The sequence below is a fragment of the Cinclus cinclus genome, chromosome 23, assembly GCF_963662255.1.
Source record: "Cinclus cinclus chromosome 23, bCinCin1.1, whole genome shotgun sequence".
Taxonomy (NCBI): domain Eukaryota; kingdom Metazoa; phylum Chordata; class Aves; order Passeriformes; family Cinclidae; genus Cinclus; species Cinclus cinclus.
The window spans coordinates 8090646-8158699 of record NC_085068.1 but is presented as its reverse complement, the minus strand read 5'-3'; the positions used below and the strand labels follow the sequence as shown (position 1 = coordinate 8158699).

General features: G+C 50.9%; 4 protein-coding genes across 5 annotated transcripts in view; 3 read left to right on the top strand and 1 right to left on the bottom strand.

Moving 5' to 3' along the window:
* The first annotated feature begins 19697 nt into the window (after positions 1–19697).
* GPR157 (G protein-coupled receptor 157) lies at positions 19698–29947 on the top strand. The gene is made up of 5 exons (XM_062507477.1): positions 19698–20074; positions 25174–25387; positions 26571–26765; positions 27258–27550; positions 29287–29947. The coding sequence occupies exons 1-4, from the start codon at positions 19698–19700 to the stop codon at positions 27513–27515; spliced, it is 1044 nt and encodes a 347-aa protein (XP_062363461.1). The 3' UTR covers positions 27516–27550; positions 29287–29947.
* A 1142-nt stretch (positions 29948–31089) lies between these two features.
* On the top strand, positions 31090–40608 carry LOC134052806 (solute carrier family 2, facilitated glucose transporter member 5-like). Of its 2 annotated transcripts, XM_062507476.1 has the most exons (13): positions 31090–31097; positions 32527–32569; positions 34093–34191; positions 34514–34674; positions 35185–35309; positions 37122–37274; positions 37357–37482; positions 37827–38014; positions 38376–38486; positions 38762–38863; positions 39237–39312; positions 39623–39750; positions 40381–40608. In XM_062507476.1, the coding sequence occupies exons 1-13, from the start codon at positions 31090–31092 to the stop codon at positions 40606–40608; spliced, it is 1548 nt and encodes a 515-aa protein (XP_062363460.1). The 2 variants fall into 2 exon arrangements, with proteins under 2 accessions (XP_062363460.1, XP_062363459.1); XM_062507475.1 differs by lacking the exon at positions 31090–31097 and having other exon boundaries at positions 32513–32569.
* Positions 40609–41401: 793 nt separating this feature from the next.
* On the bottom strand, positions 41402–49543 carry CA6 (carbonic anhydrase 6). The gene is made up of 8 exons (XM_062507425.1): positions 49507–49543; positions 46392–46540; positions 45937–46032; positions 45336–45402; positions 44728–44885; positions 43205–43394; positions 42804–43100; positions 41402–42281 (listed from the first exon to the last, which is right to left on the bottom strand). The coding sequence occupies exons 1-8, from the start codon at positions 49526–49528 to the stop codon at positions 41665–41667; spliced, it is 1596 nt and encodes a 531-aa protein (XP_062363409.1). The 5' UTR covers positions 49529–49543; the 3' UTR covers positions 41402–41664.
* An 11397-nt stretch (positions 49544–60940) lies between these two features.
* ENO1 (enolase 1) overlaps positions 60941–68054 on the top strand; it is a 12374-nt gene continuing 5260 nt past the window's right edge. The window contains exons 1-4 of the mRNA XM_062507384.1: positions 60941–61001; positions 64270–64363; positions 65638–65733; positions 67989–68047. Coding sequence (XP_062363368.1) covers positions 64279–64363; positions 65638–65733; positions 67989–68047 — 240 coding nt within the window. The 5' untranslated portion in view covers positions 60941–61001; positions 64270–64278. The remainder of the gene's footprint in view (positions 61002–64269; positions 64364–65637; positions 65734–67988; positions 68048–68054) is intronic.

The window sequence follows — 68054 nt, the reverse complement described above, 5'->3', positions numbered from 1 at the left end:
AGGTTTATTCCTGGTGCTGATGAGCTTACACAGAGATGCCATCTGAAATCCTCTGGTTACAGCCAGCACTGCTCCCAGAGCCTCAGATGACTCTGCTTCACCACATGTTTAAGGAGTGGGACTTAAATTGTGCTTTGCTTGTTGCTACTTGACTTTTCAGTTCTGTTTCCAGGGGCTGGTGCAGAAATGTTTTTGAAGGACTGGGTCAAGTGACAGCATGTATTTTTGGAGAAGGTCACGGGTCCTGTGCCTGGTGCCCCACTGCAAAGGGCAGAGAGCCATTAAATATCTGGGTGCATTTGTTTTAACTCCTTGGTGCTGCTCAGGCAGGGCAGTGCAGCACAGCACAGGTTCTGTGCTCTGTGCAGGGATGGAGCCTTCCAGGCTCATTTGTGCTCCTGATTCCCTCCCTTAATTTACGGCAGACTCTGTGGGTATTGAGCAGCACTGCAGCAAACCCACGTGCTCCAAGTTTCTTTCTTCCAAGAGCTCTGGTGTTATCATGAGTGAAGAAACACTCAAGTGCTGTGAGGAAGGGTCTTCTATACAAAGTGGGATTCAGAAATTGCTCTTGGACCCTGGTGGTTGGTCACTGGCAATGCCTGTTCCTGTGAGGGGTTGGGAAGATGCATTTTTCCTTCCTGATTAATGTAAAGCAGCTTTGCCCACTTTCCTGCAGACCTGGAACTCCCAGGCTGGGGCATGGAGAGAGGCTGCTTCTTGCACAGCCTCTGCAGGTTCTTCCAGTTGGCTTTTCCCTGCAGAACTGGAGTGATCAGGAGTGCAGGGGTGGGGGGTTTGTTGGCTCAGTCATGTGCTGTGATGCACCAAAGTATTACAAACCCTCAGCAGCTGCTGAAAATTGCTCTCTGCCCATCCCTGTCTGACACGTGAACACAAGAATTCCCATGTGCTGGGAATCTTAATGTTTCCTTCTCCTACCTCTGTGCCTGGCTATAAATGTCCTTAAGATGTAATTTTTCCAGCTCAGCCTTCAGAATTTCTAATTATGCCGGGAGAGCTGAGCTGCAGTGGGGCTGCCATCCGGCTGCCCTTGTGCCTTCCCCCTGCTTCCCAGACAACTGAGCTTTTGAGAAGGGACAGTCCCTGCTGCTGAGTGAGGGAGAACTACAATTTGGCAAATCTAAATGAGTTTTCGTTTGCGTCAATATTCTGCGGCAAATAACTTTGCACATTTGTAAACAGAGGGCAAACTTACCACATTTTAAGAGCTTTCTTGGGACGAATTGGAAGTGCTCTGCTCTTGTCTGAAAGAACAAAATTCAGTGAGGGATGCTTATTGAAGATGCCTTTCATTCGGTTTAGCAGCAGAAATTGTGTTGAACCCTGTGGAAACAAAACAAAGTCCCTGCCCTAGAAAGCTCACAGACAAGAGCTTATTCAAAAAAGGAGTGGAAATGGCCTTGAACTGTCTGTTGACCTTGAGTCGTTGGTGAAATTTTTGGTTGTAAAATATAGGTGGATTTTAACTGAGCATCACTCACAAGCCCTTTCCAGTCCTGTAATTCAGAAAGGCTTGGCTTGCTGGGCACCATTTGATTAAACAAAGGCAAGGGATGTGGAGAGCCACTGTCCACTCTGAAGGTCACTGCGAGACTGGGCAGAGCAGGGAGGAGGTTGGTGCCTGGGGTCACCCCCCAGGTGCTGTGTTGGCCCTCCTGGAGCTCCCAGGCTCTGGAATGTTCCCCCACACCCCCCTTCTCCTGAGGGACACCAGAGCGTGCCTTCACTCAGAAATGAACACTCTTGGCAGCAGTCAGTGTGCCAGTGCAGTGGCACTGCCATGGCAGAGCTGTGACTTCACCTGTGTCCCCTGCAGGGTTTGTACAAATGCTTGACAGAGCTGCTGAGCCTCAGAGAGCACCCCCTGAGCTGCCCCAGGCAAGCAGGGGCCTCAAGGGAAGGTCCTTGAGGTGAAGGGCAGGAGAAGCTGGACACTGAAGGCTTGGGAGCAGCCTGGGCTGTGCAGGTGTGTGAGCTGGACGGGTGGCTGCAGTCCTGAGGAGCCACAGCTGGGGCTGGACACCAGGAAATGTTCACCAGAGCTGGGATTGAACATCAGGAAATGTTCACCAGAGCTGGGGCCAGACACCAAGAATGTTCCTGGAGCCTGGAGGGCTCAGGGCAGAGGTGCTGGGCAGAGGGGCAGTGCCAGAGCAGTGGTGCCACAGGGAGGGTGGCACAGGGAGGGTGACACAGGGGTGGTGACACAGGGAGGGAGGCACAGGGAGGGTGGCACAGGGAGGGTGACACAGGGATGGTGACACAGAGAGGGTGGCACAGGGAGGGAGGCACAAGGAGGGTGGCACAGGGAGGGTGACACAGGGGTGGTGGCACAGGGAGGGTGGCACAGGGAGGGTGGCACAGGGAGGGAGGCACAGGGAGCAGGAGCCTGGGCTGCTCCCGGGGCTCAGAGCAGGGTGCTGCCCACCAGAGCTGCTCCTCCTCGGTGCTGCCCAGCGCCGGGCACTCGCTCAGGGATCGGTGTCCGGTTACTGAGCATCGGCTCCGGTGGCTGAGAGCGGGAGAGGGGAGAGCAGGGAGCACTCTGAGGTTTGCTGGCAGGTCACCCGCTCTGTGATGCACTGCAGCAAAAGCCCCGTGTGAAAACTCCTCAGCTAAAAGGACATTGCAGGGAAGGGGAGGGGGGACGATGGACGCTCAAAGATGCTGCTGCAAGTGCTGTGACAGCCAAGGCTGGCCTGGGCTGCTTCCCCTGCAACCATTTGGTGATTGGGTTGGCCAAGCCCATTGCCTTGTGCCCGTGGGTGGAAGGCAGTGTCCTTTCCCTGGACGTCCTTCAGGTGCAGCAGGGACAGCACGGTGTGCCGGTGTGTCCCCAGGGGCCCAGGGCAGACACTCAGGGACCTGCCAGGGCCAGGGAGCGGCTCCAGCAGGTGAAGTTGGGTGAGAAGCCACCACTGCAGCAGCAGCTCTGCAGTGGCCTCAGCCAGGCTGCTCCAGCCTTGTGGGGACACAGGTGACAGATGCTGCCACTGTGGAGCAGCAGTGCTGGCAGCAGGGGAGCTGAGGACCAAGGAGAAGCGTCCTGCTGATGCAATGCAGGTGATCCTTGGCTCGGTGCTGCAGCATGTGCAGGGTACCCTGCCTGTCCTGCAGGGCAAAGGTGACATAAGGGGTGGTTCATGGGTTTTATCTGCTGGGGGTTAGAGCTCTTCCCTTGGCCATGGCCCTTTCTGGCCCCAAATTAATTCCTTGCAAGCTGCAGGCCACCCTGCCAGGTGATCTGTTCTGCCCCTCTTGGGGGAATTACCCCCAGAGTGACAACCCAGGGATGGAAGATCCCCCCTGGTCTCCGGTGCCACATCTGGGCAAGTGCAGGGCTGCAGGCCACATCTGCCAAGGGTCACAGGAGTGTCCAGAAGGGTGGGCATCCCAGCTGGACCTCTTGGCAGCACAACAGAGCAGAGTTCAGCCACCTTGCTCCGGAAGGAGTCGCAAGGGAATGTGGTAGGGCTTTTTCACTTGGTGTTTCAAAGTGAACCTGTTATCTTAACTCCTAATACTACAGAAAAAAATAATGAGGGGATGAGAAGGGGGATGCTTGCTGATGTTACCTGAGGTGTAGCTTCTTGTGGTGCCAGTGACTGATACTTTGGCATTGGAAAAGCAAAGTTTGCAGGAGCCCCTGGATGCAGAAAAACCTCACAGTTCTGCTCCTGATGCTTGTTGTGTGCAGTGCCACCTCAATGGCTTCAATGCTGCTCTTCCTCAGGCAGGAACAGCCAGGGAGTTTGGAGAAGAGTGGATTTAGGAAAAGCATTTCTTTCCATGGCTGTCATTTCAAGAAGAATCAAGGGGTTGCAGTGGCAGGAGAGGAAGTGTGGGCAGGTGAGCAGTGGCATTTTCTGCTGGCCTTGCACCATCCCTGGGTGCAGTGCTGCTGTTCAGACTTCCCTCCCTGAGCACCTCTGCGTGTGAGCCACTGAACCTGACCCCTTTTCTTGATGGAAGCTCTGTTGGTTCTGCAGATGTGGGCATGGAACAAAATAAAAAATACCTGCAGTCTGCTGGGCATGGGGGGAGGGAAAAAAAAGCTGAAAGCAAAAAGCCCAGGTCTCTTAAACTGATCGACACAAGAGCCCCTTGTTTCCACCTCTCAGCCAGAGCTTCCCCCAGATGTCACTGAAGGAGACTGTCCCCCCTGTACCCCCCTGCCACCCTGGGTGCCTGCCTGGGTGGGGATGTCTCTGCAGCTTGGAGGAGGCCAGGAGATGCCATTCCCAGGACAAGGTGTCCCCTGTGCCTGGCTCCCAGCAGAGGGAAGCAGCAGCTCAACAACCCACAGCCCTGAGCTGCCCTGTGCTCCTGCAGCCTTGGTGGCATTAAAACAACCAAAAAAAAACCCCACAACACCTGGCCAAGTAAAGATTAATTTCTCTTGCTGCTAAACTGTAAAACCTTTGAGTAGCAGGGAATTACTACCTGTAATTGCACCAGCTAATCCTACCTGCAAGCTCCTTCCTTCACCTCAGGTGCTGTTCTTAGTTCAGTACCTGATGGATTCCTGACAGAATAAATGCTGAGGCTTGCTCTGTGTCTTTGGATAGATTAGTGGGATAAGTGAATTGGGAAGGATCTTTCCTTTTATTCTCCATTGCGCAGGAGAATAATGGAGAATTATTCTGCTTTTCTGAGGGAAATAAGTCCAGTGCTGATGGAAATGCTCAGGAAGTGGTGGAAATGCAGAGGGATGAACTCAGTGAACTGTAGCTGGCCTAACTCAGCCCGAGGGAGCAAACAGAGTGATTTCAGTTTCTTGTGACTCTTTGCTCTTGTGACCTTAGTCCAAAAATCTCTTTTGTCTTTTTGTCTTTTTTCTTTTTTTTTAATCTGAAACTGGGTCTCCAGCTTGCTGCTCTCCATTTTTTCCATCAGCTAAGTGGCAGAATCCCTGTGCCACCCAGGTCCTGCTCCTTTGGGTGAGTGTGACAGAGACAGGAGGTCCTCATGTGTAAGGGGTGTCTGCTTGGTACAGCAGTAATGTGGCTCCCATGCCCTCAGCAGCATTTCCTCCCCTGAGACTACAGGAACAGGTTTTTCCATTGCAGAAAAAAAAAGGAGAAAATATGTTTAAGTCCCTCCACTTTGGGCTTTTGCAGCCGAGTGGAATTCAGCTCCTCAGTGGCGCAAGTCCTTTGTAACAGGGCAGCAGCAAGACATGTCAGAGTGCTGAGATGTACCTGCAGCTGAACCTTCCTAAGGAGCAAAAATCCTCCTCTCGCCACTGGTACGTGTCTGAGCAAGACCAGACTGTCAGAGGGAGGAAGGCACTCGAGTCTGAGCAGTCTGATGTTCCCCTGGGACACACTCAGCTGTCTGGGACATCACCCCTCACTCTGTGCTCCATCTGCTTCAGTTCCTTGTGCTGATCCTTCTGTTTCCCGTTTCTGTAAAAGGGGAAATGGGCACAGGTTCCCCACACTCTTTTGGGAAAGTGATCCTGGGGCTCCCTGATGCTGGTGCCTTTGCTCTGTGCTCACACCTCTGCAACTGAAGAGACCTTGTGCCCATCTCATAATCTGTGACTTGCCCCTACAAAGTGCGTGAGCAGTCGTGCACGGCTGCAGCAGAGGTGCCTGAGCAGAGCTGAGCAGAGCTGGACCTGCATCTGAGTTTTCCAGACAGCAGCAGGGATCCTGGCAGCATCCTGGGGATTCCTCCCGTGCTGCTGCTCCAGTTCCAGCTGTAAATGCTCTGTAAATGCAGGAGCAGCTGCAGGGCGAGGCAGTGACAGGTCAGACACAGAGGGGCTGCTGGGGTGAGAGGTGCCCCTGCACTCTCACACTGTGGCACACTCTGAGCTGGGAGCTGCTGTGTGGGGTTAACCCCTGCTAGCACAGGCTGGGAGCTGCTGGCAGGGCAGGGAGCCCAGCTCCCAGCCCAGCAGTTTATTCACACTCAGGGCACTGCTGCTGGGTGCCCAGCTCTGTTTATTCACATCAGGGCATTGCTGCTGGGTGCTCACCTCTGTTTATTCACATCAGGGCAGTGCTGCTGGGTGCCCAGCTCTGTTTATTCACACTCAGGGCACTGCTGCTGGGTGCCCAGCTCTGTTTATTCACACTCAGGGCATTGCTGCTGGGTGCCCAGCTCTATTTATTCACACTCAGGGCATTGCTGCTGGGTGCTCACCTCTGTTTATTCACATCAGGGCATTGCTGCTGGGTGCCCAGCTCTGTTTATTCACACTCAGGGCACTGCTGCTGGGTGCTCACCTCTGTTTATTCACACTCAGGGCACTGCTGCTGGATGCTCAGCTCTGTTTATTCACACTCAGGGCACTGCTGCTGGATGCTCAGCTCTGTTTATTCACACTCAGGGCACTGCTGCTGGATGCTCAGCTCTGTTTATTCACACTCAGGGCACTGCTGCTGGGTGCTCACCTCTGTTTATTCACATCAGGGCACTGCTGCTGGGTGCCCAGCTCTATTTATTCACACTCAGGGCATTGCTGCTGGATGCTCAGCTCTGTTTATTCACATCAGGGCATTGCTGCTGGGTGCTCACCTCTGTTTATTCACATCAGGGCAGTGCTGCTGGGTGCCCAGCTCTGTTTATTCACACTCAGGGCACTGCTGCTGGGTGCTCACCTCTGTTTATTCACACTCAGGGCATTGCTGCTGGGTGCCCAGCTCTATTTATTCACACTCAGGGCATTGCTGCTGGGTGCTCACCTCTGTTTATTCACATCAGGGCATTGCTGCTGGGTGCCCAGCTCTGTTTATTCACACTCAGGGCACTGCTGCTGGGTGCCCAGCTCTGTTTATTCACACTCAGGGCATTGCTGCTGGGTGCCCAGCTCTGTTTATTCACACTCAGGGCACTGCTGCTGGGTGCTCAGCTCTGTTTATTCACACTCAGGGCACTGCTGCTGGATGCTCAGCTCTGTTTATTCACACTCAGGGCACTGCTGCTGGATGCTCAGCTCTGTTTATTCACACTCAGGGCACTGCTGCTGGATGCTCAGCTCTGTTTATTCACACTCAGGGCACTGCTGCTGGGTGCTCACCTCTGTTTATTCACATCAGGGCAGTGCTGCTGGGTGCCCAGCTCTGTTTATTCACACTCAGGGCACTGCTGCTGGGTGCTCACCTCTGTTTATTCACACTCAGGGCACTGCTGCTGGGTGCTCACCTCTGTTTATTCACACTCAGGGCACTGCTGCTGGGTGTCCAGCTCTATTTATTCACACTCAGGGCACTGCTGCTGGGTGCTCACCTCTGTTTATTCACACTCAGGGCACTGCTGCTGGGTGCCTTCCACACTCCCCCGTTGCTGAAGTTTCCCAGCTCTGCTGCTGCCCAGGGTTTCTGCAGGGGAAGGTGCCAAGCAGGTTCTTGAGGTCTGCCAGGTTTGTGTGAAGACCTTGGGCTGTGCTTCAGCCAGGTTTTGCTCACACACAGAGTGCAAGGGCCTGTTGAGTAGGTACAAGGTATTTACATAATAAATATAAGCAGAACACAGGAACTGGCAGTTGTACACACAATATTATTTCATTTTTGACAGGCCACTTTGCTGCAATTAAGGTATTTGGATCCTCTGCTCATTACAGGTGCACAGCTACCAAGTCCCCATCTTATCTGCTCTTGCAAAAGAGATCTGGAAATGTACTTTGAGGAAAGCCTGACTTTTTTTTCCTCGTCTTTATCAAGAAATTTGTCATCTCTATGTTAAAGTGATGGGTTTTGATGGGAAAGAAGTCGTTTATTGGTGACTTGTGAGTGGCAGTTTGCATGAGCACACAGAGATCTGCCTCCTCAGCAGGAAAGGGCTGAAATGGATGAGGAGGGTGGACACTTCAGAAATAGGAGAGCCCTGAGGAACTGAGTGAACAAGTGCAGAACTGGCCCTTTTTGCTGCCTGTTGCTGTGAACACTTCATCCATCCCCTCACACTCCTCTCCAGGGGACTCTGCTCTGCATCCTTCCAGAGTGGAAGATGGGGAAAGGGTGAAGGGCTCATGCCCTTGTAGGACAAGCTTAGAGAAGCCTGTGCATAAAGCCCAGTTTATTTTAAAAATACATTTGTAGAAATGCATTTAAAAAGAATGCTTTGGAACTGTCAGATATCCCACTCACCCTGTCACTCTGTGTATCCTGACACCCTTATTCCCTCAGCTGCATCTTCAGGTGAGGGCAGGGAAGGGAAGCCAGGGAATTGTGGGGTCATCCCACGATGGCACCAGGGTCACTCTGAGCTTGTGCTGGGCTGACATCTGCACCTGGCCCTGAAGTTTTATTAAGAAAAGTAAAAAGTGGACCCTTGCTGATACAAAGGAGAGGAAAAAATATCCCAGCTCCCAGCTCCCTTTCCCAGTTCCTGGAGCCTCTGAGGGGATTGCAAAGTTGTGGGCGACATCCTTTTGCCAGGCATCTTGCATTCCTCCTCACGTGGTCTTTTCTCAGTGAAACAGATTGAACTCAGCCCTGGAACAGTGTGCAGCACTTCTGGGTGCATGAGCTCCCCTGGCCCCGGAGCCGTGGCAGGAATTAATCCGGAGCTGTGGCAGGAATTAATCCGGAGCTGTGGCAGGAATTAATCCGGAGCCGTGGCAGGAATTAATCCGGAGCTGTGGCAGGAATTAATCCGGAGCCGTGGCCGGAGCCCGCTCTGTGCCCGTGTCCGTGCAGAGCTGTGCCCTCTGTCCCCTCTGTCCCCTCTCTGTCCCCTCCATCCCCTCTCTGTCCCCTCTCTGTCCCCTCTGTCCCCTCTCTGTCCCCTCTGTCCCCTCTGTCCCCTCTCTGTCCCCTCCATCCCCTCTCTGTCCCCTCTCTGTCCCCTCTGTCCCCTCTCTGTCCCCTCTGTCCCCTCTCTGTCCCCTCCATCCCCTCTCTCTCCCCTCTCTGTCCCCTCTGTCCCCTCTCTGTCCCCTCTGTCCCCTCTGTCCCCTCTCTGTCCCCTCTCTGTCCCCTCTCTCCCCTCCATCCCCTCTCTGTCCCCTCTCTGTCCCCTCTGTCCCCTCTCTCCCCTCTCTGTCCCCTCTCTGTCCCCTCTCTGTCCCCTCTCTGTCCCCTCTGTCCCCGCTGTCCCCGCGCGGTGACACCGCGGTTCTGGCGCTGTCCCCGGCCGGGCAGGCTCAGGCAGAGCTTTTCCTTCCCCGGGGCTTGTCCGGGCTTGTTCAGCCCGAGCCCGCCCCTGTCCGGCCCGGGGGGATCGCGGGGCTCCGGCTGCGAGCGCAGAGAGCGCTCGGGAACGTCCCGGAGAGCCCCGGCACGGAGCGGAGCCGCGGGGCTGCCCCTGCCCAGGTGAGCGCTGCGAGTCCCTGTCCCTGCCCAGGTGAGCAGTGGGAGTCCCTGTCCCTGTCCCTGCCCGGGTGAGCAATGGGAGTCCCTGTGCCCAGGTGAGCGCTGCGAGTCTCTGTCCCTGCCCAGGTGAGCAGTGGGAGTCCCTGTCCCTGCCCAGGTGAGCAGTGGCAGTCCCTGTCCCTGTCCCTGCCCAGGTGAGCAGTGGGAGTCCCTGTCCCTGTCCCTGCCCGGGTGAGCAATGGGAGTCCCTGTGCCCAGGTGAGCGCTGCGAGTCTCTGTCCCTGCCCAGGTGAGCAATGGGAGTCCCTGTGCCCAGGTGAGCAGTGGGAGTCCCTGTCCCTGCCCGGGTGAGCAATGGGAGTCCCTGTCCCTGTCCTATGCCCAGGTGAGCAATGTGAGCCCTGGTCCATGCCCCAGCTGAGTGTACAGAAATGCACACTGGGTTTGGGGATGCTGGTCTGGTTTTTGGGGGATTCCAGAAAGTGATAGCACCCAAAAAGCAGCTGTGTGCTCACACTGAAGATGTTGGAGCTGTGCAGGCACAGCTGGATGCTCCTGAGCTCTGAGCCTGGGAGCAGTGAGGGATCCTGAGGAGCTGTGTGGGACAAGGTACCTGAACTGATGGAATTAGGCTCTCTGTGATGTCATGTCAAATGTTTACATGGGGAACATAAAGCTGGATGCTTAATTCTTTGTAAGGAGCTGGCAGCTGCTTCCCTCTGCTGCCACACTTGGCACAAACTGGCCTCTCCATCCTGTTCCCACTGCTGTTACCTGTCCCAGTGTGTTCCCTCTGTGATGGAAAGGACAAATAACACAGCTGGAGTGCTCACACAAAGCTCTGCTTTGCCTTTATTCTGAAGACAGGCCCACCCATGCTTTGTATCTGATATTAAATGCATTCATTTGTAAACAGCCTACCTCTTATCTGTACAGTCAGATTGATATTTTATTTGCTGTATACATGCCAGGGTATTTTGGAGTTTTCAAAAGCAGTCAATTTTATAGGCAGCTCTGTGTTTCCTTGTATTTTGAAGGTAAACCACCAATAATCTAGTAACTGGTACAGATCATTTCTTGATGCAAATGGAGAGAAGTTAATAACACAAGCCACAGGCAGAGCTGCTGGCCACTCACACAGGACTCTTCCCCTCTGCTTGTGGTGTGATTTTTGCTTGTTTTACTGTGTTTTAGAGAAAATAGCTGCTCGTTCTGCCTGTACTCCTCTCAGTCGTGCTTTGTTCTCAGTCACCTGTGGCTCAGGGCAAAGGTGTTGTCCCATCTCCCCAGCCTGAGCTGGGGCTGGGAGGAGTCACAGCCCCATCAGAGGGGTGGAACTGAGAGTTCTGAGCAGGAGCCTGCACCTCCCAGAGTCTCTGCTGCTCTTCTCTGCCCCGGATCAGCCCTGGGAGCAGGAGCAGGAGCATGGGATCACCTGCACCTCCAGATGGACCTCAGGGACTGCTGCAGCTGGATCAGCTCCTGCCCCAGCCCTGGAGGGAACTGGTAAATCTCTCTCCTCTCTAGGGACTGTCAATTTGTCTCTTAAGGGAAGTTTCTGCAGTGTGATTAATTCAAGAAAGGCAAACAGGAGTTGTTAAGCTGGTGTCTTGTATTTGGGGAATTAGGATGCTATGGTGGAGCTTGGAGGAGAAGAAAGCAATGGGAAGAATACAGTAATAACAGGGCTTAATTGGCACTGCCAGGAGTCAAAGCCCAGAACCATTTTCTGGATGATTTGGTGGGATATTGCAGGACAAGGTAGGATAATGCAGCATTAACCTGGAAACCTTTGGGGAGAATAACCTCAAACCCAGGATCCTCCTATTGTGGGATCTGTGTCAAAGCAAAGGCAGAATTTATCAAATGTATTTGTAGCTCAAAAAGGGAAGCCTGTCTGTAAGTCAGGGAAACTGAGTGTGTTTGGAGAAGCAAGGCCCTTCCTCTCCTACCTGAAGGTTCACAAGAGGAAAAATTGATATCTTTGGGAAAAGGAAAAGAATTTCTTCTCATTCTGCCACCACCAAAGTTGCTTTGTCTGGAATCATGGAATTGTTTAGGCGGATTTTTCTCTGGCATAGCAGTTCATCCTGGTGAGAATAAGGGACTTGGTTTAGACATCACTTTAATTCCACAGCTGAAGACTAGAAAGGGTTTATTAGAACAGCCTGAATAGAAGACACTGAGCAGCCTGGGGTAGTTTTGGAGTCAGCCTGGTTTAAAGCAGGCAGTGGAAGTAGCTGATTTCAACCTAAATCTTTCCGAGGTGTGAAAACTGTTGCTTTGCACTCAAAACTTTCTCCTCTTGCTGGGTTTCACCCAAACGTTTCACAGATGAAAATTCAGCTTTGTTTTGCCTTTCAGCAGGAATTATTTGAAGCTTCCAGAGGCAGAGGATCTGTTTACATCAGGTTTTCAGTGGGGATTGCTCAGACCTTTAGTGAGACTGTGCAATTCTGCAGTTCCCAGCTCAGGGGCTGTGATTGGGTTGGTCAGAGAGTAAAACTCCACAGAGTATAAAACTCCACTTGTTGACAGCAGGAGGAAGACACAGTGCTGGGAATGAGCTGAAACAAATGTGCTTGATTAAATGGAGCTTGTGGTGTGACATATTTCTGTGCTGACAAAGTGATTGCTGCAGATCTCACCTGACAGCACCTTTTACCTTTCTTGGAATGCAGAATTTCTGTAACAGGAGAGTTTTTCCACCTTCCACACCCTTCTGCTTGTTGTTTTATGGTGATCATTTCTTCATAGGCTAATTCACTGTTACATGATCTACCAAACAGCTTTTTCCTGCTGCTTTGTCACCCCTACAGTGAGACTTAACAGGAGCTGGCATCCAGCCACCTACCCCAGCAGACAGGGGTGAGTTGCTGTGATTTGTGCAGGCTGGGGTGCTTCTCTCCAGGTAAAGCACCCCAACAGTCAGTGTGGAGTGAAACAGGTCAGGTGTTGTCTTTTCTCTAAAGAGAAAATTGCCATTTTGGGGTAAATGGAACCCTTAAATGGAAAATTCAACTAAATGTAAACTTTGAGTGACACCTCTTTAAACTGTGTTTGTGTATTTATTTGTTTTCTCCTTTCCTAAAGCACTAGGCATTCTTATAGGTCGCAAGCAGCAAAGGAGAGCTAAATTGATTTGGAAAATTAAAAGCAGGGTCATTATCTTGCTGCAAAGATGTTCCCCAAACATCTTTCCCTGGCCCTGTCACACTTAAGTTTTTAGTGGCTCAAAGGAAAGTTTTACAGTTCCCAAAACAGCAATTCTGATCTGTCCCCCAAGGAGGAGGAAAGATGAAGAAGGATCTTCCTCTTCTGTACCAGATTGTTTTGCTCTCCTATGGCTGTGCTTGTCCCTGACCTGTAAATTGCCTTTGAGATAGTCTGGTTTGTCCTGATCCTGGTGGGAAATGTTGCAGGGATGGTGAGGTCATTGTTTAAACAAGACAGCTCCTTCCAGAGCAGGACAGGCAGGTGGGTGCTGTTGTCAGGTCCTGGTTCTGATGCTTTAGAATTGTTTGATTTTTTTTTTCCCCTCAGGGTGGAAAGGTCACAGTCTAGATGTGATTTTTTTTAAATTAATTGGTGCAGCCTCCTGGGGATGGAGGCCTTGTTCTGTCCTCACAGTGCCTGGTGGGTGCTCTCTGCTGTGCTGGCTGCTTGGATGGGCAGCACTTTGTGTCACCTTTGTGTGCCCCCTGTGATGTCAGAGCTGTCCCCACACCTGCACTGCCACTGAAGCCACTGAACTTGGTGGTGATTCTGGCAAGAAACCCAAGAGTTTTGAATTTAATCACTGTATGTCTTGTAAAAACATCTGCCCCCAGGTGCTGAGCGTGCTGGGGACTTGGTGAGAGCCACGAGTTTGGGGCTCTGACATCTGCTCTGAGCCTCAAGTGCTCACCCCTTTCTCTGCAGGATGGCAGGGTTCTGGTGACTTGGTGGAAGAGGAAATAAAATTTCACTGAGAGCAAAAAAAGAACCGAGAGTCTCAGCTCGCTCTGACCTGCTATCTAAACACAAACCAGATTCTGGAGCTTTTGGAATTTGAAACTTGGTGCATTGGGAGGGGGTTAGAGGCTCAGATGTCTGAGAATCCACAGGTGTGGTGCTGCCAGCGGGTCCCTGACAGGAGTCAGAGGCTGATGGAAGCCAGGGGCTCCTCCTGTGCAGCACCTTTGCCCTCAGGTGTTGCACAGGAGGCCCTTGGGCAATCAATCACCTGCTCCTGGGGCTGTGGGGACAGGGCTCACAAGGTCCTCTGTCCTGAAGGCTGTCTCCTCACATGTTCATGTGCTTCCAGGAGCTGAGGGCTGCAGGAGTGCTGGATAACCCCTTATCTTGTGCACCCAGTGTGGAACAGCAAAGTCCTCTGGCTTCAGTACAGGTGAGTGTTGGTGCCTTTCTCCTCTGTGCTCCCAGAGAATTCTCTTTCTGTCCAGCCCTTTCTGCCCCCTGTGCAGTGCAGTGAACACACCAACAGTTCAAACAGGTTTGCATTTAAACTATTCAGCATTTGCAAGCACTTGATTGTTGCACTGTCTTACCTGAATGGTGGAATGGGAGACTTGGGAGCTCGTTGAGATAAATGGATTACAGACAAGTCAGCTGTGTTTATCTTGTTAATATTGGCAATTTTTAGAGGTCATAACCAAGATTTGGGGGTGAGGGACAGGATAACTGTTGATTTAGAAGTTTTAGCCTCTTCTCCCCTGAAAGCTTTTTCTTCAGTGCTGCTGCAGTTCCTTCCCTGACTCTTTGTTTGTCCCCAGACTGTGAATGAGAAGAGAGGAGAATTTCTGCCCCAGCTTCCCCCTTGTGTGGTGCCAGCTGTGAGTGTTTCTTTGGCAGTGTCTTAGCTGGTTGTTGTGAGCAATAGTTGAGGAAGCAATCAGCAAGTATACTGCCCTAGAAGTGCTGCACATTGTTGGGCTTTGCCTCACCCCTGCCCTTGGGGATGGGGTCCTGGGGCTGGGATGCTGCCCAGGGCATCTCTGTGGAGCTGGAGCCAGGAGTGCCATGGGATGTCACTGCATCAGAGAGGAGAGGAAGAAAAAGAGAAGATGGACATGCTGCTGCAAGTTTTGTTCTTCCTTTGTCCTTCCCAAATTCCTCTGGAGGGCTCCCTTGCACCCTTTCCCTGTAGCAGAGTTGTCCTTTTGCTGCCTTGCACTTTCTCTGTTCCGAGCCACTTGTGTGAAACAGCTCGAGTGAGGCTTCAGGGAGGCTGATGTGCATCATGGCTTTTTTCCAGCTTGGGGCTCTCATTATCAGCTTTTCTGTCTCACCTGTGCTAAAGCCACAGCCTGGGGGCAGCCCTGTCCCTTGCACAGTGTATGGGATTTGTAGTAAGAGCTACACCCCAAAAAATCCTACTACCATTTGGCTTATTTTCCAGCTACTGAATATAAGAGGTGCAGTCCATACCTTGCTATTATGGATAATGAGAATATTAGAAAAATATCGCTGAAAAAATCCGTGAAGATCATTGCAGAGGCAGCCTCTTGGATTCTGTGTAAGTGCCCTTTCCCAAAGTGCCATCCCTCCCTCTGTGCTGGAGTCTGAGCTGGTGGGTCTTATGATCAGGTCTGAAGTGTAATTTTCGATGTTTGTTGGTGGCATGCTCTGTTTCATTATGGAATGTACAATATTAATATCTTCATTTTTCTCCACACAGCCGCAGCATGAAGGAATATCCCATACTAATCCCCTAATTTAAATTTGAAATTAATAACTATCACAATACTTGGAGCATCCTTTAATCCATTGATTGCTGCTGGCTTGCTTCCAGCAGTATCACTAATTACATTCTGCTTGCAAAAAAAATTCTCATTGCTCAGAGGCTTTTTTTAAATTTTTTTTTTTGAGAGCTGCTGGCTGGAATTCTTGTGCTATCTCTGCAGCCTGACGACACTTTTTAATGCTAATGGAAACGTTTAAAATGACTGAGCATCTCTGCTTGCTGGAAGAAAAGCCCTGGGGTTGCTGGGGGCTGTGCTCTGGGTGGGTTTTATGTGTGGGGGACAAACTCTCTGCTCTGGGGTTCCTGTGCCCTGGGGATGGGGCAGCAGGGGATCAGTCCCAGCCCCATCCAGAGCCTTTTTCCAAGGTCATGTTTGCCTTGGGGCTGTTCATCCATCCCCACCCTGAGCCAACAGCTGAAGTTTGTTACTCCAGGAGCTGCCTCTTGTGTTGGTCTGGTTAAAGGGGATTTCCAGAGGACTGGGAATAAATTAAAACTGTCTTTAATTCAATTTATTTTCAGTTAGCCTATCCAGAGGACGTGGGATGAACTAAAACCAGCTTGAATTCCCTCACTGTCAGTTCCTGTGGTGACATGAGGGTACCTTGGGTGGTACTGCCCCCACCCTGGCTTTGGCTGGGTGACACATCTGGCTCCTGGAGGAGAGTGGGAGCTGCTGGGATTCAGGGTGGATGGAATGTGGATCCTTTCACTGCCTGCCTGCCTTGTTTTTCTTGGTAGATACATTGGGAATGTATTTTCTTGTGGGATTTTTACCTGAGTCTTCTGAATCTCCTTGAAGAAAGGTGTCTGGAGGGGGGCAGCTGCTGAGAGATGGCTCTGAAGGCTCTGAGTGATCATTCTGGAAGTTTCTGAGCAGCCCTGGGTGTCTCCTGAGCACTGCTGTATCAAAAGCTGTCAGTATTGGTATCTATCCAAAATGGAAGAGAAGGGGTTAATTAAGTCAAGGATTAGGTCCTTAATCTGTGCCAGGAGTGCAAGAAATGTACTTTTGTTTTTGTCACATGCTAGAAAAAGCCCCAAAGGACAAGCATGAGGATTTTTACCTCTCTCAGCAGCCTTCTCTTGAGCACGCTCCCCTGGCTCCCCTTTCAGCCGATGCAGTGACCCCGAGGATCAGGGGGATCTTAGGAAAATGCTCCCATTCTCCTGGAGATGAAGAGCTCAGGTGCTGGTAAAACTCTTGGCTGGCTTTTTTTCCTAAATTGTCTTACAGTTCCAGAGTCAGGTCTCTGTTTCAGGTTTGTTCACTCCTGCCTGGGGTCTCACACAAACCCAGCCAGGCTGTGCTGAGGGTCTGTGTCAGGGAAGGTTGTCCAGGGTGCATTTAATTCTGGTTTCCTCTGAGAAGGGTGGGAGTTGTGTGTCTTAATTGTTCTCAGGCTGAGTCCCGGGCAGCTAATGAGTGTAAGAAGGAATTGTTCTGGCTTCCTCGGTTGGAATTAGCTGCATGATGGTTTGAGAGCTCAGACATTAAAGGGTTCTGGGTATTACAGTATTCATCGGCTTCTTAACTCTTTTTTATGGGTTCAATGAAACGGGACTCAACTTCTTTTCCAGGCTCCTACTTGAAAGTGCTGTCTGAGCTGTGGGGGTGATGCAGGTACAGGAAAAGGTGACCGAGGTCCCTTTGCTGCTGTTAGAGGCACCTGGCTCCATCAGGGAGGGATGGAGCTGGTTGGAGCAGGGCGGCGGTGATGGGAGAACAATCCCTGTGCCTGGACCAGCAGTGACCTCTTGTGGGTGCTGAGGCTGGCTGGGGACACGGGGGATGCTGGGGCTGGAGTCAGGGGGGTTGTTATTCCATCTGTGCCCTTCAACACAGAGTGGGAAAGGCAGCTCGGGTTCTCTTGGCTCAGCTGGCAGAAACAAAGAGCTGTAAATGGTGCAGGGGCTTTCCTTCCTCACAGTCTGTGCCCCAAAGCTGGGATGTGGGACAGGCTCTTGATGGCTCAGGAGCAGCCCAGGTTCTCTTCCCTGGCCAACCCAGAGTTGGGCTTTGAGCATTTCAGGGGACTCAGAGCCAGAGCAGAACTTCTGCTTTTCCCATGGAGTGTCTTCATCTCTGATGAAAGTGTCTCACTGATGTGGCACTAAATCCAGGAGAGTGGCAGGCACTGTGAAGGCACTGTCTGTGATATGCAGAGGTGCTGTGGGGTCTCAGCTCCTAATCATCACTTAAAAGCCCCAAGGCATCTGACCAGGCTGCCAGTTAATGGAGAACTGTGCCTCAGCCCAGCTTCCTACACAGCTGCAAAGGCAAAGTAAAAACTTCTTGTTGAAGCTGCTAAAAAAAATTAAAAGGTTGTATCTGTACATTCTGTCACACAGTGGAGGTAAATTTATGTAGTTACAGTTCACCCAGTGCTTTATAAGATGCAGAGTGCAGCCTGTGTGTCAGAAAGCTCTTTTAGTAGTTGGTGGGGTGAATTCCAGTCATTAATAAAAGATTTTTCTGTGTCTTTTCACCAAATACCATGTTGCTTTATCTCCCTATGCTGTAAAAAGCATCTGAAGGTGCAATTCTGAAAAGAGAATTTTCATTGTGTGCGTTGCTGTGTGACAAGTGACTTCCTTAGATTTCTATTCCTGAGCTACAGACAATGCTGCCTTTGAATTGAGATGTGTCTTCGGGCAGTTTCCAAATATTTCTGTTCTCTGGGCAACTGCAGATTCCTTGGGGCTGGAGGAGGAATGTGTGTTTAGGCAGAGACAGCTGCTCCCCTGCCCTGCAGTGAGGAGGTGACAGGAATGCCACAGAGAGGCGCAGAGAATGGAAGGTGATGGGAATCTTTAGTAAGAATTATTTGCCTTTTGTTGCTCAGTTTGGAAGCACAAACTCTGAGCCTGCCTTGCTGTTCAGTGGTCACCTCTGTGTGCAAACTTCCCACACTCCTATTTTAGAAAAGAGGGAGAGACCCAGCAGAAAATCCTCTGCCTGTCCTATTGCAGATTGTTAAAGCGAAGATCCATTTCTCCATTTTCGATTTCAACAACTTATGATGACCTGATAAACCGGTTTTTTTTTTTTTTTAGAACTGAGGAAAAAGTAATATCTGAATCACGGCCACAAGTCAGTGGAAATGCAAGTTCTGGATTTATCTTGCTTCTCTATCTGGCAAGACTTAATAAAGCTGAGTTGTGGAGCCACATCCATCACCCAAAATAAAAGCAGCAGTCACCAAGGCAGGGTGTTTGCTGACGTGGTTTGTCTGGATGTCTGTGATAGGTGGGGCTTGTGCTAGAAAAGTGGGGAAAAGGGAAACCAGGGAGCAAGGGGGAAGCCAAGAATGTGTAAGAACAACAACTGGAAATGCAGCCTTGACAAAGCTTTGTCTTGTAGGGTCAGATGGTAGCTAAAGAAAGCCAGCAATAATGATAAAGTTAAAAAAGCTGTCGGTGTCAGACTGCGTGCAGGGGAAATGCAAGTTGCCGCAGCTTCCTTTTTCTAGAAAGAAAATACAGAAGGCACCGCGCTCCAAAAACAAATTCCTAGGAAAAGTAAAGCCTGCCTGACTGGAGTTTAACTGGGTGGTAATTGAGGTACGTTGAAAGAAGATCTTGTTTCCGAAGGAAGCGGCTCGTGTAGAAAGGTGCGCAGGAATGCCGGTAGCTCTGTGCCAGCAGGGGCGGTGAGATGTGCGCGTCCCTGGGAAGGAGGTGTGGGGAGCAGGAGAGCGCAGCGAGCCGGGCGCTCCCGTCCGCTCCCTGCTGCTCTCGGCGGGCAGGGCGGGTGTTTTTGAAAGGAAGAAATTGGAAAAAAAAAAAAAAAAAAAAAAAAAAAAAAAAAAAAAAAAGAAAGAGGAAAAATATAAAGGGTTTTCTAGGCTGCGGGACCGTGATGGGCTCGCTCCGTGCGCCCCGGCGGGAGTCGAACGCGATCCCGGTTCCTGTCCCGGTTCCTGGTCCCTGTCGCTGTCCCGGTTCCTGTCCCGATCCCTGTCCCGGTTCCTGGTCCCTGTCGCTGTCCCGGTTCCTGTCCCGGTCCCTGTCGCTGTCCCGATCCCGGTCCCGATCCCTGATCCCTGTCCCGGTCCGGTCCCGGCGGTGTTCCCCCGGGGCAGGGGGGGCCGGCCCGGTCTCACATGACAGCGGGGGCGGGCCGGGCCCCGCCGCTCCCGGGGCTCCTCCCGGGGCTCCTCCGCTGAGTCCCGGCCGGTGCCGGCTCCGGCCAAAGCGAGCCGCTCCCTACGGGGTGCATCCCCTCTGTCCCCTCCCTGTCCCCGCTGTCCCCTCTCTGTCTCCTTTGTCACCTCCCTCTCCCCGCTGTGTGTCCCCTCTCTGTCCCCCCCGTCCCCTGTGATTGTGTCCCCTCTCTGTTCCCTGTGTGTCCCCTCTCTGTTCCCTGTGTGTCCCCTCTCTGTTCCCCTGTGTCCCCTCGCTGTCCCCTGTGTGTCCCCCCTCTGTCCCCTGTGTGTCCCCTCTCTGTTCCCCTGTGTCCCCTCTCTGTTCCCCTGTGTCCCCTCGCTGTCCCCTGTGTGTCCCCTCTCTGTTCCCCTGTGTCCCCTTGCTCTCCCCTGTGTGTCCCCTCTCTGTCCCTGCTGTCCCCTCTCTGTCCCCCGTGTCCCCTCGCCGTCCCCTGGTGCGTCCCCTCTCTGTTCCCCTGTGTGTCCCCCGTGTCCCCTGTGTGTCCCCGGGCCATGTCGCCCCCTCTGCCCCCCACGCCGCTGTTCGCAGCAGAGCGGTGGGCAGTGCTGCTGTCCTGCTGTCTGTCCTGCCTGGGCTCGGCTCTGCTGCTCTGCACCCACGCTCAGTGGCCGGAGCTGCGGACTCGGCCTCGGCAGCTGCTGCTCTACCTGTCCCTGGCCGACCTGCTCTCGGCTCTCTCCTACTTCTACGGGGTGCTGCGGGACTTCGAGCGCTCCTCGTGGGACTGCGTGCTGCAGGGAGCCCTGTCCACCTTCGCCAACACCAGCTCCTTCTTCTGGACCATGGCCATCGCCCTCTACCTGTACCTGACCATCGTCAGGGGCTCGCCCACGGGCTCGGGCTTGCTCTGGGGCTTCCACGCCGTGAGGTGGGTGCTGTGTGACCCCAGGCACCCCCAGCCCTGCTGTGCTCTGCTCGGGATGGAGCCTCAGGTGTCACTTGAGTCTCTGTGCTTCTCTTCTCCCCCTCAAATTCCTTCTAAACGGGGATTTTGCTGTCTTTTAACTAACCCACCCTGCTCGTTCCCCCTTTCCCTTCCCAAGCGAAGAGCTGGAGATGTGGAAGAGTTGGGGTTTTTTTTGGTTCAAGGTCTCTTAGAAGAATCTCTGGCAAGTTGTAATGACTGAAAATCATGGCTTCTGCTTTCCCTCCAGTCTGCTCGGAGGTTCTAGAAATAGTTTTACAAACCTTATGTCTGTGATACCTGCCTGCTGCTGCACAAGCTGCCGTGTTTGGGATCTGTCTCCATGGGTCCCCACCTTCCACCTGTGATCCTGGTCTGTGGATCCTTCCCCTCTGCCCAGGCAGGTTGCTGTAATTCCATGCTGGTAGCAGAACGTTGTCCACAAGTGATGAAACTGCTAGAGGAGCACTCTGAAGGTTGTTTTGGTATGTTTAATTGAAAGCAGGACAGACCAGACCACAGTGCAGCTTTATGTCTCAGTTTCTGCTATTTAGGGCACTGATTTTCCACATCATGTTTACTAAAAGCTTTCATTATGCAACTGGAGCTTGTGGAATCATGTGCTGAGCAAAAGAGTGATCCTTTAGTCCCCCGTGTTGCCAAGCTTTTGCAATAAATTATAAGAGGAGTGATCTGGTTTAAAAGGAAAAAAAAAAAAAAAAGCCCTCGGGACAAGTAGAGAATTTTCTTTGGTTTCTTGGTGAAATACTTGTCACCTTTTAGTTTCAAACAGCATCGTGTGGCAGGTGATTGCAGTCGAGCTGAGTCCAGGTGAGGATGAGCCAGGGAGGAAGCTCAGCTGCTGCCCTGCCTGCTGTGGTTGCTGCCGGAGCAGGGGCTGTGTGAGGAGCTGAGGGGCTGCACATGGCCCTGGGCACACCGGGGTGCTGCTCAGGTCAGACAAGATGCACTGGAGGAGTATTTGTGTTATTTCATCTTGGGGAAATAGAGAGTGGCGCTCTGAGAGCTGTGGTGAGGACGGGGTGCTGGGAAAGAGCCACGTGTTGCTTAATGGATGTAAAAAAAACAAGTCTGGCTCCTTCGTGGGCTTCTGGCTCCATCAGGCACAATCAAAGAGCTCAGGCAAATCTGGCCTATTTGTAATTTTCCCGTCTGCTAATTGCTTGTGTGGCTTTTGTCTGTACTTCAGTTTCTCCATCTGGTTTAATGCTCCTCAGCTTTCTCAGCTACCAAGTGTGGAGAGAAACAGAGCCACTGAAACAGAGCTGGCTGCAATCTGTGCGCTCTCTAAAAACTGTAAAAATCCTGGGAGGTTGCTCTAACCCGTTACACAGAGGGAGAGATGCTCAAATTGAGCTGCTTCTGGGTGAATTTGTTTGGTTTATTTTCGGTTCTTTACAATAAAAATGAAATGGAACCTTCAGTCCTTGGTACTGATCAGCACCATTTGCTCTTTTTAAAGGCTATTGAGCACCTGTGATGAGGTTCTGCTTTGTAAATGCCTCCTGTAAAGCTGCTTGTGCTTTATGATCTGTCTGAAAAGCCGGAGAAAAGAAGTGAGGACGTGTTCTCTGCCCATCCCCTCGTGACACATCACCCTGCTTTCCTTCCTTGCACTTTGGTATTTACCTGAGAAATAAAATCCTGGACATAATGCTTGGAGATGGAGCTGACTAAATATATGTTGGAAGTCAGAACCCAGCATTTTCCTGAGGGAATCAGGATGTTCACAGAGGATCAAACCTGTCAGACAGGTTTGTGCCACAGGGATTCCTGTGGGAACACATCCACCAATTCTGGGCTGGATAGCTGCAGCCTGTGCTTTGGTTTTAAACTTGTTGAGCTCAGAGGAGCTTTGAAAACAAGCCTACAGTCAGCTTTGGAAACACTTACGTAGCTGCAAAATGTGAGTTCTGGCATCCAGCGTGCAAATGAGCAGGCTGCCTCACTGCTTCTGAATTTCCAAGTGTCAGGTATCATCTGCTTGGAAAGCATCACCTTTGTTGGGAAAGAAGTTGGTCCAGACAGACAGAACCCACCTTGGGATTGTTTCCTGCTTGGCTTTTGTTGCTGATGACATTTGAAGGGTTTTCAGGCTGTGCAGATCATTATAACCACACATACACTTATTTTTAAAAAATCTGTAACATATGCATGCTTATATATATGTGTGTGTGTGTTTATATATATATATATATATGTTCACATTTATAACCATGTGTATATATATTTATGTCCATGGAATATACATGGGGTCCTTTCATGCTCTGCTGCATTGCTCGTCTCAATCCTTCAGGGGCTGCCTCCTGCACCATGGATTTGGGGCAGATTTGGAGTTCTGGTTACAATGTGTGCTCAGACCTCCTTCCTGGACCTGCCTGGGATATCCTGATTTTTCCCTCCTTACAGAGTAACAATTGCTGTCCCCAGAAGGAGCTGCCTTGGCAGGATGGCTCCTTGTCTAACCTGTGCAGGCAGGTGACAGCGAATCACCTGCTTGTGAGAGCCTCCAGGGAGGAAAAAGCAGCTGTGCAGCATAAATCAAAATGTGGTTATTGAGCAATCTGACCCCAGAAAACCAGGGCAAGGCGAGCTGGGCACTGCTGGAGCTAAGGGTCCTCACCTTGCCTTGTTTTGGTGTGACTGTGCAAAGATCTGCTGGGTTGGATGAGTTTTTATTCATAGTTTAGCAGGGGCAGTATTGGAGGAATGAGCTGTTGTGTCTGTCTTGCAGGTTGGATTTCCAGCCTTTTTACAGGAAGGAGGAATCACCTCCCCTTCTCTCCCACACTTTGCATCCAAGGGTGCTTTGGAGAGGTCCAGCCTACATCATTGTTCTTTAGGGCTCAGAGGAATATTTCTGCTTCTCTGTTCTTTTGGATCCTTTTTATTCCAGTTCTTACACACCTTGGGTGATGAGTCCTGATTCTTCAGTTCCTCCCTTCTGCTAGTTCAGTAAAAGCTTTGGCATTTGGCAGCCCTCCTGAGGCTGTCACTTAGGAGCTCTCAAGAGCAATCAAATCACCAGTCTCAGTTCTCCTTTCCAGCCTGCTAAAATGGAGCTGAAGTTCAGGGAAATGTCGGATTCCTTCCTGGGTCCTTTCAGATTTCCCTTTGTTGGTAATCCTTGTGCTTGGTGTTAGTGGTAAATATCCATCTGATCCCAGAATGCTATTCCAGTGAAAAGTAACATTCCTGTTAATGCAGCAGTTTTATTCTTCCTTTCACCAGTTTTAGGTTCTTTCTTGGTGGGGAGTTATTCCTCTCTATGTCTGTACTTACGCTGCCCTGTCTTACATCCACAAACTATATTTTTACCTGGTTTTATCTTAATTCTCTTTCAGTTTCAGCTGGCTGATAAGATCATTATTTAGGCAAATTAGTTTCTTAATTCACTTCCTTTTAGTTGGTGCCTTTGTGCCTTTACATGGTTTTTCTAAGGAAGTGCCATTTCTCTTAAATTCTTTGCCTTAGTGCTCAGTTCTGCCAGGAGTGCTGAGGATGGGAAGCTCTTTGCCTTTGCAGTTGTTTTCTGAGAAATGGCCAGTTTTACCAAAGTAACTCCTGAATTGTGTGGAAACTTTCATGGTGGTGGTGACATTTGGGATGTTTTTAGAAGTTTGCCCTGATAACAAGAGTGGGAAGGGCTTCCTGCAGCACAACTGTCCTTAAATAACAGCACTGGCTTGGATTAGCACTGCCTGTTCCGAGCTGAACCCTGAGACAAAATGTTCTAAACGGGCTGAAGAGTTGGGTCAAAATATTATGTATATGTATATGTATATGTATATGTATATGTATATGTATATGTATATGTATATGTATATGTATATGTATATGTATATGTATATTTATATTTTTTGTCTCTTTTGTGAGTAGGTGAATCCAGACATTGTTTAAGCATAGGAAGTGGGGTATTTTTGAAATGTGATATAATGGGATTATCTCTGATTCTACAGTTGGGGTATGGTGTGTCAGATAATCTGGTCAAGGCAACTGCTGTTTGCCTACCTAGTCTGGTGTCTGATTTTGGGGGACAAGATCCTTTCCATGCTCCCTGCAGCTGCTCCAGGCTGTCAGTGGAGGACTGTAAGAGAGCAAGACATTCATGGATTTGTTTTCTCTGCACCTGGGCAGAGCAGGAGGGTTGTTCTGGCAGCTCAGTCTGAGCCCCTGTCCCTCCCTCCAGGGTGACACACTCAGCTGGAGCAGGGCACTGCTCTGGTGTCATTTTTGTTTGGGCTGGTGGGATTTTCCTGTTCTTCCTCATGGTTTCTTGTGGGCAGCCCAAGCTGCTGAGTGACTTAATTCAAATGTGTCACCACAATTATTTTTCTTCTAAATGCTTCCCTGTATTTTCCTCTGCTGTCAAGTGAGAAGTCACAGGTCCAAGTTATGTGAATGTGGCTCCTCTTTGCTTTTTTAGCTTTTTGCTGTTACTACCAGTACTTTTCCCTGGCTTTTTGTTCTTCAGAAATTACATTTTTGCTCCCAAAATCCTGACTACACCTTCGCTTAAACCACTGACAGAATGAAGTAGCGGATTTCTTTGCGTGCTGAATTTCACTTTGGAATCAGGAGGGGAGACTTGGCTGCTTGTGCTCTGAAAGTTTGGCGTCATCTGGCTGGGTCCTGCAGGAAAATCACATTTTACAACGGCCTGGCCTTGTCAAATCCTCCAGCTCCCTGTGTCCAGGAGGGAGTGGAGAAGGGCAGGAGCTGGGATGGGTCCTGCTGTCCTGGCTGCACCCTGAGTGTGCTGAGCAGGCCAGCTCAGAGTGCAGCACATCCCTGCACCTCTGCCCCTCAGGACTGGGGCTCCACATGGCCCCAGTGGCTCCCCAGGAGGGGGATTTGCAGTCCTGGCTCATTCACTGCCCTGTTTGGCCACTTCCCCTCACCTGCTGCTGCTCTGGGATGAGCACTGGGGGGAATCCCTGCCTGGGGGAGAATCCCTGGCTCTGACACCATTTCCTGAGGGCCGGGGGGCTCAGCTGAGGCTGTTCTTGGCTTATTTTCATTCTCTGTGTGTCCCCCCCTAGCTGGGGTGTCCCCCTGGCCATCACGGTGGCCGCCGTGGCTCTGAAGAAGATTGGCTACGACGCCTCCAATGTTTCTGTGGGCTGGTGCTGGGTCAACCTGGATGCTGAGGATCGGCTCCTGTGGATGCTCCTGACAGGGAAGGTCTGGGAGATCCTGGCCTATGTGACCCTGCCAGTGCTCTACGTCCTCATCAAGAAGCACATTAACAGAGCAGTGAGTATTTTTCTGGGTGGTTCCATCCCCCGTGCCCTGCGTTTTTCACTCCTCGTTCAGCAGCTGCAGGGGCAGGAGCTGCTGCACCAGCCTCAAGTGTCCCCAGCCCTGGGCAAAGCAGTGCCCTGATCCAGCAGCACCATCACACAGTGACTTAGCACAGGCAGAATGTAAAAGCCCTTTGAAAACGAGCAGGGGTTGTGGGGTGTTAATGAGGGAAATGATACAGTAAGAGTTGAAACAGAATGTGAAGGACAAATTCAGCTTTAATCAGTTTTCTCCAGTTCCACTTGTACCAAGATTGGAATTCTCAAACCTCAGTCCTTTTAGTGTCTCCAGCTATAGTTTGTGTTTCTGAATGTTCTTTTTACTGGCAGCTCAAAGCTCCATTTGGGAGTCCAGGCACTGGATGGCTTTGGGCACCATACAGGAGACCCCCTGTCCTCGCAGGGCTCTGGAATTCAGAGCTCCAGTTGTGGCTGTTCCTTGTGAGCACACAGGATCCAGGCATCTAGGGCAGCATTTGCATCACAGACAAATCCAGATGAGAGTGGCAGAAGGAGCTGCATCCAGAGATTCCTTTTCTCTGAGCTGTGTTAGGGGAAAAAGCCCCACGTATGGGTAGATGTCCTTCTGGAAATTTCTGCCCCTGCCTTTGGGGAAGCTGTGGTGGGGATAAACACAGCCCTGGTTAGGGCAGGATCCTGAAGATGATTTGGAAGAACGAGGCAATTTTCAGAGTGTCCTAGGAAGGGAAGGGGAGGCAGGGAGGGTTTGCTGCTGCCTGTCAGCGTCCCCAGGCAGGACACGGTGTCCCAGCCATGGGCACAGACAGCAGTGTGACCTCCTGGAACCCCAGCTGGCCCTGCCAGGCACTCCTGGGCACGCTGCTGTCCCTCCCCACTCCTGGGAGCAGTGCTGAGGGCAGCTTTGGGGTTCTGAGCAGCGCAGGAGCCTCCTGCACTGTCACTGCTGGGCTGCAGCAGCAATGTCAGTGTTCCCAAAGGCAGAGTGAGCTGCTGCTCCTCACTGTGCCCTGCTCCCTCCCTGCAGGACTCGGGGGCTGTTTGAAGCCCCGGAGCTGTCCCGTGTCTCAGGTTTTTCAGCTGTCCCGTGTCTCAGGTTTTTCAGCTCTCCTGTGTCCCAGGTTCTGCCCAGCCCTGTCCCTGCTCTTTCCCTGCAGCACGCTGCTCTCTCCGAGTATCGTCCCATCCTGCCGGGAGCTCCTGCCCTGCAGCCCCGGGCCAGCGTTGCAGACAAAAAACTCATCCTCATCCCCATCATCTTCATCTTCCTCCGCATCTGGAGCACGGTGCGCTTCATCCTGACCCTGTGCAACTCCCCTGCCGTGCAGAACTCTGTCCTGGTTGTCCTGCACGTGAGTGTTTGCTGGGAAATGCATCCGAGGGGGCACCTGGGGGGGGCAGAGAAGGCTTTGGTGCTCCCAAAATCACTTTTTTGGCGGGGTGGAGTGTTGCAAGAACACCTGCTCGCATCAGGTGAGCCCTGCCTGGGATGCAGTGGTCAGAGAAATGCAGCAGGAGCTGCAGCAGCAGCATCTAGTGGCTGCAGGGAAAGCTGCCCTGGCAGGGATGGACAGGACCAGCTGCTGCAGGGACAGCAGCTCCCACTGGAATGTTGCAATGTTGGGTGTCTGTCCTCCCGCAGGGCTCAGCCTGCTCCTGCCCTGCACCAGTGCCAGCCCCCTGGTCTGCTTTTGGGTGCTTTTTTGAGGGGGAAAAAAGGCTCATTTTTCTGAATTCCTTATTCTCAATGTAGGTGAGTGTCAGTACTGCAGCTGGTCTGACACGGTGTTTGCTCTTTTCTTGTGGTTGAGCAGCCCTGGGTGATTCCTCTCCTGCCTTTGCAGGGAATTGGGAACACGTTCCAAGGAGGAGCCAACTGCATCATGTTTGTGCTGTGCACACGGGTGGTCCGGGCCAGGCTGCTGTCCCTGCTCTGCTGTGGCCACTGTGCCGAGCTGGCCTGGCCCGTGCAGGGCTCCCAGAGCTCCTGGCAGCACCCACAGCCCCACAAGGACAAGGACAAGGACAAGGACAAGGACAAGGACAAGGACAAGGATGTGCCCGGCCCTGAGCAGACCAAGCTGCTGCTCTCCAGCACCTGAGCTGCCCCTGGCTGCTGCTGATTCCTTCTCTCATGGTAAAGCCCCAGAGTGAGCCTTTACTGCTCTGTGCACACATGGGAGGGGTGGGGACAGTGAGAGGGGGGACAGTGGCAGGGGGACAGTGACAGGGGGGACAGTGAGAGGGGGCAGTGAGAGGAGCAGTGACAGGGGGACAGTGACGGGGGGACAGTGACAGGGGGCAGTGACAGGGGGGGCAGTGAGAGGAGCAGTGACAGGGGGGGCAGTGACAGGGGGCAGTGACAGGGGGGACAGTGGCAGGGGGGACAGTGAGAGGGGGCAGTGAGAGGAGCAGTGACAGGGGGCAGTGACAGGGGGGACAGTGACAGGGGGACAGTGAGAGGGGGCAGTGAGAGGGGGGACAGTGATGGGGGACAGTGACAGGGGGGACAGTGACAGGGGGGACAGTGACAGGGGGGACAGTGAGAGGAGCAGTGACAGGGGGTACAGTGAGAGGAGCAGTGACAGGGGGTTCTACTGCTGCTCTGGGGGTTCTGCTGCTGCTCTGGGGGTTCCCTGCAGGCTCTGCAGCCCCATCACGCTCCCAAACCATTCACAGAGCTGCTCTGCTCCCTTCCCCCTGAGCTGCTGCTCGAGCCTGTAGAAGGAGGAGCTGCAGGACTGCAGGGCTGGCTGGCCCACAGGAGCAGGACACCAGTCAGAACTGAAGAGGAATTGGTGACTCTTTCCATGTGAAATGCCACGTGCCCACATTCTGTCAGTACTGCACAGACTGGGTGTTTGGTACCCCAAGTCCTACAGTGTCCTGTGGGCAGAGGTGCCTCCTGTTCTTTCCTGAAGCCTTGGCATTCATTTTATAATTATATTAGTATATTTAAACCCCAATGTGCACAGGCTCTGTAAACACAGGGGGTCCTCAAGAGCTCATGAGCCCATTTCATGGGGCTGCTGAATGGCTCTGCTCCTCAGCCTCCCTGGAGTCTTTGAAGGGTAGATGGAAGCATCTTATCTGTGCCATAGATGACTTCAAGAGGTTTTTTTTCTCATTTCAAAAGGCTTTTAAAAACTTCTGAGAACTAAATAGCAACTTTGATAGCTCAACCTCTTGTGAATCCCAAAAGGATTGGAAAGAGGAGCTGTGTTAAACTTCTTGCAGAAAGGTAGAATAGAAATTTTTAAATTTTATGAGATGTAGTATTATGCTGTGTTCAGTTTTGTTTGTGAGCCAGCTCTGAAGAGAGAAAGTGAAATTGTCACCAACTTGGCTTGAGGGAAAACAAAACAGCAGGAAAAACAGCACCAAAAATAATCAAAACAGACTCCATATTGTCAGGTTGCCTTTTTCCATTACAGAGCTCTGAGAAATGCTTTTGGAGAAATGTGCCAGGGTTACATTTCCAGCTCCAGGAGTGTGACTGTCACTTGTTCTGTGCAGTTCCAGGGGGGTGGCACAGCCCTGGGGTGTGACTGTGCCCTGTCCCTGCAGGTGTGGGATGGTTGTACAGCCCTGGGGTGTGACTGTCACTCGTCCCTGCAGGTGTGGGATGGTTGTACAGCCCTGGGGTGTGACTGTCACTCGTTCCTGCAGGTGTGGGATGGTTGTACAGCCCTGGGGTGTGACTGTCACTCGTTCCTGCAGGTGTGGGATGGTTGTACAGCCCTGGGGTGTGACTGTCACTCGTTCCTGCAGGTGTGGGATGGTGCCACAGCCCTGGGGTGTGACTGTCACTCGTTCCTGCAGGTGTGGGATGGTTGTACAGCCCTGGGGTGTGACTGTCACTCGTTCCTGCAGGTGTGGGATGGTGCCACAGCCCCACAGAGGGAGCTGCAGCCCGGGGAAAGCGGCGCTGGAGAGGCTGAGCCCTGGAGAGGTCCCGTTCTCACTCCCACACTGCAGCCTCTGCTCCTCAGCTGTGTCAGGATGCTCTGGAACAGTCTGTGCTCGCTTTGTGTTCAGCTCTGCTCCAGTTTATCTCCCCTCCTTCCTCTCACCCTCCCCTCCAAATCTTAAAACTTGTCTGGGGTCTCTCATAGAAAAGAGGCCAATGCCTGGTGAGTTCTGAGCTGAACAAAGGCTGTGGGGACAGGAAAGCTGCAGGAGCTGCTGGAAGGACTGTCCTGGGCAGGGGCTTCAGTCGTGGTGTGTGAGCCTTCCCCAGAGCTCCAGCCTGGCTCCCGTTCTTCCCTTGAACAAGGACAGCAGTGTTTATTTTGTGGTGCTGATGGATGGTGCTCTGGAGGGTTTATCCCTCCTCCTTGGTGTTTAGGGTCAGGTTTAGGTTTGTGGTGGCAGCATGGGGGTTCTCCTGGGGGAACCAGAGCCCTGCAGGCTCCCTCAGTGCTCAGGGATTTTGGGATGTACCCCCAGCTCCAGCAGGGACAGCCCCTGCCAGCAGCAGGACAGTGCCTGGCTCTGAGCTCCTGTGCTTTGTCTGTGCCTTGGGCCTGATGGATCACACTGGGGAGGGGATGGGCCTTTGTGTGCCATTTGGAGATCAGGTAATCTCATTTGGAGATTACCTTAGTCACAGCTCCTCACTTGTTTGTTTTTTTAGTATTTTCTCAAAAATTATACAAAATAAAGTTCTGTTTCTTTACCAGGACATTGCCCAGCATTGCATTTGTGCAGTAAAAATAGGATCTTGTCTGGTTTTTGGTTCCAGAGCCCCAGCTCTGCTGCTGTTCCCTTCAGAGTCCTTATGGATCCAGCCCTTTCCTATTGCTGGAGATCAGAGTGCCAAATCTACCTCTCCTTGTCTGGTTGTACAACTGATAAAGCAGGGTCTGTGTATGACTTATTTTCAGGCAGATCATCTGTTTCTTAAATCCTTGTTTCACCTAAAATTCCATGGTAGCCCAGGGTCCCAGAATATTGAATTAGCCCTGCCTGAACATGCAATTCCTGCCCCAAATGCAGGTGAGAAGGTGTCACTTGTGGATTTGTTCTGTGGGATGTCTCCTCAGGGTGTGCATTGCAATGAGCATTCTGCAGCAGGGCTGGCTGCCAGCTCCTGCTCAAACATCACATTTTAGAGCTCACCTCTAATCTTCTCCAGCAGATTTACTGTCCTGGAAACTTAAGTTTGCCCTTTTCATCATTTTTTTTTTCCGCCCAAAGATGTCAGGGTTTCATAGGACCCAGCCTTGAGCACAGATCATCAGGCTGAGAGTAAATAAATCCCTGCACACGTGCAGGGGAACTTTACCATGAGCTGGGTGAGGGCAGAGGAGACACGGAGTGGAGTTCAAGTCTCCAGGCACACATGCTCTGGGGTGAAGAGCAGGTGTAAAACCTTGGGCTGTGCTGCAGCCGAAGTGGAAATTGTGCTTGTAAAATGCCTATAAAATCATCTCTTTGCTCGTTCCTGGCTCTGTCCTTTGCCAAGTCAAACAGATCCCAGCTGCTGAAGATGTCATACCCCCTGCAATCGCTTTGAAAATCCAAGAAGTTGATTTACTATCCTGTCTCCCTTCACCAGCCTCTTCCAAGATCATCCCAGTGCCAATTACAACCTTAGAGATGTTGTTACCACATTCTTGCTGTGTTTGGAAAATATTCCAACTCTTCTGCTGCCATAAGCAAATATTTACTCTGATGAAGGGGTTTCGATGACAAACATATGTGTTCTCTTTTGTTCCTGTGTGTTTCAAGATTATTTCTTCAGGAACAGAGTTTAAAGACCATGAGAGAGAATTCTCCTTCCCTGTGTTTGCTGAGTGTCAGAGCCCAGAGGGACCCTTTAAAGGGCTGAAAATCCATGATGGAAATTTGTTCTCTTTGCAGTTTCCCCAGCTCTGGGGCAGAATTTTCCCTCTTGGTTTAAGATCTGTAAAGGTGAGGACAGCACAAGTTGCTGAGTGAGCTGTGGGCTCGGGAGCTGTGACACAGGAACGTGATCCCCATCAAGATACCTGGGAACAGTGTCCTTCAGGCTGTTCACTGAAAAGAAATGCAATAAAAGATAAATGCCAAGGAATCTGGGGACTAAATTCCACCACAGTGAGAGCAGCAGGGCTCTGTTCTTCTTCCTACTTTGAGGCATGCTGCTTCCACGTGGAGGAGGCGATGCTGCAGCCAGCCAGGAAACGCGTGCGTGACGCGTGAAAAAGAGGTGTTGCTCAAGAGATGCCTTCTTTTGAGCTGGCTGATAAAAATGGACAAACCAATAAACAGGAGGTTTGCTTCAAGTTTCTCTGGCTGCCGGGGATGCTTATGAACTTTGAATTTCTCTGATAAGCTGGAGAGTTGTGGTGGATAATTAACCAGGTCCTGGGCTCCTAAAGCAGTCCCGTAACAGAGGAGGTCAATAAGAGAGCCAGCAGCACGTGGTGCATCTCTTGCATGAAGAGGGAAAGGGCTTTGGAAGAGACCCTGTCGCAGCCACAGCTCCGGGAGGATGAGCTCTGGGGAGTGCAGCAGTGCCTGAGGCAGCCGCTCCCTGCAAGGTAGGAAAGAGCAGCATGGCCCAGGGCCAGAGCTGTGCCCGTGGTGGCTGCGGGGGTCACTGGGTGCAGCTGCAGTGCTGTGCCTCGGGGCAAACACCCTCTCTGTTGCCAGGGCTGCTCCCCGTGTTCCCTGATGCTGCAGTGGCCGGGTGACATCTCCAGCTGTGCTGGCCACAGCTGCCCGGGAGCTGCAGCTCTGTGGACTCTGCTTGTCCGTGTCAGGGGTCGGGGGGATGGGTTCATTTTACCGACCTTGTCCCTTCTCCTTGGTGGGGGTGAGCCTGGTGCCCCCTGCCACTGGGCAGCACCTCTGGTTGGGACTGGATCTGGTGAAACAACATCTGGCACTGGCAACAGAGTTGAAAGAAAACAAAATTGAAGCCATGGGGGAGCCGGGCAGGAGAAGGGGATGTTCAGCCTCAGTGCCTTGCCCTGGCTGACGGAGCCTGCTGTCCACTGGATGGGTTTGGGAGGGTCACGGGAGGGTTTTTTTCTGTGCAGAGCATTTCCATGCCCTGTGGCTGCCTTGACTGGAAGGACCCGAGCTCAGCATCCGTGGTTCACACCCCAGCATGAAGGTGAACAGAGGGAAGCAGGACAGCTCCGAGGGCAGTGAGGGTCCCAAGGGGGTGAGTGTTGGCTGTGAGGCTCCCACAGGAGACAGAACAATCCCTGGGGGTCGGTGGGTACCTGTAAAGAGAGGAAAAGAGCGTGGTCTTTTGGGCTGAGACATTCCTATTCTTGAGCCCAGTTTGTGTCTGCCTGCAGGGCAGTGTTGCACTGAGTCTTGTGCTTGTCTGCATCTCTCCCACCCCATAACTTCTGTGTGACTTTCCCCTTCTGTGTGACTTTCCCCTTCTGTGTGTGAGCTGCTTTCCTGCTTTCTAGTCAGTTTTAGGCTGCAGATGCTTCTGGATGGGGCTGCCTTTCACAGCAGTATTTGGGGAGTCTTGCACAATGCACTGCTGGGGAATGCCAGAGGTTTCCCTGAAAGTGCTGGATGTCAATAATTAACACCAGTGGCTCTTTTGAGCTCCTGGGATTTGGTTAATGAGAGCAAGGCAGCTGCTTTTCATTACCAATGAGAGGATGGCAGCAGTCTCCTCCTAGAAAACAGATCTGGAAGCCTCAGCTTCCTCCTGATCCTTAGGCTGAGATCGACTTAAATTTCAATCTCCTGTAACACCTTAAACTCTGCAGATCCCTGGAGCTGAGCTGCTAGGGATTCTGAGGAATAGAAAGAAGCACCAGCAGCTATTTGGACAAATGTTCAGTTAGGGAAATGACAGAGCCCTCATGTGGGACCTGAGCTGAAGGAAAATCTTGCAGACATTAAGACCATTAAGGCTGGTGAAGGTGGCATCAAACAAGATGAAAATGAGGAATGGCTTTATTGATGTAGCAGCAGTGAGCTGCATTAGTGAGCTATAAAACCCAGCCAAACAAAACCCCAACAACCCAGCTCTGTCAACACAGCCCGGGGGCTGCACAGCAGCTGAACTGCTGGGGAAAGTTGTTTTGGATGTTTTTGACACTGAGGAATGTGTGCCCACAACAGGGTGGGCAGCAGATCCTGCTCCAGATGGCAACTCCCCTCCTCTGTTGTAGTGCAAAGTACAGTCTTGTACCCTTCAACCCTCTCTGGGCTTGGGTCAGTTCTAATTTGCTTCAGTGGTAATCAGTCAGATCCATAAATATCTCTATGCCAAAATGCAGAGGAAGAAAAATTAACAGGAAAGGGATTTTTGCCACTTGATGCAAAAATCACTTCTTTTTAAACCTTTCCTCTGCCAATATCCTGTGTTATTCCACTGCCCAATTTGCACATTGGAAAAGAATAATTGCATACAACCCTTTTCCCTGAAGGGTGGTGTTTTAAGAATGGTAACTTGAAAAAATTAATCATCCAAATGATTCATCAATACCAGCAAAGCAAAGTGAATTACTCTGATGACTGTGGGCATAGCAAGCAGAACAAAATGAGTTGTAATGGAAACAACCCACTGGGCTTTTATATGCACCAAAATGAAGGGAAAAACACAGAAAGCAAGACTTTGGGTATTTCTTTATTTTTACTGAATATTATTAAAGCCTAAAAGCCAGACTCACTTCCAAAGTTCTTTTTTTTTTTTTTTTCCATTTCTCTCTGCAGAAAATGACGCTTCCCCTGGCCCTGGTAGCTCTGATTTCTGCCTTTGGATCTTCCTTCCAGTATGGCTACAACGTGTCTGTGATCAACTCTCCTGCCCTAGTGAGTGTCCCCAGGCTGGGAGCAGGGTTAGAGCAGAGCAAGGCAGATGAAACATGGAGTAAATTAAATTTACTTTGTGCCCAGATGAGCTCTGGGGTGCCTCCCCCTCCAGGAACCAGGCACATCCTAAAGGGAAAGACAACCTGTAGGAACAGTTCTCCATCCCTCTTTTGCATCCATTCCCCAGCTCATCCATTTCTGGATTTTTTTATCAGGACATTTGTTTTATAGCAGGGCTTTATGGCAGAGCTTTACATTGTACCTTAACAGTACAACGAAAATTGTCCTCACTGTGCTGAATCTGCTTTGTGCTTTATTCCAGTACATGCATGAGTTTTACAACAGAACCTACCTGGACAGGACTGGAGTGCCCATGGACAGCAGCTTCCAGACTCTGCTCTGGTCTCTCACCGTGTCCATGTTCCCTCTGGGTGGCCTCTTTGGGTCACTCATGGTGTGGCCAATGGTCAACAACTGTGGCCGGTGAGTGAGAGCAGTACCTGAGCTCCTGCCCTGCTTTGGGAGCAGATAACTCTGCTTATCTCCTCAGGTTTATCTCATGGTGGCTCCACCTTGCCCAGCCCTCGAGCAGCCTGAAATTCCCCCCACACCTGGAGGCTGAGGCAGGGGGGATGAGGGAGAGCTGATGTTGTCTCCTCAGCCTGGAGGAATTTTTGTGGTTCTGGTATGGCCAAGGCTGGGCTGTGGGCTGGGCACTGAGCCAGGCAGAGCAGGGATGAAGGAAAGACCTGAGATCTCAGATCAGGCCCAGCTGCTGCTGCTGCTGCTCAGCTTTCCTGAGAAACTTCTCTTCTCTCTGGAAGCCCTCATTACCTGCAGGAGAAGTGTGGCAATTTGCCTTTTCCTGCTTGACCAGTGTTTGGCACAATAATTCATTTGAGTTTTGGACAGCATGACACAGAGGGGATCTATCTGCAACTCAGAAATGCCCAACTGAATCTTGTCTCTTTTTCTTTTCCTGTTACTTTGTAGAAAGGGCACTTTGCTGATAAATAACCTCTTTTCCATCACTGCTGCAATCCTTATGGGAACCTCAGAGCTGGCAAAAACCTTTGAAGTAATCATCCTTTCCCGTGTTGTCATGGGAATATTTGCTGGTAAGTGGATGGTAGAGGGAGAGCAATAAATATTTCTTTGGCTGTGTAAAGGTGTTTTATTCTCCCAACAGATGCTTTCACAGGTAGCACACTTTAGAATCTTGTATGACAAGGCTGTGCTTTAGCCTGGTGCAGAAGTACTAAAGATCTTTGGGAGATAATGGCCCTGGGACTGGAATTTAAGCTGTAGGGAGGAGATCTGTGTCTGTAAATGCAGCAATAAACATCTGCTGGGCACTGCAGCTCCCACCCCAGCAAACCTGCTGAGGATAATCTGCTTTCCTAGACAACTCAAAGCAGATAGTGTACTTCTTTCCTTTTTAACATGACCAGAATAATCCATCAAAAGCATTGCCAGATCCAATAATCCAGTTCTGGAACTGACTGTTCTTCCTGCAGGAGAAAAGAAATGTTAAAAGGGACAGCAAAGGGCTCAGAGCCACTGGATTTCCTGCAGAGGTAGAGGGAAGACAAGGATATCTGTTTGTCCCTGCTGTCAGTGGCTTTATTGGAGCAGCAGGAAAAGAACAGAGCCATGCTGGGTACCCCGAGCACAGCCAGGTCTATAAGGGTCCTAAGAGCATTTAGGCTCAGTTAATTGGCTTTGGGCTGGTGAGACTGGCACACTCCATGGTTTGTTAATGAGCTGGGATAGCTTGTAAAAACAAATTTCCTGCCTTAGCTCACCAACTGTAATTCAAGTTGCTTTCCCAAGCCAGTTTCTTGTTTTCCTTTTTCTTTTTTTCTCTTTTTTTTAATCTAATGGAGGTTTTTTGGCTTTTGATTCCCTTAAACCTGGCAGCTGCTCTCAGCACTAGAGCTTGGAATAAATGCTAAGGGTCTTGTTAAATGTGATCCATCTTTCCAGTTATTTATAACCAACAGACAAATCCAGCCTGGCTTCCCTGGATTGTCCTTCTCAGGCTGACCTGGCCTGAACTTGGGTGTTGTGCCTGGGGAGGATCTGGGAGGATCCCAGTGTCACCCTCTGGCACTGGTGGCACTTGTTTCTGTACCTTTCAGGCCTTGAAGCTTTCTAATATCAGCCTGATCACCTTTGTAAAACCCAGTTCCTGAAGCCTAGGGACTCTAGAAATGTTAGATAAGAGTCCCCTGTGGTCATTTGATTCCAGGAGTTTGGGAGCTGCCAGGATTTTCAGCATAAGCACAGGAGCTGGCAGCTCGCTGGGGTCACTGTGGGGCAGCCCTAGAATGTTCCTAAAAATAACCCATGTCCCTGGTGTCCTTATTAGAGCATAAATACCTATTCCAGCAAGCCACCTGCAAGACATCTCAGACCAGCAAAGCTCTCTCTCAGCACAGCATTACTGAGCAGGGAATTTTTAAAAGCTGACACAAAGTCATTTCCTTCCACTTTCACATCAGCATGTTTGGATACTGATTTCTCTTCTTGTTTTCAAGGAAGCAAAAGTTCCTCTCTCATACTTGGAGTTTGTTTCCAAACCTGAAGCAGAACAATTTTTATTTGTGTGTCTTGTACTGTTCATGGCAGAGCCTGCTGGAAGAAAGCTGGTTTTTTTTTAGGAGGAGGAGCACTGAACACTTAAGCCAAGACACCCACAAATCTTCTGCTGGCTCTGTAGGCAAGGCAGGCTCCTGCTAATCCTGTCAGACTCCAAAAATGCTTTGCTGCCCAGCAGCTGATAACCCAGACACCCAAAGCAGAAGGGTTAGAGTGTGGAGTTTCTGCACATCCTGTGGTTCACCAGGAATCTCTTTTGTTTCCCATGGGAAATCAGCAGCTTGCTGAAGGTTGAGCTGCATGTCTAACACTGTTCTCTTAACTTCTAGGTCTGGCTTCCAATGTGGTTCCCATGTTCCTTGGGGAAATGTCCCCCAAAAACCTGAGAGGAGCTATTGGGGTGGTCCCACAGCTCTTCATCACCATTGGCATCCTTGCAGCTCAGATCCTTGGTCTCAACAGCATCCTTGGGAATGCTACAGGTAAAGCTCTGGCTCAGGACCTCTCTGTGGGCTCCACAGGGGGAGGATTTCTCTCAGCTGATGTCCTGTGGCCTTGCTGCAGGGTGGCCTGTGCTGCTGGGGCTCACTGGCATCCCATCCCTGATTCAGCTCCTGACACTGCCCTTCTTCCCTGAGAGCCCCAGGTACCTGCTCATCCAAAAAGGCAACGAGGAGCAGGCACGGAGAGGTACAGCCCTGGGATGGGATGGGATGGGATGGGATGGGATGGGATGGGATGGGATGGGATGGGATGGGATGGGATGGGATGGGATGGGATGGGATGGGATGGGATGGGTCTGCCTGTGGGACACGGCTGACAGCACCAGAGTGTGAAACTCTGCACTGCTGTGCTGCTGGTGGGTGGAATTCTCAGAACTCTGCTCCTTTCCCTGTGTGGGTGGGTCCCCAGGTGCCCAGCATGGGAGCCCTGCTGCCCAGGGTCACACATTGCTGTGTCTTGGTCTGAAGCAGCACAACTCTGTGTAATCCTGTGTAATCTGTGTAATCCAACTCCCCTGCTCTCCCCACCAGCTCTGCAGAGGCTGAGGGGCCGGGAGGACGTGGATGATGAGATCCAGGAGATGTACCAGGAGGATCAGTCAGAGAAGGAAGAGGGGCAGTTCTCTGTGCTCAGCCTGTTCACCTTCAGGGGCCTGAGGTGGCAGCTCATCTCCATCATTGTCATGATGGCAGGCCAGCAGCTCTCGGGGGTCAATGGGGTGAGTGGGGAAGGCCAGGGAGTGCAAACAGGGGGTGCAGCTCCCGAGGGGGAGATGGGGGCAGTGCTGGCACAGGGGAGAAACCTGGGAGTGCCCCTTCACCCAGGACACTGGGGTGAGTCAGCCCTGGCCAGTACCAAATCCATGGACAAGGTACAGGGTCAGCTGCCCTGTTAATGATAACTGGAATGATTTTAGAGTGAAGTGCTTGTGCCCAGATCCAAACACCAATGTCTCCAGAAATGGGCAAATTCCATCCTCGGGCTTCTGTGCACCGGTGCCAGGATTTAAAGCAGCCAGAAGGGAGATTCCCACATTCTGCCTTGGGCCAGGTTCTAACCCAGCTGTGGTTGTGCTGCAGGTGTTCTACTACGCAGACAGAATCTTCGAGTCAGCAGGAGTGCAGAGCAGCAGCATCCAGTATGTCACCGTGTCCATAGGTGCCATCAACGTCGTCATGACTTTGCTGGCTGTAAGTTTGTGCTGGGGCTCTCTGAGTTCTGACTTGCCCAGTCTCCCCTCCCCCTGTTCAGCTTAGGCTGTGCTCATGGAATCCTACAGTCACAGAATGGTTTGGGTTGGAAGGGACCTTAGAGACCATCTCAGCCCAAAAACCTTCCCACTAGAGCGTTATTTGCACACACTGGGAGATGCTTTCCTTGACAGATGCCTTGTGGTGTCCCTTGGACAAAAACATCTGCAATAATTCCTGGTGTCTCCCCCTCTCCCCTCTCCTGCCTTTTCCAGGTTTTCATTGTGGAATCCCTGGGGAGGAGGATCCTTCTCCTGGCTGGCTTTTTGCTGTGCTCTGCCTCCTGTGCAATCTTAACTCTGGCCCTCAATCTCCAGGTGTGTATGAATGGCTCAGGTGGTCTTGCCATGATTTCTGGGCTTTATAGGGAACAGGCATTGGAATATTTTGAGGATGCTTCTACACCTTGGGGAGGAGGGGACAGCATGAAAGGTCTCTGTTGTATATCTGCCTTAAAGAAAGCCAGGAAAAGCTGCGATCCTGCTTGTCTGAATGCTCTCCCAGGATGTCACGTTCCCAGTTCCTGCTGCAGCTCTTTGGCAGCAAGAATCATACCCAGGCTTTCTGCTTTCTGTGTCTAATTATGGACCTGCCTTTAAATGCCTCCAAATCTCACTGTGAACAGTGCCCTGAGTGTGCTGGTGATGTCCAGACAGGAACCACATCTAACCTGTGCTTCGATCCTCACAGACCACTGTCTCCTGGATGTCCTACCTCAGCATAGTCTGTGTCATTGCCTACATCATTGGACACGCCATCGGACCCAGTAAGTGCCACCAGTCTGCCCAGTCTCCCTCACAAGCTGGGTAAAGCCAGCTGTTATGCTCAGTTTCCAACCAAAGCCTTTGTGCAGCTCATCCAGGGAGGCTGAATTTCATCTCTGTGTGGCCATGCCCTGTGCAAGTCATTTAAGTGCCCCGTTTTTTTCTTTAAATTTAATCCTTGTTTGATTTACTGGGTGCTCCTAAACGCTGATAGTTAGAAAACACTGTCTGCCACAGAAATGAGCAGTTTAATTAGGAATTCAGAGTGAGGGGATTGCCTTTGGGATTCCCTCAGCTGTGGCTGCCTTGCAGGTCCCATTCCTGCTGTGATGATCACAGAGATGTTCCTGCAGTCGTCCCGACCCGCGGCGTTCATGGTGGGGGGCTCTGTGCACTGGCTGAGCAACTTCACCGTGGGGCTGGTCTTCCTCTACATGGAGGTAAGAACCCAACACAGGGCAAAACTTGGGCTGGAAATCAGCCTCTTCGCCACTGTGTTCTTACAGACAGGCTTTGAGGAGCTGTAAATGCACTTGTTGGTTCTCGAAACCTGTGTGTGGGATTGTGTAAAGGGCAAGGAGCTGATGTTCCTCAGCATTTTCTCATCACACCTGGCTGTTGCACAGGCTTTAAAAGAAAGCAGTTTGATTGCCAGGTCTCATCCTGAGCTCAGGAGCTTGGAAAAGATGGCAAATTCCCCATCTTGCACTGCAGGATATGCCTCGGGGGGACAATCTTAGCTTCTGAAATCAGGGTGCCCCCAGCAGCATTGACCCAGAAACTGCTGCGGTCCCTGACTGTCACCTGTGCAAAGGCAGATGCTGAGTTTTGTTTCAGTCATGGAGCAGACCCTCAGCCTCCTTTCCCAGTGAGTTTGCAATAAACCTGTGGTGGTGGTTTGAGAATACAGAATCTAAAACCACCCCAACTTTGAGTTGTTCGGCTTTAAATACGAGCACCAGACTGTGGCTGCATTTTCTGTAGCCAGTGCAGGGTGCAGCACATCCAGGGCAGGTAAATCCCAGCTGGAATGTTGCCCTGACCCCTGCTCTCTCCTGTCACTGCCCCAGGCTGGGCTGGGGCCCTACAGCTTCCTCATCTTCTGTGCCATCTGCGTCGCCACCATGGTTTACGTCTTCTTTGTTGTTCCTGAGACCAAGAATAAAACCTTCATGGAAATCAACAGGATCATGGCCAAGAGGAACAAAGTGGAGATTCAGGAAAGCAAAGAGCTTAAAGATTCCTACCCCCTGGGCAAGCAGGAGGAGAAGAAGGCACTCTCCAGCAGTCAGATGTGAGCCAGCTGTGCTTGGCCTGACAGGATCTGTCCAGCAGGAAAACAAATACAAGGATTCCTCCTTTGATGCTGATCTGATTGTGTTCCATCACGGAACTGTTAAGGCTGGAAAAGACATTTAAGATCAAATCCAACTGCAAGCTTAATGCTGCCAAGCCCTCCTCTTGTTCCAAGGAAAGGGAAATGTCGAAGTAGCACGAGGTGATGTGTGTCCCTGGTGTCCTGGTGACACATCCTGGTGACACAAGCAGCCCGTGGGCTGGGTGTGAGGCAGTCGTGTGCAAGGAGTGCACTGAACTCCTCTGAGGATCCAGCAAGGGGAAATTAAATTGTATTTGGTATATCAGTGTGCCACCTTCTATTTTGAAAAAAAAAAAAAGCAGAATTGTTGAACAGCTTGGCCTGGATTTTGTGTAGTAGATGGAGAATCCTTCACATGATTTACTTTAACCTTAGAAAATTAGTTTATATATACAGTATAGCTGTGCTCAATATGTAAGTGTTGAAAAAGGAGCCGTTTCTATGTTCTGTCTCTACATCTACCACAGAAAAGAAGGTCAAGTTGTGCCACAGGCCAAGGCACAGGGATTGCACAGGACCTGTCCTAGGACCTGCCCTGCCTGAGCTCCACATCCACTCTCCTGTGGGATACAGCTGCAAGGGGTGACAAACAAGAGGAGGAACAAGCAGGGAAGATGGTGAGAAACTGAGACTGGGTGAGGGATGGAAGAGAAATTTTATTTGAGAAAGCAGCTTCTCTGACCAGAGAGCAGCTCTTTGGCGTGGAAAAAAAAAAAATCTCTGTACGGGGGTCTAAATCAACCCCCTGGGTGCTTAACCCAGGGTGCTGGACTGTGCCAGATTCTACAGCTCTTTGCTTTTATCTCACCGATGGAGGTTTTTGTTCTCTTGGAAAAACACCCTGGAGCACCAGGAGGTGCACAGTGAGCCTATACAAAGCAGGAGGAGAAACAAGCAGACAACGTGAGTTTTTTCTCAGCTTTCCCAACGAACAGTTGTGATTCTCTCGATGCCCTCAGAGAAGCAGAGGCTGTGCTCACTGGCAGCTGGTGTCAGGCTGCAGCAGCACCCCCCCGAGCAGGGCCATGGGGGTTTGTCCCCAGGCTATGACATCCCCCTTGGGCTGCCCTGCTCTGCACAGCGCCAGTGCCCGAACCTCAGCGGCGCCCAGGACTCGGCTCCACAGGCTCACCTGGCTCATCCACCCTGCAAACCCGTTGGAGAACGTGCCAAGCAGAGCGTCCCTGGCCTTGCCAAGGACCAGTGTCCCCCCAGCCTGGCTCACGTAGCCCTTCTGGATGCTCTTTGCTTTGCCAGCTGCTCCGTTGAGCCAGAGGTTGGCCGTTCCCTCCTGGGAGCCCCAGGTGATGCAGTGGTGCAGCCAGCCCTGAGCCTCCTGCTGCAGGGGGAAGCTGAGGAAGTGGCCTCCTACCCACAGCCCCAGCTCTGTGCCCACTGTCACCACCAGCTCGTGCTCACTGTCCCCAGTGGAGTAGGACAGGATGGTCTGGCTGCCAACAGGGCTCTGGGCTCTGCTCCAAAAGCACAGGGTGAAGGCTTGGAGAGACACAGCACGGAGGGGATGGACCTCCACAAAGCTCTCAATGTTTTCCACAGGGAAGTAGAAAGCTGGAAAGGTGCTGGATTTTGTACCTGAAATAACAACAAAAAAAGCCAGCATTTACATTTGCTGTAAATAAGCCCAAATCCTGGAGAATAACACCCACAGAACTGGTATGGCTGTGTAGTCTGAGTTTCCAGTTACTGGTGTGTGTTGTGCCAGCAGTGAAGAGATTTGAAATGATGAAAAGCTGAGCTGAGCTCCCTCACCCAAATGTTTGGGAAAATCATGTTTTTCCCTCCTTCCTCCTCTTTTCTCATGCTGTGTAACATAGAGGTGATGACTGTTTATCCTGGGGGAGCTGAGCTGAAATTTTTCACTGTGTGTAAAAATATGTTCCCATGTGGCAGAAGAGAGCTGCAGCTGCTGTGGGAGCAGCTGGCTTAGGGCTGGCCTTGATGGTGAAGGATTTCCATCAGCAGGCCCAGATATGGGACAAAATTCTACCTGTGTGTGCCAGTACCAAAGCTGCCAATGGTTTGGGCCACCAAGGTCAGCAGGGCATGGGCTCTTCATCCTCACAAGGTGAGCTGGACTCAACCTGTGTTTCTTACCTCTGTGGCTCAGTCCATTCAGCAAGTCTGTCTTCAAGTCCTGGAGCTGCATCTGGATTTGATCCAGCCTGAAGGTGAATTCCTCTGGATGGCACTGTGCTGGAGCAATCAGACAGCTCAGTTTACAGAAGGCTGGGACCCACACGTGGCAGATCTTCTGGTTTGAGCAAAAGCTGTGTTTTAAATTGCAGCTCCTCTCTTCTGTGTGGTGCCTGGCTGCCCAGACACACCTGAGGGTCCTGACGTGGTGCCAGGTAGCAGCAGCTGCCCTGGAGGTGTGGCAGGGCTGGCACACACCTTAAACAGAGGGGAGGCACACGGGACACCCCCACCTGAGCAGGGTCAGCGCTGCCCCCAGACAGGGATCCCAGCCATCCAAGCCCAAGGATTCACAGTTTCACACCCTTCCCCAGGGTGTGTGTCCCCTCCAGGGGTGCAGGGTCCCCTGGGGGTCCCCTGGCCCTTACCCTGGGCATGCTGGGCTGGGAAGGAGGCCTCCACCACACGGCCCTGCAGCAGCTGCACGTGCCGGTAGTCGTTACGCAGGGTCTGGTTGTGCCAGTCCAGCAGGGTGTTCTCCAGGAGCTGGATCTGGGACAGGGCACAGGAACAGCACACGGGGCATGGGGACATCACACGGGGCATGGGGACATCACACGGGGCATGGGGACAGCACACAGGGACCTCAGCTCTGCCTGGAGCTGCAGCACAGAACAGGACAGGAACATCCCAGAGGGCACAGGCACAGCAGCTCTGCCCAGAACTGCAGTGCAAATCCTGCATTGGACTGAGCTGTCAGACAGGAATCCTCAGGGTCTCTTGCTGAGTACCAGGAGGGGAAGGAACAGAACTGAGGGCTCTTATCAGCTAATTCATGATAAATGCATTTTGCCTTGGGGAGCTCTGAACACCTGCATGGATGGAGATTTTGCTGCTATTCTGTACCTTTCTCACAAGTGCCTTCCAGCCTTCCCCTGACAAAAAGAGTTTCTGTTTCAAAAGAGAGCGCACTGTGATCTCCCACTACTGTGCTCTCAGTTTTATCTTGTTCTTTGCCTGGAAAAAAATGTTTCTGATGCTTCTTTATTATTTATGAACTTGAAAGCATTACTTTCAGTGTAAGTCTAGATAAGGATAAACCCTGAATTACCTTCTAAAATTTGCCAATTATTCTGAAATTATTTTAATGTTATTGTTCTTTTTTGGGGATTTCTGTTTTTTTTTCAGGTGGACTATCTTGGAGTAGTTTTTCCCTTTTTAATTCTCAGTGGTCTGCTCCATTTTATAGTGCTGCAGGGTGCCTGAGCTGAACTGAGCAGACAGTTCTATTATCAGTCACCAGACCTGGGGTCACCTGCTGTACAGCCCGACCCCGCTGCGATGCAGAATCGCAGCCACCCGTAATTCCAGTTGCTCAGGAATCCACCCCAAAAGTTCTGTGTGTGAGAGTGCCCTGAGAGAGTCCATCCCCCCCACCACCCTAACCCTAAACCATCCCCCGGCATCAACCCTAAACCATCCCCTGGAATTACCCCTAACCCTAAACCATCCCCCGGCCCCGCCCTAACCCTAAACCACGCCCCGGCCCCCATTCCCCAGCCACGTGCCCCTGGCATCACGTGGCCGCGATTAACTGATCACATGACCGTATCCCATATGTCGTGTGAGCAGTATCACGTGATCTCTATTTACGAGCACGTGACCCTCTCTGTCGCCCGAACTCTTACTTCCGGGTCACGTGATTACCGATCTCATTTGGCCACGCGCTCTCCCCCGATTGGCTCCGCCCCCTGTGCCCACGTGACCCCGGCAGGGGCCATGGCGGGCGCTGTGCCGCTCTGTGGGAGCGCTGCCCTCGGAGCCCTGCGGCACGGAGGGGAAGGTTCACAGAGAGCAGGAGGAGCTGCAGGGAGGCAGCGCTGACCTGTGTGTGTGACAGCACAACTGGGGAGTGGAAGATGGTCCAGATGACGCTCTCGGAGCACGGGGGGGTGGTCAGGGAGCCCTGGTACCTGTAGAAGTGGGAGAGGTTTTCTGGCAGCATGGCTTGGATGTCCAGGGAACCCAGCGTCGTTGATTGACCTCCAAAGGAAGCAGAGGTGATACCAGAAGTTAAAGGGGAGGGAAGAGAGGTGAAACGGCTGTTTGAGCTGGGGGTGGAAATCCCTCTGCTCAGAGCTGCCTCATCAGACCTTTGGTGCAACTGGGTGCTGATGGAGAGGCATGAAGGGCCCTGCCTGGGCCTGTGGTTTGTCACTCAGACATGTCTGGTCCTGGGGGTGGTGGGCAGCTGCTCTCAGTGCTCTGCCAGTCCTGGGGGTGCTCCCAGGAGGCATCAGGGGCTGTGCAGGCTGCAGGAAGCTGATGTTTGGTGCTGTACAGACCTCCAGGAGTGCTTTTACTGCTGCCCTGAGCACCTTCCCCACAGCCCTGTGCTGGGCTGAGGATGCTGTGCTCGCTGTTCCCAGAGCCTGTGTGTACACACAGGCTGGGAGGATATCAGGGACAGAGAAAGGCATTCCCAGGGCTTACCTGCAAACCTGATCCTTGCCAGTTTGGAAATGAATTCGCTGTAGTAGGTGTTCTCAAAGTGCCCATCCTAAACACAGTATAGACACTTGATCAAAAGGTGTGACCTGCCTGTCCTTCTCCCTGCTAATCAGCTGGGAGGGGGCTAATTTATCAGCTGGGAGACAAAGAAAACAAGCACCACAGATCTGATGGGCTGGACAATGCCAGGCACGGTCAGGTTTGTACAGCTGGGGTAGAACAGTGAACAGGATTCTTTTTTACTGCTTCTAAATCCACACTGAATCAAATCTACCCCAATGGCAAAGCAGAGCAAGGCTTGGAGGCGCAGCAAGGGAACCCCAGCTGCCACACCTGATATTCTTGTATATGGGAGATATATATATATATATATAAAAATATAAAATGCTACTTATGGGGCAGTTTTCTGGGGCTCCCAAGGAGTGTTGGCTGGTGTTGTGTGAAGCCCAGACAGCCCAGGGGAAGCAGCACAGCCTCCTAAAGAGGTACCAGACCCCATCTCTTGGCACAGATGTACCAACCTGGCTCGTGTCTGAGGGAGGTTTTAGCCATGCCCCGTGCCCCCAGCCTGGCTCACACCTACCGTGTACAGGAAGGCCAGCACAGCCAGCCCCTGGGGCTTGTCTTTGGCTTCCTCAAAGCTGGAGTAGTTAGCAGAGTTGTAGTGGACAATGTGCAGCTGGGGAGAGAGATGGGGTCACTTAGCAAGAAGTGATGAATAGCTTTGGGTGTTTAGAGGGACAGGCTGAAGGGACAGGCACCACCCCAATTCCTGCTCTTTGTGCCTCATACCAGGCCAAAGGGACCTTTGGTTTAACAGCTTTGTGGTGGCTGTGGGGGAACAGCTGATGAACACCAGTGCTCTTGCCATGGCTTTTCTTGGAGCCTTCCATGCCAGCTCCATCAGGCTGAGCCCTCCCGCTGCACCAACCAACAACTTTCCCCCTCTGCTGTGCATTGCTCCCCGCAGGCTCTGTGGGATGCAGCCTCCAATGTCCCAGTGCAGGGGCCCGGAGCCCCCTCCCACACAAAGCTCACCTCGGCGAAGTAGCGCATCCCGTCGATGGTGTGCTCGGAGCCACTGCTCTCCAGGTCCAGCCCACCCCAGTGCAGGTGCATCTGCACAGCTGTGTAGAGGCCTGGGAGTCCTCGCGAGATGCTCATGGTGGGTGGCAAATCGATCTGGACTGAAAAAGGACAGCAGGGAGTGCAGCCTTGCCCATGCCTGTGGGTGCTGGTGGCACCTCCTGGGATGAGCAGGCACGGTCACGACCCCAGTGTGGGAGGGAGAACAGTGAAGTTTAAAGCTGGGTGTGATTAAAATCTTTCCTGGGCTCAGGCTGGTGTAGCACAAGTAGGACTGGGCACTCCCAGCTGTGCCTGCAGACCCTGAGCAGCTCTGATTTGGCATCAGGCACCAGTGAAAGCTTCAATGCTCAGTTCTCACTCAGCACAGCACATCTGGCACAGAGCTGTTAACCACTTCCTTCCCAAGACAGAAAAGGAGTAGGAATCATCATGGTGAGTGGGCTCATCTGTTACCTCAATTCCCAGTGAGGCCCAGCCATCCTGGGAACACCCTGTAGGTTTGGAAAGGCTGTGCCATTGCTGAAGGATTTGTGGAGACAAACCTCTTTTCTTCTCCTTGCCAAGGAGAAGTCACAAACCCTTTGTCTTCCTGCTAATTCACTGCCAGAAATCATAGGTCATGTTAATAAATCTAGGAATGAAAGTGGAGAATTGTCTCATCTTAATTAAAATCCCCAGCATGTTATAAAAACTAGCAACTATCCTTGCAAAATGCAGCACAAGGTATTATTAATTAGTCATAGTTTGGGTTTCTGAGGAGTTTCTTTATAAACAGTTTGTGAACTGTTTATAGACAGACAAGATGAAGGCATGTTTCCTTTTAATATCCCAAAGGCTCTAGAGCGGGAGGGATAAAATAATCTACCTTTTTCATAAGTTCCCTGCTGACTGCCTTCCATAATGAGGGTTATTTACTTCAAGTACCTCACCAGGGTTTCTCCTTCCTACAAAACACAGTCAGGGAATTGTGTTGTGAGTTTATAACAAGCTTAAGGCCCCTCCAAGATATTCCAGGCAAATATTTGCTGCAAGCACAAGGCAGGGAGTAGCCTGGTTTGCTTCTAGCCACGTGGAGTGTGAGTGGGGAGTGTGACTGCTCTGAGCTGGCAGTGGAGAATCAGCTGGGGCTGAGCAGGGTGAGTCACTGAGCCTGCCCCAGCATCTCTGCCCTGCACATTGGCCTGTGTCCATCTCTGCCCTGCACACTGGCCTGTGTCCATCCCTGCCCTGCACACTGACCTCTGTCCATCCCTGCCCTGCACACTGACCTGTGTCCATCCCTGCCCTGCACACTGGCCTCTGTCCATCCCTGCCCTGCACATTGGCCTCTGTCCATCCCTGCCCTGCACACTGACCTGTGTCCATCCCTGCCCTGCACACTGACCTGTGTCCATCCCTGCCCTGCACACTGGCCTCTGTCCATCTCTGCCCTGCACACTGGCCTCTGTCCATCCCTGCCCTGCACACTGGCCTGTGTCCATCCCTGCCCTGCAGGGACAGCTCGCACAGCCAGCCTGGCTGCCCAGCTCTGGCCCCTGAGGTAATCGGGAGCACACTTGAGGCCCAGTTAAATCTGCTCCTGGAGGAAGATGCACACATGGATGACATTGTAATTTTTCAGAGCTGTGCTTGTCCTCGCTACCAGCCGGGGGACCAACCTTCTTTAGAACAAAGAAGAAGGGTGCAAATACAAAAGGCTTTGTTAACCCAAGACTCTGTGTGAGCCACTCACACCACAGCCCGCAGGCATTTTCAGCTGGGATTTAGCCTGGTGCTAACACACAGAATAAATGAACCTGGCTTCCTGGGTGAGACATTTGGGGTTTGGCTCTGAAGGCCTGTAAGGAGAGTGCTGCTGATAAATCCCTCTCCTGTCCCTTTCAGATCTGCTGAGTGTTTTCTCTGAGAGATTCTGCTGCCCTGTCCCATCTCACTGAAGCCAGTAGAAAAGCCCAGCCTGACTCACAGGAGCTGTGAATAGGGACAGACATTTGTCTTTGTGCTTTGGGAAACTGCTCTGCATCAGAAAATCATTGTTGGGAAGTTAACAAAAGAATGGACAAATACACACATGCAGTCAAAAAAGCTAAACCTGCAAGAATTAATGTCTAGGCAGGCAGGGCAGTAGTGCTGACAGCTCCAGGCTGAACGCTGAGTTTGTGTGGGCCACACAAAAGAAGTTACAATTTTCAGGAACACAATCACAACAATCTTCCTCTGCTGGCACTGCCATCCCTCCACTGCCCTGCCCTCACATGTATTTCTCTATCTTTGTTGCAGGCAGGAAGAAAGAGCTGCTGTGCAGGGCTCAAGAGCCAACAGCTTCATGTTCCCAGCACCTTCCAAAAACCACTGATCCTCTTTCCCCTGCAGCCATTGGAGAATTCTCTCATTGCTCATCTGTAGTCCAAAGGCATCATCCCGACAGAACCAGCTGATGAATTATTTAGACAATGAATTACAGATTGCAGCGGGGGAATCTGGGATCTCCTCAATTGTAAGCATTGCCCTGAAACTGTGTAGCCAAAAGCTGGGCTTTTAACATGTGCTGTGTTTCAGTTTCCTTTCCTGAGCCCCAAAATACCAATTTTCTGGCTGTGAGGGGGCGATCCTCCTGTGTTGTACTGGGTGACCTACATCCAACCGTACCTGGGATGTAGAGGTTTCCATTCCTGTCACTTCTGATTAATGCACAGGCCAAAAGGTGCATTTTTCTGAATGCGGAGGAGTCAGCGTGCCCCAAATACCACTCACTGCTGCACTCCTGCTGTCTTGCAGCAAGTTAAAGGAAAGAGTCAATCTGGAATTCTCCAGCTGCATTTTATCCCCTTTTCATGTCCAACAGAGAAAATACCTTGCAGAAACCTAACTGCCTTTTATTTGTCTGGCTTAATTACCTATTTCTGGACATCTTTCCTGGGTGATGGAGGAAAACAGCAAACCTCAGAGAGCAGAATGAAGTGAGATGGCAAAGTAAGGTGAGTTCAAAAAAAGGGCACTGTCTGTGAATGCATTTCCACAGCTGGAACAAAAAGCTCTGTTCCTGCACTGCCCTGAGCCTTACCAGAGTGGCCATTGTTGGTCATCCTGAAGTGGCCCTGCAAGGGCCCTTCGTAGCCAGCGAGCTCCAGCTGCAGCAGGGGGTTGTACCTCACTTTCCTCCTCTGGATGTCAATTGGGGATTGCTGCTTGCCAGCACAGGCTGGGAAGTGCAGTCCCCAGTGCTCTTCATCCAGCTCTCCTTCTCCTGCAGGGGAGGCAAGGCAGGTGGCAGGGATGTGCTGTTAGTCAGGAGTCAGAGCACTCTTCTCATTTGCCAGCAGGAAATGCCACTCTAATTATTGTAACGCCAGGAGCTGCAGCCATAAAAGGTTGCTTTGCCTTCCCCAGAGTGAAAATTCACATTATTGTGTCTGCAAGACAACTCTGCTGCAAAGTAAGAAACCTGCATTGCAGCAGTGGCTCAGTGATGGCTGGAGGCTGAACCTCCACCAAAAGAGGAGCAGTGTTTACATGGAAATGGGGATTTAAATGGGTCCCAGGTGCCAGAGGTGTGGAATTGGCTTCTTAACCAGTGTGAGTGAATAGGATCAGGGCAGTAGGCAGGAAGGCTCAACTTGGGATCAGGATCTGACAGCAATTAGCTATTTTTAACTAGGGAGAGAGCAATTGCAATATTGCTGCTCTTCAACAATATCCTTTGTTTTAACTTAGCCCACTGAAGATCATAAAAGGATTAACATTTACTTCAGTGAGCTCTGCAAACAACCCCCTGACACAAATGAAATTTAGACGAAATTTCACCAAAAAAAATATAAATACCTAAATAAGTACTTTTTAGTTCTCTGTACTGTCTGGGGTATGACAATAAAATAAGAAGCAGGCAGTATTTAAAGCTTTTCCTTGCAGGATCATCCAAAGGGCAGCTTTTATTCTAACACATTCTAAAGATTTCCCCCATTGTTTGAACCTCGTTGTGCTGCCAACCCTGACAATGTGTCCTAACCACACAAAGGAGTAAAAAGAGGTGACATTGAGGAGAATCACTTTCAAGACAGGGAGGCATCAATAAAGTGGAATAGATGAGCTGCTCTGTGATCTCTCACTAAGGGACAGCAGCACAGAAGGGAAGGGAGCCTCTCCAGCAGCAGCAGCAGCAACCCCACACCAGCCCGGATTTTACCTTGGTATGTCCAGGGCACCTCGTGGGAGGGGGCGAGGGGTGGCAGGAGCAGGACCAGGAGCACTGCCATCAGCATGTCTGTGATGTACCTGCCAGAGCCAAGGGGAGTGATGCTTTACCAACCCTCAGCTAGCCCAAATGCTGCTTTACCAACCCTCAGCTAGCCCAAATGCTGGTTTATCCAGGTCTGGCCTTTGCAGCACCCCTGCTGCCCTGCTCCTCACCCACCCCAGCAGGTTTGGGCAGCTCCATTGGCAATTCTGGCTATGCTGTCCCTGCACAGGGGACAGATGTCCCCCGGTAGCCAGAGCTGATGCCCTCGGGTCTGACCTCGCTGTCTGACCCCTGCACAGCTCTGCCCACTTTTCCTGTCCATTCATTCTTGATGAATGGGTTGAAAAGCTCCTCGCTGCAAGTATGGGTACAACAGAGCTTTGTAAGCAAAAATAGCCAGCCCAGACCTCAGAGCTGCTTCCCTTTACACAGCAAGGAGCAGAAGGCATTTAGAGGAGTGGATTTCAAAAGTGCAGAGCATTCACAGTCTTACAAGAAATCAGAACTGTAGACAGTTATCTCCTCTGAAAATCAGATTGCTCAAACTGGGTTTAAAAGCACTCCACACCCCTGAGCCTTAGCATTCAAAGCATTCTGCTTTCAACACCTTCCCTCATCACTGAAATCCAGTTTTGAATGAGAGAGATTTGCAACCTTTGAAAAATTCAGAGCTCTCAAAAACTATTTAGACTTGAAAGATACAGGCACCATACAAGAGACTGAAACCCTGATGGCTTTTCAAAAAACATACAGGAATTCAAATAAAAACTAGCAGGTGACAGGTGTCTAAATGCTCTTGTGGACTTCTGTATCTCTTCAGACACTTGATTTCCTTAAAAATGCGTCCCAAGCAAACACTTGTCTGTGATCCAGTAAAAGTCATTTGGCAGATCAGGGAACAGACCATGGATTCTCTCTCTGCCTTTTCATATCCTGTCACCAGGCAAATGCCATTCCCTTTGAAAAACCTCCTCCTCCTCTCTCAGGAATGACACACTGCTGGCAGCCCTTTCTTCCCAGCCTTGGCCCCCAGCTCCTAAACCCATGGTTTCAAAACAAAAGGGGAGCAGAAATCTCCCCAGGAATGGAATTTTTACCTTCCTTGGAGAAGAACTAGAGATTCCAACAAAAGCAGCATAGCTGGGCTGTTGGTTTTAGGTGACAGGCAGCAATATTAAACACGAGGCAGGGAAGCTCAGATCAGTGAAATCTCAGCATTTCTGTCCCCAGCCCCCTGCCACCTGTGATAAAATTGGCAGTTATTTTGAGGACCAAGGTGATTTTCAGCCACTCAGTGAGGTGGGAGCAACTGAGTTGAGTCTGGGGGTGAGGGTCAGGCTGAGCTTCACAGAAGACAAGAGACAGTGTGGCAGTTTGGGGGGGGGGGGGGGGGTGGCAGTTTGGGTGGCAGTTTGGGTGGCAGTTTGGGCAGGACAGGCCCCAAGATGCTGCAGCACAGGCAGTCTGCTCATTCTGTGATTCTGTGAATAATAACAGCAATTCAACAGTAAGAGGCACAGGTGAGCTACAGGTGCTATGGGAACTCAGGTTTCTGTGCTGAAGAACAGAAGCAGGTATTTTACTCAAAATCTTATTCTTTACAAGTGAATTGTTAACATGAAAAGGCCTTTCCTGGGCTGCTGGTTTGTGCAGTGCATATTTAATCTTTGGGAACTGCTGTAACATTCAGCTGATTAACCAAAGGTGTTTTTTCCCTCTCTCCTCTGAAGAAATCATTTATTCTGACAGTTGCACTGAACTGTGTAAGGACCAAACTAAGCAAACCTGCCCTGCAATGCACTTCTTAATCCTTGTGCATCCAGTTGTATCAACAGGCTTTGAAATTAGCTGAGGGTGAAATTTTGGGAGTTTATACTTCTTTGCACTTCAGGATTCCACGCAGCAGCACAGGAGGGTGTGAAGAAGAGTCAGGCACGGGAGGTCAGCTCTGCACTGGAGCACCTCTCCTGTCACCTGGCAGTGAGGGCAGCAGGGCAGGGACAGGGATGTCACACAGTGACAAGCTTCTTCCTTTGCCTGTGCTTTATTGATCACCCAGCCCAGTCTGCACAAAGGACTTGAAATGAAGCCCACTCGGGAATGTACCAGTGCCAGGAAACTGGAGATGACAGTGAATTAATTTTTAATTGAGCTTTTGCAAGTTTTGTGACATTTTACTTGACATCAGCAGGAGCTGTGGGTGCTCAGCACATCCAAACCCCACATCTCTGTTAGCTCAAATTCTGCTATTTAAGGTCCCTTCTTACCCAAACCATTCTGTGATTCCATGAATCACAGCAATCCATGGAAATTATTTACTAATGGCATAAAAGCATTAATTTATTTTGGGGTTAGGACAGAACAATAATTTTAATTTTTTTAAATGTATTTGGATATTGAACTTCTAACTATGAGCTGAATGTTATGGAAGTCCTCCTGTATAAAGTATTGCCCATGTCAACCACTGGTTACTGGTTATTGGAGTTTTTTTAGTGTATGTGGTATTAAACCTGGCTGGCCTGAGGCTTGGTCAGCTCTTTTGCTGCCTGGACATAACTGCTGGAGAGAGGAATGGACACAGTGCCTGGGAAGTCCAGGCAGCACAGCAGCACTGAGGTAAGCTGGGGGTTCACAGGTGAAGACTGGAACAGGACCCATCTATGCAGAGACTTAGCCAGTGAGAAAGTCTGATGTTGTGTGGATCAGACATGAATATTCTCTGCATTATTTCCTCCCAGAGGCAGGGAACTTTCACAGACCTCAGTCTTCCCCCTCCTGCCTGGACTGCAGTAGGAAATAAGTCTTTTATCCCACATTGTTGGCTTCCATGCACTTCACTTTTATCTCTACAGTTTCCCCTGACTCTTTGCCATCTTTGAAATCCTGCTTCTCCCAGGCTATTCTCTCTATCCTTGCTGGCCTAAAGCTCACACAAGTCTGATATTCTGAGTATTGGTGGCCGTATTAAAACCTTGATGTGGCATTGAAGTAGCTGGCTCCAACCTTAGTGCTCCTTTGACCCAGAACTTGAAAGGGTTAACTCCTCTGCCTCTGAATCAGCAGGAATTCCATCAGGGCTTGCAGTAAGAGCTGCATCACTCTCCAGCCTAGCAAACATTTGACCAGGAACAGGCTGTTTGAAGTGAGATGGACAGAGTGCCTTCAATCAAGCCATCCAGGTTTTTCTAAGTGAATCTAAAACCTCTTCAAACAGAGCTCTCTCTGCTGAGGTGTGCTGGATGAGTGAAGGTAACCAGAGCCTACACAAGTTTTATGAAAGGCAAAGATCAGCCAGTGCTGGCAGGCCCAGACCCATGAGGAAAGCTGACAATAGCTGTGCAGATTGAAACATGAGATTCTTTTATTCAACAATTCCTGTCATGTTTCTACATCTTATTTCCAAAACTGGCCTTCTTTTCTTTGATATTTTGCCTGTGCTCTTTTTTTTCCCTTCCCTTTTTGCCCCTGGTTTTCAAGTACATATAGAGATCACAGAGGTTGAAAAGCACTGGAATTCATTCCTCCAGTTCACACAATCCCTTTAGATCCCCTTCATCTTATAGAATATTTTGATGTATTTGACTAAATTTAATCATAGAATCACAGAATGGTCTGGTTTGGAAGGGACCTTAAAGAATATCTAGTCCAACCCTCTGCCATGGGCAGGGACACTTTACCTTCTTCTGATATAAATTCAGACACCTTGATTGATTCTGCTGAAGCTTTGTGGAAGAAATGGGCTTTGAGGCAGTCAGAGACAGACACCAGAGATCTACACCAGTGCTCCTAAAGGCAGGATTTGCCCATTTGAAAGCAGAGAGGTTTCCTCTGCGAATTCCATTTCACAGTCTAACAGATCTCAGCATTAGCTACCTGCAGTTCATTGTCAACCGAAAGTTTCTTTTGCTCAGTTTCAGCCAATTACTCTTAGTTATAGCTGTAACCCTTGGATTAGCTTAAAATAGTTTTCCCTTTTTAATGTTCACATCACTTCTGGGGTGGTTATCACCTCGCTGCACCATAGGCAGGAGCAGCCTTTCACTGCCATTTCCCCAAGGTGGAGAAAAGGACAATGTGATGCTATAAAAAGGAGAGAACATGGTCAAATATTCCCTCTTCATTTTCATTTCCAGGAAATGTCATTACAGTTCTTGTAATGTCTCTTTAGGGCTGCTCTACTGACTTTGCTGAAAGGGGATTTCATGTTCTGGATCTGTGCTTGAGACTTCGGAAGAAAGCGGAGTGTGAAAGCAGAATTAGGAAGGGGGAGGCCAATTTGCCATTGCATTGAGTGTGAGGAGCACTGGAATTGTGGTCTGGGTGTGGGAATTGAACGAGCTGTGTCGAGAGAGCCTTGGAGAAATGTTTCCATCATCCCAGGGCTCTGTGCTGCGCACTGGGTGGGACAGAGAAGGAATAACTCAGTGGCAAGGCAGCTTGGCAGCATGTGCCAATACCTGCTCACAGTGGAATTAGTGCTTTATGCAGATCTGCACTGCTCCCCTTAAAAACATTCAGTTTGCTCCCCATCTCCCAGTGTTATGGCAGGCAGGGGAAGCACAACTGCTGCTCCATCTCTCTGAAAATGGACACTAGCAGTGCACGAGCAGAGGAGAAGACCCTAAGCCCCTTAACAAACAAACACAGTGCACAGAACAAGTAAAGGCTCTGGAAACTGCTGCTGCCCAGTGCTGGGTAAGCACTTTTCCTTTCTGCTTTCAGCTGCATTGTGTGTTGAGCAGCTGTGACATCCAGTGGCCAAACACAATACGGTTGGGTCTAGTACAGACCTCTTCATACATGCTAACAATAACAGAGCCTTTCCATGGCACTTTTCATCTTCAAAAAGCTGTATAAGCAGGAATTCATTAACCCCTGCACAGCTCAGCAGGGCAGACCAGTGCAGCAATCCCAAAAGGACGCTTGGGAAGAACATCACTCTCCAAAGGTATGGCCATCAGCTCTCCAAGCACGTGCTGCAGGACCTTCAGCCCCAAGGCAAGGAGCAGCTGCTGAGAGATAAGGGATCAGAAAGGTGCAACTCCTTCAGCACCTGATGAAGGGGCCACACCTGAGGGATGGGTTGTGCTTGTTTTCCCAAGAGCAAAAAGTCCATGGAAAAAGAGGGGGAAAGATGGGGAAAGCTGGGAGATCCCAACAGGACCAGAGCTGCTTTGGAAGAGATCTTTTGTCAGAGGCCTGGCCTGAGGAAAAAGCTTCTGCAGAGATTTTCTGAAAACATCAGAGGACCTTGCTGATGGATGTGGAAGGTAGGGAAGGCAGCACAGATGTGGATTTGGATTAACCAATGCAGAGGTGGAATCACAGAAATGTGACTAAAAGGAGATGCCACCTTAAGCTGCCTTTCTAGCCCACACGGCAGACCAGCCTTGACAGAGATGCTGTGTTTTACATGGGTACCTCTGGTGCCAATCCAGACATGCCTGTCCCTTTTGCTGGTAAAAGCACACTTCAATGAGATGCATTCAGACATCCAAACTGGGGACAGATGCACCCAGCTGCAATGGCCAAGGAACCAGTCCCTGCTTTCCCGAGGACATCAGTGCTTGCTTGCTCAGCTCTGCAATGTTTTTTTCTGTAGTCAAGGTCATTGCAGGGAACTTCAGAAGGAGCAAAGTGCCCACAGTCCCTCCTCTCCCAGCGGCTCATCACCACTGCAGTCTGAGGAGCTAAAAGTGATGATAGGAGCTGAAAGTGTTTCCCATGAGAATGAGGTTGATTTTTAAGGCAGGAAGACAACATGAAGGAAATTTAAATCCTACTGTCTGTGCTGTACCTGTTCTGTGGCAAGAGAATCCTGCTTGATAACTCTTGTGCTTTACATAAGTATTTTGCACTCATTAAGGAAACAAATGACTTGTTATTGGACTACTCTTTTTTATTTTTTCAGGTTAGCATTCAGAAAAACCCCAGTCTTAAACACCAAATACAATTTCTTAATGGCTAATCAATTCCTAGCTTGCTTTCCCCTTTATAGTGGAATATATTTCAAAGAGAGGGGCAAGGCCCTGCTCAGACACCCTGTGAGAGGCAGTGCAGGACTTGCACTCTGGCCCCTAGAGAGAGAGGATTACTTCATGGTTTCAGCATGGTTGCAACAAGCAGCTGTGGCCTTTGGATCCACAAGTCCTGGCAATTAATATCCAGCTAGTTCAGAAGTTTTCAGTATCCCTGCAAATCAACATATCATCAGCTCCTGGGAAATGTACCCTTTGATATCACCAGCCTGATTCGTGCACTGGTTCCCATCCAAATAACCATTCCCTGTGCCCTGAAAATGGATGTGGTAGCTGTAAATGTGGGTTAGCCTTTACAGTGAAGAATATCCTGCCTGGTACCTGAGTGTCTCACACAGCCCACTCAGAGGGGCTGATGATGGAGCCAACAGTCCATGTTCACAGCTGCACACAGACCTGTGCCCACTCTCACCAGTATGGACTTACCAGCCCTTCCCTAAAGCCCCAGGAGAAGACAGGATAACAAAGACTGGAAGTTAAGAGCATTAAGAAAGCTGGAAGTGCTGGAAGTTAAGAGCATTAAGAAAGCCATGAGGTCTGTCACCTCCAGCCATTTCACTATTCATGTGCCTAAAGGTGCCTCACTGCAGGGTGAAGCAGTGAGACAAAGGCATGGCAGAAAATGGGATGAAAAGCAAGGGAGAAGGATGTAAAGTCAGAGGAGGTCCTGAATGCCTGGAAGAAAACATCTTAAACAGTCATTCCACCATTGAATAGATACCCAAAGAGAACATTAGTCAGAATCTGCCATTACCTTTCCAATGAAACACCAGGATCTGCAGGGTCGATGAAGAGCAGAAATCTGAGTGACAGAGCACTCACATCCCCATCCAGTGGCTTCCCCCTGGAGATCCCACCTGGGCTGAAGTGAGGTGCAAAGCCTGGCTCCCTGAGATGCAGAGCTGCCCTCCCAAAGGAACCTGCTCAGAACACAAACAGGCTGGCACTTGCTCAAGTGTCGGGTGAGGGAGGTGCTCACGCAGCCACCCAGACACATCTTCAGGTGTTCTGGGAAGCACTGGGGGGAAAGAGAAGTCCCTGAGCATGCAGGAAGTGCTTTCAAGGTGCTCTGAAAGCTCACGCCCTGCACTGCTAGTGGTTATTAGAACTTGAATGCATCACAAACAAGTCCTGATCTGTGGTGGTTCTGCTCTTGCCTTGGCACCCTCGGCTGCCTGAAGCAGTGATTTCACACTCTGCAAAGCTCAGAGGGCTCCTGCCCTGCTCTAAACAAGGCAGGGAAAGGCTGGCCTGGTTGGCTCCTCTGCTTGTCAGCGTGTTGCAAGCCATCAAAAAATTTACGTTTATCACACTCCAAATTTTACCTGTAAAGCACAAGGAATGCAAGGCCTTGCAGTGGAGGGGTTTTGCTCCCGAGAGTCGTTCTCCATTTCTGGCTGGTGGATGCCTGTGAGCCAGGTCTGTGCCGGGGTTTTTCTCCATCTGCTCCGTCAGCAGTTCCTCTGCTGTGTTTGTGTTCCTGCGTGGGCTGCTGAATTGGAACACTGGCTTTATGTGTCCCCAGACTCTCTGTCCCCAGTGCCTACCCCATTAGCCATACCATGAAATATTTTAAGAGTGTACTGAGTATTTGATAAATCGGTAGCAAGCTTGGATTCCCAAAGAAACTCATGCTTCCTAGAAATCCTATAGCCTTGGGGATGCTCTTTAAAGCAAGACAAAAAGAAAAATCAGGCAGGATACACGACTGAGCATCAGCACTTTTAATATCAGCTCTGAGTTTAATTTTAACATGAATGGCAGAGTGCAAGTTTAAATCTGCTGATCCAGGAAAAAATTACACCAACACCTGAACAGTGCCAGGCTTGTGCTCATGGATGCCTGACCACTGCTGCCTGCAGCCCCAGTGTCCCCAGCTGTGCCTCCTCGGGGACACAGGGCTAGCACGGCTCCTGGCACAGTGGCCAGGGGTCCTGCCTGGCCTGGGATGGGGAATGCAGGCTCTCAGCACTTGGCTGACTGCTCACACAACAGCCCAGGAAATCTGCTTTGTGCCGCCTGCGTGCCCACAAGGGAAGGAGATCGAGGCAGGGGACAAGTCCTAAACTCCTTCTCACAAGGAGGGGTTTAGGCTGGGCTCCCACAGCCAGCTCCCCCCCACAGCTTCGGTTTGGTTGAATGGGAACAGGGCAAGAGCTCAGTGCTCCAGACAGGGGATTTGCTTTAAATCCCACTTCTGCCCCCCACCAGGCTAATTATGACCTTTCAGAATACCTTTTGTCCCCAAAGAGCACCCTGCTGTACTTCAGCATCAGCCTTTGCTCTGCTACTACAACGTTTAATTTCCCTCAGCCTCAGGCTTTCTTGTGCTCCATTTTCTTTAGCTCATTATAAGATTTGACACCTCTGTGTGATTTTCCTGCATGGCAATAAAGGCACTTTTACAAAGTGCAAAGATAGTGAAGCATCTCTAATCCAGCAGTTAACCAGCATAAAAACCCAGCTTTATGATTTCCAGCATCTGGAATGTGTTTTTACAGGGGGGAATGTTCCCCTCTCGTGCCCTCACACCAGGAAGGTTAAGGCTGCAGGATAAGCCAGCCAAGGATGCAGCTATAAGGGGGGGGCTGGCACTTCAAAGAATTACCTACCTGTGACAGTGGAATTCCAAGGGCTTTTGCTGCCCGGTGGTGCCGTATCCCAGCTGGGTAGAACCCAGCAGCATTCTGACTTGATTCATGGCTGTGCAGGCACAGGGATGTGCAGGGAAAGCACAAACCTCAGACACAAACCCTACACAGGTGGGACACAGGGCACCGTCACAAACCAGCCTGGCTGGCACAGGGCTTCTCCCTGCTGGGGTCACACAGGGTCTGAGGGTGCTGTGGAATGCCTGAGGAAGCTCAATCCTGCTGATTTCCTCTGCTCTTTATTAGACTTTAAGCTTGCCCCGAGGGTATGTTCTCAGGAAGGAAAGAAAAATGTGCCCAGAAGGTACATCAGGCACGGGCTGGCAGGGCGAGGCAGGGCTGGAGGAGCACAGACTTCACTGGTCTGTGAGCAATAAAAGGGCTTTGTTGGTGCAGTCAGGGTGAACTGGGCACTGCCACATCCTCACAGATAGAACACGGAATGGTTTGGGTTGGTGGGAGCTTAAAGCTCAACCCGTCCCACCCCTGCCACGGGCAGGGACACCTTCCTCTCTCCCAGGTGCGCGTCCGGGCAGAACACTCGGAAAGGTTTGTGTTCCTGCTGGCACACTGGTGTGAGGTGTCACAGCCCATCACGTCAGCGCTCCTTCTCCCCCACAGGAAGTGTGATGGTTATTTCACTTCAAAATCACCGTGAATTTTTATTGTTTGTAATTAACTTTTCCCTGGAACTATTACAAACACACGCATCCGTTCCAGCCTTCCTCCTCCCAGGTTTACTCGTTATTCCCAAACCCTCTCGGTCTCCTCGGGTCTGTCCAGGCCCAGCTCTCCTCAGCAGGGAGATGCTCCAGACCCCGACTCTGTGGCCTGCACTGGATCCCCTCCAGGAGCGCTTTGTCTCTCTTGTACTGAAGAGCCCAGAACTGGGCACAACGTTCGGATGGACACAAGTGTGAGGAAAGGCTGAGGGAATTGGGATTGTTCTGCCTGGAGGAAGCTTTGGGGCAGCCTCATTGTGGCCTTCCAGTGCCTCAAGGGAACTTAGACATGGGGAGAGACTGCCTACAAGGACATGTAGTGACAGGATAAAGGGGAATGGGTTCGAACTGACAGGTTTCGATTCGAAATTAGGAAGAAATTGCCCGTGAGGGTGGTTAGGCTCTGGCACAGGGTGTCCAGGCGATTTTGGATGGAGGATAACTCTGAAAGCATGCAAGGCGAGGATGGAGGGGGCTTGGAGCAAGCTGGTACGGTGGGAGGTGTGGCTGCCCACGGCAGGGTTTTGGAACCGGCTCCTGTCCGCCGTCCCTGCCGAGCCAGGCCATGCGGGCCCGTCCCTCCCGGCTCTCCCCGCGCTCCGCTCCGCATGGTCCCGCCCGCTCCCCCCCGCCCGCGTGGGCCGCGCCGGCCCCGCCCCCTGGCGCGGGGATTTTCCACGAGGCCGCGGCCCGGCCGCACGTAGCGCACGCACGCGAGCCCGCCGCTGGCGCGAGGCGGCCGCAGCCAATCGGAGCGCGCCGGGGGACGGCGCTGACCAATGGGCGCTGTCGGGGGGCGGGCCCTGTGCGCGAGGGCGGCTATAGGCGGGCGGGCGCCGAGCCGCGGGGTCTCAGTCAGAGCCGGGGCGGCGTCAGCGGTGCGGCTGCGGAGCGGGGCTGCCGGCACACCGGTGAGTGAGCGCGGCCGGCGCAGCGGCTCTCGCTCCGACCCCCGCGGGCCGAGAGGCCTCGGGTTCCCTTCTCCGGGGAGCAGCCGCGGAGCCCCGGCCGTCCCAGCGGCAGAGGGCCGGGCCGAGGCTCGGTGGTCCCCGGGGGGGGGAGGGTGCAGGCCACTGTGTATTCCCACAGCACCGGCGGGGAAGGGAGGGCCCGAGGCGCCCTGAACCCCGCCAGTGTGTGGGGGTGGGGATTAAAACCCGGGGGGTGTGGTGGGTCAAGGCGGGGGCAGAATCGGGTGTATGATGGGTCATGGCATCCTCAAAAGCAGAGTTTAACCTTTTTTTTTCTTTTAATCATTAACAGTCGCTCTCGGATTGCGTGTGGTGATTTGGACCTTCCCCTCTTTAGTGGATGTCCTTCAGCTTCCCATCTCAAATATTTAACATTTGCTGGCACTCTGTCTGTGTCTGGGGTCTCTTAGAGGGTAATTTAGTGCTAGGTGTCCCAAGGCAGCGCTGGTGGGGAGAAGCAGGTGGACGTGCAGGAGTGGATAAAGAGCTGCCTGTTACCCTGCTTGCCTCATGCGGGGCTGCCGAGAGGATCCTGCGCTCCCTCCCGCTCCGTTACTCGCCTGCTGAGTCACAGGGTAGGGCCGTGGCGCTCTGAGCCTGCCAGGAAGTAGTGAAATTTGTCATCCAAACCCACGGGCTTGGGCCAACGCAGTTTCAGGCCTCCATCTTCTTAAATGAGGCGAGAGAAAGTGGTTTAACGTGTTTGTGATTTGCTCCCTGCCAGGCATCCTTTAGAACCCGTTGGATCATGTTGTAGAGGTGAATTAATACCCTGTGGAGTGCAAAGGAGCAAGGTTGGAATATGCACATTTGTTCAGTTTCTAGGGGTACTTTGGCAGGGGAATTAATATGCTGGTGTCTGATTGAGTGCACTCAAAGGTCTCAGCTTTTTTCAGAGCACTGGTGGTATAAGAGTTAAGGTCATAAGGACCTTTTAAGTGTCAGGAGAGGCTTCCCCTGATAAATGTGGCAGGCCTGTAATAAGACACTCACTGGGGCAGTTCTTTCTATGGCTAGACTTTACTGTTGCTTTTTAAATCTCCATTCAGATGCTTGCAGTGCTCAGCCTTAACCCTGTATTGATTTTAGAGGAGTGTGGCTGCAAAAGACCTCACAATACAGGTTTTGGTGGTAGGCTTGACTATAAAAAGAAAAAATCTTTGGAAATAACTTTCAACTGGAGTTAATCTCCATTTGGGAATACTGCATTCCCTGGGGTCAGATGAGGAATAAGTGGTGATTTCTTAGACTTGAGCTGGTAGTGAAGAAGGTCCTCCAAGCTGGCAGGGGGTTGTAACTTACTCTTGGAGTAGGTACCCCAAGGCTCCTGGGCAAGCTGGAGTGTGAGGCTTCCCCCTGAAGGGAGACAGTGACCTTGTCAGCAGATTATGCTGCAAAAAAAGGTTTAAGGCAGTGTGCTCGTTAAATACCACTGTGGCCTTTGCGTGTTTGGCAGAGGACAAAGGTCTGAGCAGATCCCTGCTGGGACCTCTCCTGCCTTCAGTCAGCATTTCCATGGTTAAACCTGGGCACGGGCTGACCCTTGTGCTCTAGATGAGTTGACTGACTTGATCGAGGCAGAATACAGGAGCTGTACAGCAGTTTTTGCCTATAGCTCAAAGGGAAATATGTTTCTTGAACACAGGAGTGAGCAGTTTGCAACAGGAGGAAAAAAGGAGCATCAAGAATTTTTGGGGTGATGCAGTGCTGTGAAATGCCCCTTTCTACAGAAAAGGGAAGGGCTTGTGGTCCTTTGTCAGGGATGCTCAAGCACTGTCTGATCTGGCAGACACTGCCATTGGAAGCTCTTGCAGTGTGTCTATTCCTCAAGTGCTTCCTTGATAAAGGTTAGCAGCCAGCACACAGAGCTCCTGGAAACTGGCTGTGCTTTCAAAGAATGAGACCACTCAAGTTTTGTGTCAAAGCCAGGGTTCTGAAAATGAAAGTAAGGTTTAGCAGGTGCCATCCTAATAAACTCTGAAAACCCTTTTTGGATGAGTGGGCATTCTCCCTGTTAGCCATTGCTCAGTGCATCTGCAGAGAGCCAAGTGTTGGTGTGGGTGGGACTGATAAGCAGAGAGTTGCAGGGATTTATTTCTAGCCTGTGTTCACTGATTGAAGCTAAGCAGTGGCATCATGAAGGTCAGCTTGAAGAAGTTGTTTCATATTTTAGTCATATCATGTGTCAGTGTGGGGGTCTGACTGAAATCTTAGACAACGTGCAGGGGCATGACAGCTGGAAGGGACACTTGGAAGCCAAGGGGGGACAGCAGAGGCTGCCTGTGCTTTTGACCTGGGGAGGGCAGAGTTTGCTGTGGGGGAGGAAGGAGTGTGTGCAACTATCCCCTCACAGACTGAACCAGCAGCAGCATTTATCTCTAAGGTCATGTTTCTTTAACTTTGCAGTAACTGTGGAAGGATTCACGACCATTTCTGTAAACAGGGTTGCCACCCACATTGGCTTGCCAAAAAAACAGCTTCCAGATAGTTCTGCTTCTGAGGCTGAGCTTTCTTCTGTGCAGATGGGCTGGGTTCAGTGCCAGTCAATGGCTTACAGACATGTGTATGACTTGATTTTTAAAATGTAGCTGGGCTTACATAAGAATTCCCTTACTGCAGTTTTCTGAAGTGGATATTTGTGAGAAGGGGAAAAAAAATAAAATATTCAAAATATTAGGGGGATTTTTATTCCTTTTAAGATGAGAACAGGAAAACCTTCCTGTAAATGCTCAGCACAGTGTAACTATCTATTAGTGCAAGCTTTTAATGAGAGCTGTGACTGCTTCTCTTTCGTCACTGGTTCCGTTTGGCTCTGAGCAGCTGCTGTGCATACTAAGAGAGCACTCTGGTCTCTTATCAAAAAGAACTCTTAACTGAGAGCAGAGGGTTGCTGTTTTGAGATCTCTCTGCTGCTCTGACATGGTGAGGTGATATTCCTTTAGATTTGGAACATCAGAAGAGGTCCCTTGCACATAAGGAAGTGATTTTTAATTTTTTTTTTTAATAATAAAAGTCATGGGACACTGGAAGAGCTTGCCCAGAGAAGCTGTGGCTGCCCCATCCCTGAGAATGTTCCAGGCCAGACTGGATGAGGCTCCTGGTCTTGTGGAAGGTGTCACTGCCCATGGCAGGGCATGGGGTGTGTTGAGCCTTATGGTCCTTTCTCCCCCAAACCATTCAGTGAGTAATTCTAAGCTCTTCTTTTCAGGTACTAAAGATGTCTATTACCAAGATCCACGCCCGTGAAATCTTTGACTCCCGTGGGAATCCCACTGTTGAGGTAGACCTCTACACCAACAAAGGTGAGTCCTTAGCTGCAGGTGCTCATCCCTGGCTTAGATCTGACAGAACTTACAGCCTGCCTTGTTCTAGCTGACTTCTTCCTCCACACGTAAAACTTGATGGAACTTGCTGTGAGACTTGCAGGAGAAGCCTCTGCCTCATTCTGTTGGACGATTTGCTGAGCTCGAGTTCCTGGCGTGGTCAGTGCAGGTTTTTTCAAGGGTGCTGCTTCTTACAGCCTAAACTGTGTGAGAGCTGTTCCAAACCTGGCCTCCTTTCCTTGCCTCAGCATAAACTGGGATAACACCTACAACTTCTGAGTCAAGGCCTTTGTTCCTGTCCTCTAGCAGCTGCTAGTGGCCCTTGTTGTCAGTGCTCCCCACACTCTGTAGGAGGACACTTGAAGTTTTAATTTGTCTGCAGTGGCTTTCTGTAATGACACAGTCTTCTGCTGCACAGTTGAATTTTGGGTAAAGGTTTCTTCTCTGCCTAAGTACTCGGGCATGACTAAAGAACTTGTCTAATTGGGCTTTCACATGTAGCATCTTATATTTTTAATTATTGTGGGACTTTCCCTTCGTTTGTTAGGCTGTTCATCCTATATCTGATAGGATCTGACAAAAGCATTGTGCAAACTCATACCAATGTGATTTGGTGGAATGAGCAAACACAATGGCTGTAATACACTGACTAAAGAGCTGATCTTTCTGCCTCAAAAGATTAATGCAGTCATTTAATGAGACTGCCCCCACTAAGCTCTTTGATTTAGTGGGATAAGGGAAAGGCTGGAGGCTGAAGTTGGCATCTTGAACCCCAAGCAGAGCAGGTTCCAATGTGCAGATTTGCTCCAAGTCCTTGGCTGAAGGAATGGGCTGTCTGGGTGGCTTGAGCTCAGAACTCCTATTAACAGAATAGGTCTCCTAATTGTCCCTTTTGAGCTGTATCCTAGAAGAATTGAAGAGCTTGCCTTGCCTGGGCTCAAAAGCAGCTCCAGTGAATGAAGCTCCCTTTTTGGAAGGGGAATGGATGCCTTCCTTAACTCTTGGAATGCACAGTGGAAGAGGAGTTGTCAGTTTGCTGTTGATCAGTGTGGGGGAGATGCTGATAAATGGGTGGTGCTGTAAATGAGCAGAAAGCTCTTTTAGGATCACTGTGTATGTGAGCACAGGTGTGGTTTAGAGATTTCCTCTCCCAGCTCCAGGGCTGGAAGCGGGTGGCAGGCTGGGGTGGTGTCTGGCTGGAGGATGTTTCGTGGGTTTGTTGTGGCAAGGTGTTCTTTTCCTGTTGTGAACAGGTCTGTTCAGAGCTGCTGTTCCCAGCGGTGCCTCAACTGGAATCTATGAGGCTCTGGAGCTCCGTGACAATGACAAGACGCGCTACATGGGCAAAGGTAAGCCTGGGCCTGGGCCCCCACAGTGCCCTGGGGCAGGACTGCCTCTGCATGTGCTGGGCTCCTGACCTGCTGTCTGTGTTCTGCACAAGCCTGGCAGCTGAGCAGGGGCAGAGGGGACAGACAGGGAGTGACAGCACTGCCTGCCGGGCGTGGGCTGTGAGCTGGGGCAGGCACAGCAAGGGTGGCTGGCTTGTTTTCCTGGGCATGACCTGGAGGGTGACTGCCTCCAGCAGTGCAGCTGCCTGGTTCTGCAGGGCAGAGCACCTGCACAGGTGGGTGTGTGGAGCTGGGCACACCCAGCCACATGAGTGTCACCTGTGTCACCAGTACAGTGTGTCCAGGTGTACTTTGTCACCCTGCTCCTCCTGCACTGAGTGTTGGTGTGTGGCAGAGTGCTTTACCAGTGGTGTAAGGGCATCTCAGCTGCCAGCTCCAAAAGCCTTGGTCATCCTGCACTTAGTCACAAGGTCTTTTCATAGACTCTGTTTTCCCAGAACCCTTAAATCTGTCAGCTCTGACACTGTAGACTGCTTAGATCCCAGCCTGTTAAATCCTGAACCTCAACTTTTATGCCAGCTCCTGTCCACTGTGAATGTGCAGCTGTGCACTGGTAGTCCTGGAAGGTGCCTCTATTTCATTCCCCACAACAGCTGCAGCTGCTCTGGCTTTTAGTCTTCCATTACAGGTAGCCAGGATACTTAGGTTTGTGTTAGTGGTATTAATATTTTACTTGTCTGGGGACTTGGTTATGTGTTCTGAAAAGAAGCTAAACCCAGCAGTCACCAGGCTGGCTTGGGAACAAGTATGGGTGAGAATGAATAGCTGCAAACAAGATGTCATTACCTAATAAACATCCCAGTAGTACTTGTGATTACTCTGGGAGCTTGGACAGTCAGTACTCCTTCTTAACTCGCTGCTCTAAAAGCATTGGTGATGCCTTTGAAGTGTGAGCAATCATCTTGACTTTTGGCTAGAAGAGAATTATTTTCAAACTTTCCTGCCAGTCAGGTGAAAAGAAGCTGAAATACTTTTTGCCTGTTAACAAAGAGTAATTAAAGTGAATAGCTGCTGAATTGAACTTGGGGAGCCTTGTCTTAGATTCATCGTTGTTAATACCTTAACAGAGAATAAATGCCTGGCTGACTGAATGTCCCAAAAACCTGAGGCTCTTATGCTGTTTACCCAGGGCACTTTTTCTTCCAAAGAATCTGTATTTACCTCACTGTGCTAAATGTGTGTATGCTTAGACCTGTTAAGTCTGATCCTATGGGCAGTTCTTAATGGCATTTAATTAGACTGTAGTTAACAGGCTGCAGCTGAAGGGGTTTGTCAGCTGGGAAATAACAGGAGTTATGAAAAAATAATCAAATGGGATGAGTTGCACATAGCTGGTAGGCCTTTTGTAATAGGGGTCTGCAGACTTGGACCATTTGAAAAAGCAGTTAATGTGGCTTAGGATGCAGTCAGCGTTCATCATTCTGAAGCTTAGGTTTTTGGAAGTCTTTAAACACTGCACAGTAAATGAGGTGATACTGTAGCAGTGTTACAAAATACCAGGTAATGAAGTGCCTGAATTTTGTTGTGTGTGCAACTTCTGGGGAAATCTTTTTCCTTCCCTTGCTCCTGGATTCTGAGAGTTGATAGGGGAGCCCATCCTAAAACCTTCTCTTAATGCTGTTGTTCAGGCCCTTGAGGTTTGGGCCTGCAGTGGTGATGGCAGAGTCACAGAGACCTGGGTGGAAAGCCCAAAGAGAGCCTTGCACAGCTTCCTGTACACTTTGAGCCTTTTGTCTCTAGTCCCCTGCTCAGTGCCAGATTGCTGCTGCCTCTGTCCTCTCTTGCATTCCTCTGGGGTTGCCTGGGAGTCTTCACCTGTGCCTTGACTCTGGTGTCCGTTTCGCTTCTGTCAGGTGTCTCCAGAGCTGTTAAATATGTTAACGAGTTCCTGGCCACAGCACTGTGCACACAGGTAATGGATGTGCTCCCAGTGCAGCCCTGGCACTCGGATGAGTCTCTCCAGTGCATGGCCTGGCAGACTAACCTGGCATTCCTGGGCAATTTCTAGCCAGTGCACCCTTCATGCACCTCCCAGTCCAGCCAGGGGCCTCTCTGTGCTCAGACCGGGCTATGAGCTCGGCTTGGACTAGGGCTGGGGCAGCATGAGGTGGTTTTCCTGGATGTTCCTGAGATCCCCTACTAATCCCTGCATAACCTGTGTGTTGACTAGTGTCCGATTTGCTTGTTCCTTCCAGGTGTTTCAAAAGCTGTTGAGCACGTCAATAAAACGATTGCACCTGCACTGATTAGCAAGGTAGGAG

Bases quoted from the DNA above. Each gene is read 5' to 3' on its own strand.
- GPR157 (XM_062507477.1), top strand. From the start codon at position 19,698: ATGTCGCCCCCTCTGCCCCCCACGCCGCTGTTCGCAGCAGAGCGGTGG. The intron at 25,388-26,570 runs GTGAGTATTTTT...CTTTCCCTGCAG, and splicing joins AGAAGCACATTAACAGAGCA to CACGCTGCTCTCTCCGAGTA. The intron at 26,766-27,257 runs GTGAGTGTTTGC...CTGCCTTTGCAG, and splicing joins CTGTCCTGGTTGTCCTGCAC to GGAATTGGGAACACGTTCCA.
- CA6 (XM_062507425.1), bottom strand. From the start codon at position 49,528: ATGACCAACAATGGCCACTCTG. The intron at 46,033-46,391 runs GTGAGCTTTGTG...CTCTCTCCCCAG, and splicing joins GGATGCGCTACTTCGCCGAG to CTGCACATTGTCCACTACAA. The intron at 43,101-43,204 runs GTGAAACTGTGA...CCTCTGTTTAAG, and splicing joins CACACACCCTGGGGAAGGGT to GTGTGTGCCAGCCCTGCCAC.
- LOC134052806 (XM_062507475.1), top strand. From the start codon at position 32,513: ATGAAGGTGAACAGAGGGAAGCAGGACAGCTCCGAGGGCAGTGAGGGT. The intron at 32,570-34,092 runs GTGAGTGTTGGC...TTCTCTCTGCAG, and splicing joins GCAGTGAGGGTCCCAAGGGG to AAAATGACGCTTCCCCTGGC. The intron at 38,487-38,761 runs GTAAGTTTGTGC...TGCCTTTTCCAG, and splicing joins TCGTCATGACTTTGCTGGCT to GTTTTCATTGTGGAATCCCT.